Source organism: Pan troglodytes, chromosome 22, assembly GCF_028858775.2.
Source record: "Pan troglodytes isolate AG18354 chromosome 22, NHGRI_mPanTro3-v2.0_pri, whole genome shotgun sequence".
NCBI lineage: Eukaryota > Metazoa > Chordata > Mammalia > Primates > Hominidae > Pan > Pan troglodytes.
This window is the reverse complement of record NC_072420.2, coordinates 6,972,929-7,045,017: the sequence shown is the minus strand read 5'-3', so window position 1 is coordinate 7,045,017 and position 72,089 is coordinate 6,972,929. Positions and strand designations below refer to the sequence as shown.

The following is a 72,089-nucleotide window of genomic DNA, read 5'->3' as shown; positions in this document are numbered from 1 at the left end:
TGGTTCCCTCCTTCACTGTGTGACCTGCCTAGTCCTCCTGGGTTGCATTTACAGAAGTTTATATGAGACCTAGTTTCCAGGGAAGAACTCACTGATTCCGCGAGGGAGATGGCGTAGTGGATGATGGTCTTCAGCCTTAAGGGTACTTCAGTCTTAACTGTGTGTTACAAAGTTTGAAAGGGAGGGTTCCCTATGAATAAGAAGCGCACTTGAAACAACAGCTGTCTGGTCTAACCTCTCACTGGTGCTTCAGAGGAGGAAAAAAGGTCACAGGTGAGGATCCCAGTTTTCCTCGCTCAGGAAATATTAATTCTACTCCCTAGAATGCACAAGATTTGCAAAGACTAGGTGATAGTAGAAGGTTTGGACGAACTTTCAGAAGGTTGAGGTGAATTCAGCTGAGAAGAACAGGCAAGGACCTAGGAAATATTTCTTATTTGAAGGGGCCTGAAAGTGTGGTCTGGGGTACAGGAGTGACCTTTCATACTTGAGAAGATTAAAATACTCTCCAAACACAGTCCCATTCCTTCAACCTTAGCTCGTTTTTCCCAGCGTATGAGATATATTAAACCTAGTCCATCACCAAATTTAGCATTAGATTGTGAAGTTCTATTGATTGTATTTGATTTGTAATTTAAGATTTTCTCCCCCTACGTAATTTTGTTAAAAACACAGAAGTGAATTCTGTTCACTTAGGTGTAACAGTTAATACTTGCTGTTTAAGGAACTAATTAAACCTTACTGGCTTATAAAAAACAACCACCATTTTATTTGTTTGAAGTTCTGTGGATCTGCATTTTGGTGTGGTGGGTTCAGCTGGGTAGTTGATATATTTGTGTTGCCTGGATCACAAAAAGGCCTTAGTCACCTGGTACCTTGACTGAGCCTGGTTGGTTTAAGATAGTTTCCTTCACAATCTGGTGGTTTGTGGTGACTCTTGGCTAGGCCCTGTGTCTCCAACAGGGTAGCTCCAGACCTCTTCACAATATGACTGTGTCCAAAAAGGGAAGAACCAATGGATATTTGCATCACATTTTCCATTGTCCATTCACTGGACAAGTCAGATGGAAAAGCCCAATTTATTGTCAGAGCATAATATGAGGGCTTGGATAGAAGGAAAGGTGTTATTGGGAAACATGAGTACAATGGTGTACTGTAGGAAATACATATTATGTACATTTTAAAAAATGTAATTGTAGGCCAAAATTGCTGGTTTGCAAGATGCACTTTCCATGATGTTCAGGTATAGAAAAGCAAGATATACTGTCATGGGAACACTCATATGAAGTTATTTGTGGAATCTACATATTAATAGGAAAATAGTTAATATGGCCCAGTATATTTCTATAACACTTATTTTAGTGAACTTATAATGTTTCTTTGCATTAAATTTTTAGATTATATCTTTAGATAATATTGTTACTAAATTAGTAGTAATACATATTTTTATTCAAAAATAAATTGTGCATCTAATGTCTACCAATTAATGTACTTGTAGATGTATCTTATCTTAACTTGAGTCTTTCCTGCCCCTAATGAGGCGTGAAGGACTCTTCTCCCATGGGGAAGTTTTTCTTTTTCAGGAGGGTGGAGGGCTTTCCCAGGTAATGTGTCTAGAGTGTTGGGCAGAAGAATCTGGGACCACACCACACCAGTTCTCTCCTTAATCCACGTCATTTGCCTTCTATCCCGGTTATGTTTCCAGTGTCCTCTGGGTGTTTCCAAGAGCAACAAGAAATGAATAAATCTCTGGTGAGTTGTTTATTTGTTCTTCACTTTGTTTTACACTGTATTTTCTGAGTTTATGGGTGTCTGTGAATTAAAAAGGAAAAGTAGAAATAAGGAAAACTCAGGTTGAAGGAAATATACATAAATAAGATAAAGCTGACCTGTAGATATAGGCAGGTTATAAGAGCTTAGAGTTGTCTAAGTTGGGTGCAAATTTTCCTCTGATCTTTCTGATGCCAAGACAAAAAAGGCAGTCATGTTTGTTACGTGATTGGAATGGAACCCGACAAGAGAGCATGCTGTGTTCTTGTGGGACAGGAAAGTTTGTGTGCACCAAGTCTAAACCACGACCTTCATTGGTGACATAGATTATGTGCTTGAACATATTTCACACCGGCCTGGCAGTAAACACTAGTAGTGTTGTGCAGTGGAAACGGTCATCTTCCACTAAAGCATGGCGTGTGGTGCAGTGGAAATGGTCATCTGACGCTAAAGCACGGCGTGTTGTGCAGTGGAAATGGTCATCTTCCGCTAAAGCACAGCTTCCATCGTAAGGTATGCTCCTTGCTCAAAGAGTGTGGTCCCAAACAGCTTTTGGGAGGTCCTCCTTGATTCATCGATGAAACCTGGAACATCTTGAGGACTGAGTTAACCATAGGTCCTTAAATAACTCTCCACACCTTTTTCTTAGTTTATCTCTACATGCAGGGTGTGCAGCAGCCTGTTCAAAGTCATATTTTCTGGGAAATATTTCCAGTGTTTATTTGCAATTTAGCCCACTCTGTGTAGTCTTAACGTATTTCTTCTAAACTCACCATTAACCTAAATAATAGTCAAATTTAGGGGGGCTGTATTTGCCTTACTCGAGTCTTCTACCATAGTTGAAACTGTCGTACCCAAGCGAGTTAGAGAGAAATGCCACACTTTGAGACGAATTCAGGAGTCCTTTATTAGCTGGTGACTGAGAGACGGCTAACACAGGAAATACTCTCGGCCCTAAAGAATGGGCTAGATTTTCTTTTATACATTGGTTTAGAGAGGGGAGGGGGGATTCCAGCTGCAATAAACTTACAGAAGAAAAAACAGACAAAAAACTTAAAAAGACAGATGGTTACAGGAAAACAAACTGTTCCAGGTGCAGAGGCTTTAAATTCACCACAAAGTGATGAGTGAGGGGGCTCTGGGCATTATCTGCCAGACAAATGTGGGGGCTTTATGATATTATCTCTGGGTAATTTGCTGGGAACTGCGGACATCACTTGCCTCAGCACTTTATCAGTTAATTGCACTCTTTGATATGTTGAAAATCAGCTTGCACAAGTTAAAGTCCTTGAGGAAAGGGGGTGGGTAAGGAGCCCTTGATGTCTTGTAAATGAAGGAGCCAAATGGAGTTTGTCTGGTTTTCTCAGCTGAGGGAGAGTCTATTCATATTAAAAACAAGGTTAGCTATCTAAGGAAGAGTCTATTCATGTTAATACAACGTTGGGTATTACAAAACGTCTGTTCATGATCTGGAAATTCTTCCGTGTTAGTTCTGTTAAAAGAAAAACTTTAAAGGAGTTTAATTGAGCAATAAATGATTCACGAATCGGAAAGTCCCCAGAATCACAGCAGATTCACAGAGACTCCAGCACAGTCATGTGGTGGAAGAAGATTTATAGACAAAAGGGAAGTGGCATACCGAAATCGGAAGTGAGGTACAGAAACAACTCAGCGTTTGCCTTGTTTGAGCACAGTTTGAACATTTGGCAGTGCCTGAGTGGTTGAAGTTTGGCCATTGGGATTGGCCAAGATGTAGCTGTTGTTTGAGGTGCATACACTCAAGTTAGGTTTTCATTCTTGTTTACCTATTAAGGTAGGTTGCAGGTCATCCACAAGGACTCATATATATAATTACGGAGTCCTTCTCAGGACATACTTAGTTCACTTTAACAATGCCTTCCCTTTGGTTATTTTCTCAATTTTGAGAGATTGGCCAAAACTTCAGTCACTGGTGTCACTATTACCGTTGCAAATGTACTTATTTGGTTTAGAAACCCACTGGGAAATAGAACAGTGAGATTTGAAAAGGTGGAACAAGGACTTGAGTAGAAGGTGTCTTCTTACGCTGGAACATCCTGTTTACAGGAGAAAAACAAAACCTGGTTTGTTCTAGGATTTATGTGTTTCCTTAAAGTCTTAGTTTGATTATGTTCCATTTAGCATGAGTGACTCCATTTTGGTTTGGTTTGTTCTGTTGGGACCTATTGCATGAGCTTAGTTCAAAACAATGGCCTCCCATAATTTTGCTTAAAAAATTCCTCCTTTTGGCTGGGCGCGGTGGCTCATGCCTGTAATCCCAGCACTTTGGGAGGCCGAGGTGGGCAGATCACGAGATCAGGAGATTGAGACCATCCTTTCTAATACGGTGAAACCTCTTCTCTACTAAATACACAAAAAAATAGCCAAGCATGCTGGCGGGTGCCTGTAGTCCCAGCTACTCAGGAGGCTGAGGCAGGAGAATGGCCTGAACCCGGGAGGCAGAGCTTGCAGTGAGCCAAGGTCATGCCACTGCACTCCACTCTGGGGGACAGAGCAAGACTCTGTCTCAGAAAAAAAAAAAAAATCCTCCTTTTCAGTCAAGTTCTCACTTAGTTGAGAGTGTGACCAAAATGTAGGGCCTTAGCCTCACTCTTAGTTACCATTGTTTTGGGTTTCCGGTTTAGCACATCACTCCCATTGTTTTGGGTAATGGTTTTAGCACGTCACTCCCATTGTTTTGGGTTCTGGTTTTAGCATGTTACTCCAATTGTTTTGGGTTTCTGGTTTAGCACGTCACTCCCATTGTTTTGGGTTCTGGTTTTAGTACATCACTCCCATTGTTTTGGGTTCCGGTTTTAGTACATCAGTCCCATTGTTTTGGGTTTCTGGTTTAGCATGTCACTCCCATTGTTTTGGGTTTCGGGTTTAGCATGTCACTCATAGGTTACGGTGTCCTTATGGTTGCACATTTTTTTTAATCTGTTGTCATTCCAGTTGAAGAGATACCATTTGACATTTTAGAGATGGCTGCATGCAAACTCTTAAAACATTTGAGTAAGTACAGTGCACCAGGGAGACTCTTATGATTATTGGGATAACACCAAGAATTTGGTATATGCTCCTTACTCAGGGTCCCCATAAATCAAACCACCTAAAATCAAATAGATTAAAGAATGAATTAGATAAAGAGTTTACTTGCTTAACTAAGTGGGTTTTTTTGTTAATTCCCTACAACCAAATCTTTATAATACCCGATGTTTTCTCCATATGGCATGTTAGCAGCTGCACAGATACTTAAGATAAGAGTCTCATGATAGTAGAGAAGTCTTGATCTGTGATCTTGGGAAAAGCTGTTCACATTAAGGATGCCATTTTCTTCTGGGGGGGACCTGTCCTTGTTAGCTTTACCTTAAGGGTTCCAAGGGGTGTATGGTTCTGAGTGTGGAGGGACCCTTCTGAGTTGTAAGACTATGAACCCAAAGTTTAAGGTTTTAAAGTTTTGCTGTCATGTGGATGGCAAGGGCAGTCCTCTGATGTTCTCAGAAGATCCAGTCATCAGATTCTAGATTGTGAAGGGGTTGGCTGTCCTCTGTGAACCATAAAAGGCTTTCTTTAGCTGGTGAAAATACACTTCAGCATAATAATCTACTGTTTTAACATCAACCCTCTTGCATGGAAGAGCTTTTATACAATCAGAAAACATGCACTGAAAATGACAACTGAATGAAATCCCTTTATAAAATGTTTAAATGGCCCATCAGGTAACCAAATGTACCTGAAGTTTTGATTGTTTTCCTAGGAATATAGGTTTGACAAACCAAACATTGATTATAAACTATTTTAGCAATTTAGAGATCACCACAGCAATATATTTAATTTGGATCATTTTCTCTTTCCATGATGAGTTATGGAATGCAGAACTTTTAATAACAAAAGTTTTAAGGACTTAAGACGGACAAGGTGGCCATCCTGGTTCTTCATAAGTCCGTGCTTAATTGACATTAGACTTACGTCCTCTTGAATACCAGCTGTTTCTTCAAATTAGGTGCATGGCACTGGTAACTGATGAGTTATAGGTAATTTGGCTTAGACCATGGAGTTTATTTAAATTATATATCTAAACAATTTCAATATTGGTGATTTAGCATGCAAATCTGGCAAAATATTTCCTTGATATTCAATTTTTGTTTTACTTAGGTTAGCAGTTTTATAAACCAGTTGGTCTTCTTATTAAACTTTAGGATTTTTTTTTTTTTAGACAGAGTCTCACTCTGTTACCTTGGTTGGAGTGCAGTGGCACAATCTTGGCTCACTACAACCTCTGCCTCCTGGGTTCAAGTGATTCTCCTGCCTCAGCCTCCCGAGTAGCTGGGATTACAGATGCATACCACCACACCCGGCTAATTTTTGTAGTTTTAGTAGAGGCGGGGTTTCCCCATTGGCCAGGCTGGTCTCAAACTCCTGACCTCAAGTGATCCACCGCCCTCAGCCTCCCAAAGTGCTGGGATTGCCAACATGAGCCACTGCACCCAGCCTAACTTTTGAGAATTCTTAACCTGTCCAATTATTGGGGGATCGGAGAACTTATGGGGAATTTTTACCCACGATATTAAAGTTATTAGAAACCTGTGTTCCCGAGTGTTTTACATGGTCCTTTTCATTCTTTCATGAATCTTCTATTCTAGAATTTTGCATGCTTGTGAAGTTTTTAGAAACTGCATCACCATCAAGCAATTAACTGTGGAAATGACTTTAAATAGTTATAGTTAAAGACAATTGCTAAGGAAATTTGGTTATTTCTGTGGTCTACAATAACTTAATAACCATAATTAGGGTGGATGTGGTGGCTCATTCCTGTAATCCCAGCTCTCTGAGAGGCCAAGTTAGGTGGATCACCTGAGGTCAGGAGTTTGATACCAGCCTGGCCAACATGGTAAAACCCTGTCTCTACTAAAAATAAAAAAATTAGCCAGATGTGGTGGCAGTTGTCTGTAATCCCAGCTACTTGGGAGGCTGAGGCAGGAGAAATGCTTGAACCCAGGAGGTGGAGGCTTCAGTGAGCATAGATCACACCATTGCACTCCAGCCTAGGTGACAAGAGCGAAACTCTGTCTCAAAACAAACAAAACAGGTAATTATGATAGATAGCATATAGGCATATTAGAATTTTAGAATCCTGGCCAGGTGCAGTGGCTCACGCCTGTAATCCCAGCACTTTGGGAGGCCGAAGTGGAAGGATCACGAGGTGAGGAGATGAGAACATCCTGGCTAACACGGTGAAACCCTATCTCTACTAAAAATACAAAAATTAGCTTGGCATGTTGGTGGATGCCTGTAGTCCCAGCTACTCGGGAGGCTGAAGCAGGAGAATGGCATGAACCCAGGAGGCGGAGGTTGCAGTGAGCCGAGATTGTGCCACTGTACTCCAGCCTGGGTGACAGAGCAAGACTCCTCAGAAAAAAAAAAAAAAGAATTTTAGAAATCCTATACAATTTTAGAACGGGTTGATGACATAAACGAAATATAACCTGTAGAAGGTTCAACATTATGTTTTATTTTGACAGTGCTACCCATGTGACTTAACATGTTAAAGAGTCTTGTTTACCTCTCTTTTGGGTGCTTCAAGGGCCTCTGTAGTATCCCAAAGTTAGAGGTCAGAAAAGACAATTTTGAAGTTGAAATTTGATTTTGGGAAGCCTATTAAATATATTAAAAGTTTAAACACTTGATGTTATGAAATAGAATTCCAGGTCACCGTAAGTCATTCATTTACTTAAAATCATGACTTAAAAAAGTTTTAAAGGGCAAAAATCTTTACTCATTGATAGAGGGAAGACTTATCTTCACAAATGATCTGCCTCTTGTTTTTCCTTTTTTTTTTTTGGTAGTTTATTTAAAAGACAAACAAATTTTTCATTATTTTTTAATATTACCTGAACATCTTCTTTAAAGAGAGAAAGCCAAATGTCACCCACTTTTTCATAAAACCTTATAGACAAACCTATTATTCTTTCTTTTTTTTTTTTGAGATGGATTTTCCCTCTTGTTGCCCAGGCTGGAGTGCAATGGTGTGATCTCGGTTCACTGCAACTCCCTGCCTCCCGGGTTCAAGCGATTCTCCTGCCCCAGCCTCCTGAGTAGCTGGGATTAGAGGCATGTGCCACCATGCCCAGCTAATTTTGTGTTTTTAGTAGAGACGGGGTTTTTCCTTGTTGGTCAGGCTGGCCCTGAACTCCTGAGCTCAGGTGATCCACCTGCCTCAGCCTCCCCAAGTGTTGGGATTACAGGCATGAGCCACTGCACCTGGCCATTTTTTTTTTAAAGATTGCGTCTTGCTCTGTCACCCTCCTCACCACATTATAGCTCTGGGAGCCAAGCTGCATGACAATGGAAAATCATGGAATCACAGGAAGAATCCACTCAGCTTTGCAAGATGCTGCCCAAGGGGTTGCTTGGAGTATCCAAATTAACATTTTTCATTCTGCCCAGAGCAAAATACATGTGACAAAACATAGACACGTGCCACTTTGCTCAGCACCCAGTATCAAACTGGTAAGACTCAAACTTGCTCCCAAATGGGCCGTGCCATCTCTAAATCTTTTTAGAAGCTTCTGCATATTAATAGGCATCCCTAGATGAGACTAATTTGGGAGCCCTCATTTTTAAATGCACTTCAGGGCATTATTCATTTGGAATGTTCTACTGTAAGTTATCTTAATAAGATTTTGCCATTTCTGTAAGACTTTGCTGCTTCCCAGGCCTAATGTATTAGCCAGAAGGAGCTTAGTTTTCCAGAAATTAATGATCCTATTTTTACCTAAAATATTGGCTTTACTCCCAGGTTCCCTTCATTAACTTAGCCAATGATTTTTTTTTTCCTGCCTAAGCATGCGAGAAAAATGAAACAAAGGGGTAGAACACAAAAATCCCTGTGAATTTTCAAAAGCCAAATGTTACAACCTTCCAATATTATCATTTACTACCACTTTCCTTCTGACCCAGTCAGATGTGGGAGGCCTCTAACTGGAACTGGATTCAAGCCAGTTAACTACTGGATCAAATCTGATCCTGGACCCGGTCCCTTTTCTGTCATAACTTCTAAAACATCCAGCCAGTCATGGCTGGACAGCAGTTTGGAACAGAAATTTGCTCAAAGAAACTCAGAGCTCAAAACACAAATCCATGGAGCTCTGAAATCCGAGAGAAAATTTACCATGATCCCCAGCTGCTCCGAGAGATCAAAGGACACAAGTGTTACAGATTCCTGAGGTGTCACTTTTCTGCCTGAAACCTCTGGCTGGTGGAGTCTTTACCTGTGTTTTGCTCGGGCCCACTGGGTTAGTTCTGTCCACTCAGCTCATGCTAGTGGTCTGGATCCCACACCTGCCAAGGGCGAGCTGGGTACAGAGCAGTGAGGGGTGTGTGAGCAAGCGAGCATGGGATCTGGCCACTGCACACAGCCAAGCATGCCAGCTGCAGTGGGGTGGGCAGCTCCAGGCACAGGTGCCAGCTCCCTGTGAGGCTGCAGCTGGACGAGGCCGACTGCAAACAGCTTCCACTGTGGGTATCAGGGAATGCAGTGGCACACAGAAGCTTGGAGATGCAGGACCTGCAGAGCCCCAAAGAAGGTGTCACAGCCCTGGCGGGGGGAGCTCCTAGGTCTGTGTTCCCTGAAGGGACACAGCTCTTCTCTCCTTCTCTCTTCTCTTCTTCTTGCCTGCAATTTGGCAAGCAAGGAGCGCGTTTCAGCCCTGTTTATGTTACACCTCTTTCAGCCCTGCTAGTTGGCAGGTCCCGAGTTCTTGTCCTGAGTCCAGGAAAAATGAGGTATGTGGACAAGTAGAAGGTGAGCAAGGTGAAGAGGTGCTTTATTGAGCCACAGTACAGCTCAGAGGAGACCTGCAGTGGGTAACTCCTTTCTGCAGGCAGGTCATCCCAACGTCTGTTCAGCTCTCATCAGCTGAGAGGAGACGCACGGTGGGTAGCTGTGCCCATAGTGCCCAGGCGTTCAAGCTGAGGAGGGCCTTCCGACCACTGCTGAGCCACTCTTTGCCCCACCTCAGCCTCCCTCCTGTGCTTGCCAGTGCCCAAATTCTGGAGGGGGCCGAGGTGGCAGGGGGCTGGCATGTCAGCACTGCCCTGAGCTTGCACAAACTGGGCCGGGTTGTGACTGTGCCCAGGTTTGGCCTCAACTTGGATCCGAATTTGGAGTGGGCTCTGGAAGCAGAGAGACGCCAGGTGGCAGGACCAGGTACAACTGAGCCTGCAGGGCAGGGGGGCTTGCTGGGCCTCTGAGAGTGCAGAGATGCCCGGGTTTGCAGTCATGGCTGGATGGCTGCAGCTGTGCTTGGGAGGGCGCGGCTCCTGCCTGATAATTTAGAAGGGGCAGGTCTCCCACCCATTCCTGGCTCCCACCAGCTTTGAGGAGCGCACAGCCCCAGCCACTCCTCTCCATTGCAGCCAGTGTCTCCATAGCAACTGCTCCACGTGGGCCACTGCTGCCATCACAAACGGGTCCTTTCAGGTTCCTTCCTTGTACCTCAGCACTCTGGGGGTCATTAGAAGCCTTAGCAACACTGCTCCCCACAGTATAGCTCCAGAGGCCCTAGCAGTCCTGCTCCCACAGATCCCACTTCTGACACCATCTATTAAAAGAAAATCTTCAGCTGAATTAAATTTAAAGGAACTTAATTGAGCAATGAATGATTCACGAATCAGGCAGCCCCCAGAATCACAGCAGATTCAGTGAGACTCCAGCACAGCTACGTGGTGGAAGATTTATAGACAATAAAGGGAACATGATGTACAAAAATCTGAAGTGAAGAGTGAGGTCTAGAAGCAACTGGGTCCATTACAGTTCTCAGCAGTGAGGTCCAGAAACAACTGGACTGGTTACAGTGCTCAGCATTTGCCTTATTTGAACACAGCTGAACACTCAGCAGTGTGTGAGTGGCAGAAGCTTGGCTGTTGGGATTGGCCAGGACTCAGCTACTGTTTTAGGCACATACTCCTAAGTTAGGTTTTCAGTCTTTCTACCTATTAAGTTAGGTTGCAGTTTGTCCACAGGGACTCAAATCTAGAAGTACAGAGTCCTTCCCAGGCCATATTTAGTTCACTGTAACAGTTCCTATTATGACCTCACTGACAGTTCTTTTTCTCTGAATTCTCCTTTCTTCTCAACAGCTTATGCAAATGTTCCATTGGTCCCTGTTCATCTTGCCCTGCAGTTCTCCTTAACTGATTGAGCCCTTTGTGGTTTGCAGTCCTGTTTCTCTACAGCTTGGACCCCTTCAGTCTTTCCATCATAGGTTTAACTCTCTGTTGAATGCTTCTTTGTAGCTATCCAAATTTACCTTAAGATCAAAAAATTCGAAGTGAAAGCCACATCCTCTTCTCTTCCCTTATGTGTATGGCATTACTACCATGCAGCCAGTGACCCAAAATGGGATTTCTTCTGGGCTTTTCTTGCTTAGATTCAGGCTCATCTGGTGTCAAGCCTTGTTACTTTTGTTTCCTTGTTCTTTTATTTTTATTTTTTTTCTTTTGAGACAGAGGTTCGCTCTTGTTGCCCAGGCTAGAGCGCAGTGGTGTGATCTCAGCTCACTGCAGCCTCCACCTCCTGGGTTCAAGCAATTCTCCTGCCTCAGCTCCTGAGTAGCTGGTATTACAGGCATGTGCCACCACGCCTGGCTAATTTTGTATTTTTAATAGAGATGGGGTTTCTCTGTTTTGATCAGGATGGTCTCGAACTCCCGACCTCAGGTGATCCACCCGCCTCGGCCTCCCAACGTGCTGGGATTACAGGCGTGAGCCACCGTGCCTGGCCTGCTTGTTGTTTTCATCTCATCCTGATTTCCGAATACAGGAGAGAAGCTGAGTTGGTGTTCACTAACAAGCACAGAAGCTTTGTTATATTTACAGTGTCATTCTTGGCAAAACCTGAAGGGTGTGTTTGCGGGGTGATGAGGTTCAGTCACCTGTGACCTGTGCATCTGGCCAGCACTGTGGTGACATCCTTAGGAATCCACGGGGAGAGAGAAAGCATTCAGGAGTTAGTGGGTCACGTTTGACAAGGGCCAATAAAGAAATATGCAAAGACAAAAAACAAGAAGAACATTGTCATATTTTCTACCTTTTGTTTATATAAATTTATGTCAATGATTTTAGCTTATGTTAATATGCAATGTATACAATATGCTAACATTTACAATATATGTTTATAGTTTAAACATTTCTGTCATATTTTCAGATTCTTTAAAGATTATATTATGCTTCCTATTTCAGATAGCTGCTTAAAATGAGTAAGGAAAAACGGATGTGTGCATCAGTTCCAACTGTTTATGGACTAAAACTAGTTGATTTCTTGGTTAAGAACAAAAAATGACAACCTAATTAACTGAAAATTTTAAGTGGGCAATTATAGTTTTAGCTTTAACGTAAAATATTAACTATGCTCTATTCTTGCATTTTTAACCTAATACTCAATATAAATCGCCACATGCCATGTTTCAGATCAAGGTTTTACTTGGGATCTCTCATGAGTTTTTCAGTTTTAATTATCTGCAATGTAACAATGTACCAGTAACCTTACTGACTTAAACCAGGAATTTATTCTTTTTACATGTCACAATTTTCTGGGTCAAGACACTGGACAGGGCAGTGTGGGTTGGCTGCTTCATGATGTCCCTGGTCTCATCTGGAAGGACTCTAGTGGCTGGGGACGTGAAGCAGGCTCTCAGAAGGACTCTAGTGGCTGGGGACATGGAGCAGGCACCGAGCCCTCTCTTTGTGGCCAGCACGGACTTCCTCCCAGTCTGGCAGTGTCAGGTAGTCAGGTTTGTCTGGCTTCTCCCAGGGTGTGTGTCCAAGAGGCCCAGGCAGAAGCTGTAAGGTCTCTCATGATCATCCCTCAGAAGTCCCAGAGCATCTCTTCTGCCACACTGTCCAGTCGTACTCATCACTGAGACCAGCCATGATTCAAGGGGGGAAGGTGATTAGATTCCACCTCTTGATGAGAAGCATAGTAGGAACCTGCAGCAGTCTTTAATAAACCACAGTTTGTCCTCTGGCCACAAACTATTAACGTTTCTCCCACATGCAAATTATGCTTTGCCCCTCTCAAGAGTCCCAGAATGGTTTTCCTTATGGCACTGGCTGGTAGCCCAACTGAATCCTGAATCAGGTTGTGGTGGCCTGTCACCTGCACCCACACACACTCAGCCGCAGTGAGGACTGAATCAAGTTGTGGTGGCCTGTCATCTGCCCCCCCACACACAGCCACAGTGAGGACTGAATCAGGTTGTGGTGGCCTGTCGTCTGCCCCTGACGCACTCAGCCACAGTGAGGACTGAATCAGGTTGTTGTGACCTATCATCTGTGCCCACACACTCAGCCGCAGTGAGGGGACTGGTGTGAAAACAGTCGGCATTTCCCTTTAGAAGCTGTTGGTGGGAGGCAGGAGGGAGGTGCTGCCCTGCAGGCCCCATCTAACAGTTGGTCATTCCCATGGGGCGCCTGTTACAGTTCTGTGATTAGTGCCCAGTCCGGGTCCCCGAGAACGGCGCCCAGTCCTTGTCCCTGAGAACGGCGTTTGTGTCCTTTTACTCCTCCCTCTGGGCTTTTGTCATTCTCCATGTTCTTTTTCCTTCAGTGCCTGGGTTGCCGTTGACCAACTTTCTCTGCCTTTTTCTTATGGTCAATAGGGTATTCAATGGCTTCTTTTTAATTTTTTTTCCTTTTCTTTTTTTTCCTTTGGCCTTTTGAGACAAGAAATTATTTCTTTATATTTTCTCTAAATTTTGTGTGAAAACTGAACTTCCTTCTTTAGGTCATGTCCCTCTCCTGTCATATTTATTCAGTGACAGTTAGGGTAGGCTGGTAGCACTTTCCATGTTCTTCCCAGATGTCTCCTTAGGCAGATCTCTGAGATGGTGCAGTGCCCTTTCAGTTTCCATGTTGTGGCCGTAGTTTTCTCACAGTCCCTCAGCACATAACTCTCAGGCCTTTTCCCCAGTTTCCAATGACATTTTCTCACCGTCCTTCAGGCCCTGACCAAGAGTCTTGATGCCCTTCCAGGTTGCATGAATGGTCTCCTTGAGGCCCAGTTACAGGTCAGCCTCTCAGTCGTGGCACATATTGTAGCTTCTGATTACCACAGCGGCTCATTTCCAGCTACCATATTCTGTTCCAGTTATCTATTCTGAAGAAATCATCCCCAAAACTTGGCAGCTTAAAACAATTCATTATTACTTGTTTTTTGGCTTAGAGAGTCTTGGTGGCCAGCTCATCTCACACACAGTTGCAGCCAAGCTGGATTGTGTGAAAGCACAGCGGGGTCGTGTGCAGGGTGGCTCACTAGTGGTTGGGAGTGGATGTTGCTGAAGGCTCACTAATGGTTGGGAGTCGGTGTTGCTGGAGGGTCAGTGGGGGATGTCAACGCGTGTAGCTAGTCATGGACTGGCCGTGTGGTTTCCATCATGGGGTCTCAGGGGAGTGGGATTTCCTGCCTGGTGACTGGCTTTCTCCTGGATAAGTGTTCTGTTTTCTCAGCCTGGCTTCTGAAGTCCCCAAATACCACCTTTGTCACCTTCTGTTGGCCAAACAAGTCAGTAGTCTGGGCAAGGTTTAAGGGGAATTGGTTCTCACAGAGAGAGGAGCAGGAAAGAAGTTGTCACCTTTAGTCTACCAGAAATATGATTTTTATAACAAGTTTGTTCCAAATACATTCCAGTTCCCCTTGTGAATACTTTTTTGACTCACAGGGTATTTCAAAGTTTATTACTTGGTTTTCAGACATTTGAGGCTTTTCTGGATATCAATTTGTTGTTGGTTTTTAATTTAATTTCAGGTGTTCAGACAACATACTTTGTATACTATTTCATGCTGGAACATTTTCTCAATTGATCGACATACAGTCTATCTTGGTACTGCCAAGTACCATTTGGGTCAGGATTTTGTCATTTAGATCCGTATTTTTCCTATATTTTTATCTGGTTGTTCCGTCAGTTACTGAGAGAGCAGTATTAATTCACCAGCTATAATTTTGGATTGTCAATTTCCTGCTTTTGTTCTGTTGTTTTTGATTCACATAATTTGAGGCTCTGGGTGTGTGTGTACTTTGTGAGCACTTTGAGGCACAATTTATAATTGTAACATCATCCTCTCTGATTATTTTATTTTTATGAAATTACCTTGTTTATTTCTGGTGATATATTTTGTTCTGGAGCCTCTTTCACCTAGTGTTAACATCTCCGTTGAAGCTTTTTATGATTAGTGTCTGGATAGTATATTTTTATGATTAGTGTCTGCATAGCATATTTTTTCTCATACTTTGTGTCTTTGTATTTAAATTGTGTCTCTGTGGATGCCATATTGTTGGGTCTTGCTTTCCTCTCAGGTCTGGCAGTCTCTGTCTTAAGTAGAGTATTTGTCCAGTTACATTGTAACTAATCATTGCTAAGGTTGGATTTAGGTCTGCCATTTTTCTTCTTATTTTCTATTTGTTTGTTTATTTTTTTTTAAGACAGGGTCTTGCTCTGTCACCGAGACTGTAGTGCAATGGTGCAATGTTGGCTCACTGCAACCTCTGCCTCCCAGGCCCAACCAATCCGCACTGGAGCCCACTGAGTAGCTGGGACTACAGGCGCATGGAAACACACCTGGCTAATTTTTATATTTTTTGTAGAGATAGGGTTTTTCCATGTTGCACAGGCTGGTCTTGAACTCCTGAGCTCAAGCAATCTACCCACCTTGGCCTCCCAAAGTGTTCGGATTACAGGCATGAGCCACCATGTCTGGCCTTCGTCTGTGTTTTGATCTTCTATATATTCTCTCCTAACTTCTTTTGGGTTAAATATTTCTAAATATTCCAGTTTGATTAATATTTTGGCTTTTTGAAATAATTTTTTATAGGCTGGGCATGGTGGCTTATGCTCGTAATCTCAGCTCTGTGGGAGGCCAAGGGAGGTGGATTGCTTGAGCCCAGGAGGTTGAGACCAGCCTGGGCATCATGGCAAAACCCTCTCTACAAAAAAACCAAACCAAAATTTAGCCTGACTTCTTGGTGTGCACCTGTAGTCCCAACTATTCGGGAGGCTGAGGTGGGAGAGTTGCTTGAGACTGGGAGATTGAGGCTGCAATGAGCTGTGATCATGCCATTGCACTCCTGCCAGGGCAACAGAGTAAGACCCTGTGTCAAAAAAGATCATTTTTTATAAATAATTTATTATTTAGAATTTTGGTAACAAACACATACCTTAAAATTTACCGTCGTAACCAGTTGTAAGTACACAGTTTTGTAGAGTTAAGAATATTTACGGTGTTGTGTAGCAGATTTCTAGATTTTTTTTTATCTTGGAAAACTCTATACCCATTCAACAACTTTTAATTTCCCCCTCCTTCCACCTCCTGGCAAGTACTATTCTACTTTGTGTTTCTAAAAATTTGGCTTATATACCTAGCGTTATATAATATTTGTTGTTTTGTAAATAGGTTCCATGTTATGTGTCAGATGTGTCACGATTTTCTTCCTTTCTATGGCTGAATAATATTTCTTCATATATATAATATATATATATTACATATATATTATATACATACATTATATATAATATATATATATAATATATATCATATATATATATGCTTTTGTTTATCCACATATTCCTGGACGGTCGTTTTGGTTTCTTCCACCTTGTGGCTGTGTAATGCTGCTGTGAACTTAGGTGTACACATATCTGTTTGAGGTCCTGCTACTAGTTATTCTGTCTCTGTAGTAGTTGGATGGCTGGATCATATGGTCATTTTATTTTTATTTTTTGAGGAGCCAGTTCATATTTCCACCAACAGTGTTCAAGGGTTTCAGTTTCACCTGCGCTTGTTACTTTCTGTTGGGTTTGAAGTGATGTCCCATTGTGTTTTCTTTTTGCATTTCTCTAATGACTAGTGATGTTACACATCTTCTCATATATCTCATGTATCTGTTGGCTATTTGTATATCATCTTTGCATCTTTGGATAAATGTTGTTTGTCCATTTTTTAATCACTTTATTTTGTTGTTGGGTTGTAGCGGGGTTTTTTGTCATGATCATTCATTTATCTCACAGTTCATTCTCATTACTTGGGCCAGGGTCATGATGATTCATTATCTCTCAGTTCATCCTCATTACGTTGGGCAAACAGTCATGCTGCAGGGTATAGATTATATTATTCTGTTACTTTCAGGTAGAATTGGGGTCTAGGTTATAATTGTTTCTAAGTTTAGATTCTGAATGAGAATCAGCAGAGGTAGACCACCGCTGCTGGGGCCTGGAGATTGCTGGGAAAAAGGCAGGAAACAAATACAGACCTGACCATGGAGGGTTTGTGTTTCATGGCTCCCATCTGGGTACCCAAGGAACCTACATGTAGCTCGTGTGTGGAGAGCCTACATTGCCCACCTAAAGCAATTGAGGATGGAACAGTCTTGGGGCTGGAGCTCATTATTTGGAATGATAACCACATCTGCACAGAGAGGACCTGATAAGATGTTGTCCTTCCATGTATATCTGGGAATCCTGTGTAGGGTTTCTCTGTAAGGACAGGGGCAGTGTTGGCTCCTTGGCCTCTAGTTAGCCTCACGAGTAGTCTAGTAAAGGCTTTGCCAACTTGTCACCATCTGTGGATATTCTGGCCAGCTCTTGTTTTCACCCTACTGACTTCTTCAGACACTAGGCTTTTGCTTTAGACCATTCATGGTTTTTCTTCCTCTTCAAATCAGTAATCAATAAATCCTCTTCAAATCAATAAATTTCCACTCCTTTAGGAAACTCTGATCTTCTGGTCATGCCAAGGTTTAATTAACTGGTTTAATTGTTTTTCTGTTTTCTTGGTTTCTTTTTCCTTCTTCCTGGGGGTTTCTAGTAATTTTAGTTTGATGTCTCACTTTCTCCATTTTTTATTTCTTAGTTTTCTTCTGTGATTATTTTCACTGCAGCTGCAGGGCCTAATCCTGAGTTGGCAGAGAACTAGCACTTACTCTGCCCTAATTGGAATCCGGGAGAGATAGGAGGTACCCTAGTGTGAAAATGTGTTTGCTCCTCTCTGCTTCTGGTAGTCTCTCTGTAGGAGTACTTTACGTATTCCGAATGTTCACTTCTTATGAGATACATGATGTGCAACTATAGGTTGAATGTCTCTGATCCAAAAATCTGAAATCCCAAATGCTCCAAAGTCTGAAACTTTTTGAGTGCCAACATGACACTCAAAGGAAATGTTTATTGGAGCATCGCAGACTCAGGTGTTTGAATTCGAGATGCTCAACCAGTAAGAATAATGCAAATATTACAAAATCTGAAACACATCCCAAGCATTTCAAATAAGGGACACTCAACTGGTATTTTCTTTTATTCTACAGTTTGCCTTTTACCCTGTTGGTTGTGACCTTTGTGGTACAGAAGTTTTAGGTTTGATATATTTTTGCTTTTACTGCCTGAGCTTTTAATGTCATATCCTAAAAATTATTGACAAATTCATCGTCATAAAGCATTTTCCAAATTTGTTTTCCCTAGGAGTTTGATAGTTCTAGTTTTACATTTAGGTTTATAATTCATTTTGAATTAATTTTAACGTGGTGTAAGGTAAGAGTCCAACTTCATTGTTTTGCATGTAGATATACAATTTTCCCAACACCATTTGTTGAAGAAACTGTCCTTCACCATTGAGTGGTCTTGGCATCCTTGTGGAAGATCATCAGACCATATATGCCAGGGTTGGTTTCTGAGGTCTCTGTTGTGTTGGTCCATAAGTGTGTCAGTATGTCTTTATGCCATGACCACATTTTTTTTTTTGGCTTATTGCAGTTTTGTAATTGTTTTGAGACCTTTAATTTTGTTCTGTTTCAAGATTGATTTGCCTATTCATGGGCCCTGGAGATTCCATATGAATTTTAGGATAGGTTTTTCTGTTTATCAAAAATGTCATTGGAATCTTTATAAGGATTGTATTGAATCTAGGTCACTTCGAGTAGTGTTGACATCATTCCAAGATGAAATCAGCTAATCTGCAAACCCAGCCTTTCTTTTCATTTATTTGTGTTTAATTTCTTTCAACAGTGTTTTGTAGTTTTCTGTGTTCAAATCTTTTGCCCTGTTGGTTAAGCTTACTTTTTATTTTTATAATGCTGTTGTAAATGTAATACTTTTTTTTTTTTTTTGAGATGGAGTCTTGCTCTGTCTCCCAGGCTGGAGTGCAGTGGCACTATCTCAGCTCACTGCAACCTGCGCCTTCTTTATTCAAGCGATTCTCCATCCTCAGCCTCTCAAGTACCTGGGATCACAGGTGTGCGCCAGCACGCCCAGCTAATTTTTTGGTATTTTTAGTAGAGACAGGGTTTCTCCATGTTGACCAGGCAAGTCTTCAACTTGTGACCTCAGGTGATCTGCCCACCTCGGCCTCCCAAACTGCTGGGATTGCAGGCGTGAACCACCGCACCCGGCCAAATGTCATTCTTTTTAAAAATTTCTTTTCTTTTGTTTTATCTTTCTTTTCTTTTCTTTCGCTCTCTTTCTTTCCTTTCTTTCTTTTCTTTGAGATGGCGTCTCACTCAGTTTCCTAAGCTGGAGTGCAGTGGCACAATCTCAGCTGACTGCAACCTCCACCTTCCAAGTTCAAGCAATTCTCCTGCCTCAGCCTCCCAAGTAGCTGGGACTACAGGTGTCTGCCACTACGCCCAGCTAATTTTTGTATTTTTAATGGAAACAGAGTTTTACTATTTATTTTAGAGATGGGTTTGGTCCAGCTGGTCACGAACTCCTGACCTCAGGTGGTCTACCTGCCTTGGCCTCCCAAAGTGCTGGGATTATAAGTGTGAGCCACTGCACCTGGCCTCTCTTTTTAAAATTTTATTTGTAGATTGTTCATTGTTAGTTTATGGAAATGCAACTGACTTGTGTGTGTTACTGTATCCTGAAACTTTGTTGAATTTCATTATTTTACCAGTATTTTGGGAATTTCAGGATTTTTACCCATTACATCCTGTTGTCTGTGAACAAAATTTTGTACTTTTTACTTTCCAATTTGCATCCTTTTTATTACTTTCTCTTGACTAATTATTATGAGTAGAAATTCCAGTACTGTGATGAATAGAAGTGGCAGGAAGAGATGTTGCTATCTTATTCCTGATCCTAGAGGAAAAGATTTTAGTTTTTCACCATTGAGTATGATGTTAGCTGTGAGCTTTTCATGTATACTCTTTATTTACTGAGGAGTTTCCATATATTACTAATTCTTTGAGTGTTTTTATTATAAAAGGTGTTCATCTGGCTCTGGAACCAGATAAATGTTGACCTGATAGAATGGATTGGAATGTCCCCTTCTGGTTTTTGAACACTTTTGGAATATTTTGCAGAGGATTGGCATTAATTCTTCTTGAAATGTTTGGTAAAATTTTCCAGTGAAGTTATGTGGACCTGGAATTTTCTTTTTGGTGGGGTTTTTGATTACTGGTTGAATCTTCTTACTAGTTACAGGTCTCTTTGGATTTTTTATTTCTCCGTGATGCAGTATGGTGGTTTGTGTTTCTAGGAATTTATAAATGTATTCTAGGTTGCCCAGTTTTGTGGCATATGCTTGCTCACATTAGTCTCTTGTAATCTTTTTCATTTCTGTGGCATCTGTTGTACTGTCACCTCTTTTATTTATGATTTTAGTATTTGAGATTTCTCTTTTTTTCTTAATATAGCTGTGAGTTTTAAAATTTTTATTGATCTTTAAAAAAACAAACTCAGTGTTTTTTTTTCCTTTTTTTCTGGTCTTATTCTGCTTATCTCTGCTCTAATCTGTTATTTTCTTCCTTTTGCTTGGTTTGTCATTAGTTTTGTTTTTCCCCCTTCAGGTGTAATGTTACGTTATTGATTTGAGATCTTTCTTCTTTTTAATTTAAGCACCTGCAGCTATAAGCTTCCCTTTAGCAAGGGTTTGAGATCTTTCTTCTTTTTAATTTAAGGATCTGCAGCTGTAAGCTTCCCTTTAGCATGGGTTTGAGATCTTTCTTCTTTTTAATTTAAGGATCTGCAGCTGTAAGCTTCCCTTTAGCATGGGTTTGAGATCGTTCTTCTTTTGAATTTAAGCATCTGCAGCTGTAAGCTTCCCTTTAGCACTGCCTTTGTTGCCTCCTCCTGAGTTTGGGTATGTCATGGTTTCGTTTCATTTGCTTAAACATTTTTTGTCCTATTGTAATATAATTGTGTTGTTTTTAATAAAGGTAATTAATGAAACACATAATGAATTGTGCTTCTGTTTTTATAATATTTTAAGCATTCTTAACTCAGAAATGTAAATTTTAGAAAAAAATTCCAGGCCAGGCACAGTGGCTCACACCTGTAATCCCAGCACTTGAGGAGGCCGAGGCGGGAGGATCATCTGAGGTGAGGAGTTGGAGACCACCCTGGCCAACATGGTGAAACCCTGTCTTTACTAAAAATAGAAAACAAATATATAAAAGTTAGCTGGGTGTCATGGCGGGTGCCTGTAATCCCAGCTACTCTGGAGGCTGAGGCAGGAGAATGACTTGAATCTGGGAGGCGGAGGTTGCAGTGAGCTGAGATTGCACCACTGCACTCCAGCCTGGGTGACAGAGTGAGAGTCCATCTCAAAAAAAAAAGAAAAAAGAAAAAATTTCAGACATATTTATTTGTATTTCAATTTAGAAACTATGATCTCCTAAGTGTATTGACACAGCAAACTGACATAAAGATAAAGAATAATACGCATATAACAAAACGGAAACTTGCAAATACCTGTTTTTTATTAATTTTTAATTATATATATTTAAAAATTGCCGGGTGCAGTGGCTTACACCTGTAATCCCAGCACTTTGGGAGGCTGAGGTGGGCAGATCACATGAGGTCAGGAGTTTGAGACCAGCCTGGCCAACATGGTGAAACCTCATCTCTATTAAAAATCAAAAAATTAGCCAGGCGTGATAGCATGCATCTGTAGTCCCAGCTACTCGGGAGACTGAGGCAGGAGAATTGCTTGAACATGGGAGGCAGAGGTTGCAGTGAGCCAAGATAGTGCCACTGCACTCCAGCCTGGGTGACAGACTGAGGCTCTGTCTCAAAAAAATAAAAATTGTCTGGGCGCGGTGGCTCACAACTGTAATCGTAGCATTTTGGGAAGCTGAGGCAGACAGATCACGTCAGGAGATTGAGACCATCCGGGCTAACACTGTGAAACGCCATCTCTACTAAAAATACAAAAAATTAGCCGGGCATGGTGGCGGGTGCCTGTAGTTCCTGCTACTCCGGAGGTTGAGGCAGGAGAATGGTGTGAACCTGGGAGGTGGAGCTTGCAGTGAGCCAAGATTGCACCACTGGACTCCAGCCTGGGTGACAGAGCGAGACTCTGTCTCAAAAAAATAAAATAAAATAAAACTAAGGTGTGGTTGACATACAAAAATTACACATATTTAATATATACCTTGTGTGTGTGTGTGTGTGTGTGTGTGTGTTATGGAGGTTTTACTCTTGTTGCCTAGGCTGGAGTGCGGTGACACGATCTCAGCTAACTGCAACCTCCGCCTCCCAGGTTCAAGCAATTCTCCTGCCTCAGCCTCCTGAGTAGCTGGGATCACAGGCGTGCGCCCCCACGCCCGGCTAATTTTTGTATTTTTTCAGTAGAGACAGGGTTTCACCATGTTGGCCAGGCTGGTCTCGAACGCCTGACCTCAGATTATCCACCTGCCTCGGCCTCCCAAAGTGCTGGGATTACAGGCGTGTGACACCGAATATATACATCTTAATGAGTCTAGAGATAAATATTCGCCCCAGGACTCATCACAACAAATAATGCCGTAAACTTGACCATCACCCCCCATATATTTCTCATTCTCACCCTTTTTAAAAAATGAGTCCGGGAGTGGTGGCTCACGCCTGTAATCCCAGCACTTTGGGAGGCCAAGGCAGGTGGATCACAAGGTCAGGAGATCAAGACCATCCTGGCTAACACAGTGAAACCCCGTTTCTACTAAAAATACAGAAAATTAGCCAGGCGTGATGGCGGGCACCTGTAGTCCCAGCTACTCGGGAGACTGAGGCAGGATAATGGTGTGAACTCAGGAGGCAGAGCTTGCAGTGAGCCGAGATCATGCCACTGCACTCCAGCCTGGGCAACAGAGTGTGACTCCATCTCAAAAAAAAAAAAAATGAGATGACCATTTCACATAAAATATACCCTCTTAAGTATTTTTTTAAGTGTACAATACAGGACGGCCATGCATCAGAGATATATGTGGGTTTGATTCCAGACCACTGCAATAAAGTGTTGTACAATTTCTTTTGGTTTCCCAGTGCATGTAAAAGTATGTTTATACTGTGCTGTATAAAGTGTGCAATAGCATATGTCTACAAAGTATGCACACTTTAATTTACAAATACTTTATTGTTAACAAGTGCTAACAGTCATCTGAGCCTTCAGAAAGCTGCAATCTTTTTGTGTGTGTGTGACAGGGTTTTACTCTGTGGCTCAGGCTGGAGTAATTGCAGCCTCAACCTCATGCTCAATCAAACCCCCACCTCAGACTCCTGACTAGCTGGTACTACAGGTGCATGCCACCGTGTCCAGCTAATTTTTGTATTTTTTTTTTTTTTAGAGATGGGGTTTTGCCATGTTGCCTTGACATCCTGGGCTCAAGCAATCCACCCACCTTGGCCTCCCAAGGTGTTGGGATGACAGGTGTGAGCCACTGCACCTGGCCAAGTTTCAGTCTTCTTGCTGATGGAGGGTCTTACCTTAATGTAAGGTGGTGGTTGCTGAGCGTTGGGGTCGCTGTGGCAATTTCTTAAAATAAGACAACAGTGAAGTTTGCTGTGTCAATTGACTCTCCCTTTCACAAAAGAATTAACTGTAGCATACGATGATAGCTTTTTACCCACAGTAGAACTTTCAAAATTGGATTCAATCCTGTCAAATCTTCGTACTGCTGTACCAACTAAGTTTATGTATTATTGTAAATCTTTGGGTTCAATCCTGTCAAGCCTTCCTTCTGCTGTACCAAGTTTATTCTAAATCTGTTGTCATCTCAACATTGTTTACACTGTCTTCACCACGAGTAGCTTTCATCTCAAGAAACCACTTTCTTTGCTCATCCGTGGGAGCAACTCATCCTCTCACGTTTTCTCCAGAGGCTGCTGCAGTCTCGCCAGATCTTCAGGCCCTTTCTCTGATTCTAGTGCTCTTGTTATTTCCACCATATCTGCAGTTACTTCCTCCACAGAAGTCGTGAACCCCTGTGTAATCTGTGAGGGTTGGAATAATCTTCCCAACTTCTCTCTCTCTCTCTTTTTTTTTTTTTTTGAGATGCAGTCTTGCCTGGGCTGGAGTGCAGTGATGCGATCTCAGCTCACTGCAACCTCCACCTCCCGTGTTCAAGCAATTCTCCTGCCTCAGCCTCCCAAGTGTTTGGGATTACAGTCACCCCCGACCAAGCCCAGCTAATTTTTTTTGTGTTTTTAGTACAGACAGGATTTCACTATGTTGGCCAGGCTGGTCTCAAATTCCTGACCTCGTGATCCACGTGCCTTGGCCTCCCAAAGTGCTGGGATTACAGGCGTAAGCCACCAAGCCCGGTCCCAGCTTCTCCTAATGTTGCTATTTTGATCTTCTTTTTTAAATCATGAATGTTCTCAATGGCATCTAGAATGGTGAATCCTTTCCAGTAGGTTTTCAATTATTTTGCCCAGATCCATCAAAGGAATCACTTTCTAGAGAAGCTTTAGCTTTATGAAATATATTTTTTAAGTGATAAGACTTGAAAGTTGAAATTATTCTTTGATCCAAGGGCACCAGAATGAATGTTGGGTTAGTAGGCATGAAAACAAAATTCAGCTCTTTATACATCTCTGTAAAAGCCCTTGAGTACCAGCGGCATTGTCAGTGAGCGGTAATACTTTGAAAGGAATCTTATTTCTTGAGCAGTAGTTGTCGACAGTGGGCTTAAGATATTCAGTAAACCATATTTGTAAACCGATAGTCTGTCATCCAGGCTTTGTTCCCATTTGTAGAGTACAGGCAGAGCTGTGTTTTATCATAATTCTTCAGGGCCCTTGGATTTTCAGAATAGTAAATCATCGTTGGTTTCAAGTTAACATCACCAACTGCATTAGGCCTTAACAAAAGAGTCAGCATGTCCTTTGAAGCCTTAAAGCCTGGCATCAACTCCTCTCTAGCTGGGAACATCCTGGATGGCATCTCCTTCTAGTAGAAGGCTGTTTTGTCTCCATTGCAAATCTGTTTAGTGTAGCCATCTTAATCAATTATCTTCTAGATAGCTTTCTGCAGCTTTTCCATCAGTACTTGCTGCTTTATCTTGTGCTTTTATGTTATGGAGATGACTTTTTTCCTTAAACCTCAAGAAACAAGCTCTTCTAGCTTCAGACTTTTCTTCTGCAGCTGCCTCATCTCTCTAAGTCTTCATAGAATTGAAGGGAGGCCGGGTGCAGTGGCTGTCACACCTGTAATCCTAGCACTTTGGGGGGCCGAGGCGGGCAGATCACCTGAGGTCGGGAGTTCGACACCAGTCTGACCAACGTGGAGAAACCCCGTGTCTACTAAAAATACAAAAAATTAGCCAGGCGTGGTGGTGCATGCCTGTAATCCCAGCTACTCGGGATGCTGAGGCAGGAGAGCTTGAACTTGGGAGGCAGAGGTTGCGATGAGCCAAGATCACACCATTGTACTCCAGCTTGGGCAAGAAGAATGAAACTCTGTCTCAAAAACAAAGAAAAAAAGTAAAAAGAGAGTTAGGCTTAGGCTTAATGGAATGTTTTTTGTTTTTTTTATCTTCTATCTAGACCAATTAAACTTTCTTCATAACAGCAGCAAGATTGTTTAGCTTTTTATCATTCATGTATTCACTGTAGTAGTACTTTAAATTTCTTTCCAGAACACTTCCTTTGCATTCACAACTTGGCTAAGTGTTTGTTGCATGAGTTCTAGCTACTGGCCTGTCTTGCTTACAGCATGCCTTCCTCACTAAGCTTAATTATTTCTTCCTTTTGGTTTAAAGTGACAGACATGCAACTCTTCTTTCACTTGAACATATAGAGGCTATTGTAGGGTTATTAATTGGCCACATTTTAATATTAATAAAAAGAAGCCTGAGAAAAAGTGAGAGAAAGAGAAATGGCCCATTGGTGGGGCAGTCAGAACAAACGCATTTGTCAATTGTTTGCTGTCTTATCCTGGTGTGATTTGTGGTTCCCAAAACAATGACAACAGTAGCATTAAAGATCACTGATTACAGATCACTATAACAGATTCAATAATAAAAAGCTTAAAATACTGTGAGAATGACCGAAATGTGACACAGAGACGTGAAGTGAGCACGTGCTGTAGGAACAATGGTGCCAGTGAGACCTGCTTATTGCAGGGTGGCCACAAACCTTCAATATGTAAAACACATGGTCACAAAACACAATAAAGCAAAGTGCAGTGAAAGAAGATGTGTCTGTCTTTTGATAGACTCTGACAATCTCTATCTTTGAATTGGTACATTCATACCATTAGCATTCAAAGTGATTATTGATATCATTGGATTAATATCTACTATATTTGTTACTGTTTTCTATTCATTCTCCTCAGTCTCCATTCTTTTGTCTACCACTCTTTTTCTGCCTTTTGCAGTTTTCATTGATGGTTTTAGATGACTACATTTTCCCTGTCTTTCTTAGCATGTGCTTCTCTTTTTAAAACTTTTTTTTTAACTTGTTGCCACAGAATTTGCAATATACATTTACAACCAATTCAAGTCCACTTTCAAATAACACTATCCCACTATCCCACAAATAAGACTACCTGCTTAACAAACAAAACACCTAATTCCTCAGTAACATTTACAACAAATTCAAGTCCACTTTCAAATAACACTATCCCACTATCCCACAAATAAGACTACCTGCTTAACAAAGAACACACCTAATTCCTCAATATACATTTACAACCAATTCAAGTCCACTTTCAGATAACACTATCCCACTTCACGGGTGACTACCTGCTTAACAAAGAAAACACCTGATTCCTCCCTCCCATCCTTCCTTTCCATTCCTTGTATTATTGTTCCTTATTTCACTTGTATATAAGCATACATAATCTATCTGTGTGTATTTATTATTATCTACAAACTTATTGGTCACATCAATTATGAATAAATACATGTTTTTATTGTACCACAATTCCTCCCTCCCATCCTTCCATTCCATTCCTTGCATTAGTGTTACTCATTTAACTTGTGTATAAGCATATATAATCTATCTGTGTGTATTTGTTATTGTCTATGAACTTCTTGGTCAGATCAATTAAGAATAAATACATAGGTTTTTATTGTACCACAATTCTTTAATGCTCTTTTTAAAAAAATATTGATCCAGGTTTCAGTTATATATCTTTTGTTTCCCTCTAAAGAATTTCATTTAACATTTCTTGCAAGACAGGTCTCCTGGCAACAAGTTTCTTGAATTTTTATTTTTCTGAGGAAGGCCTTAATTCTCCTTCACTTTTGAAGGGTGGTTTCAGTGGGTACAGAAACAGGTTGGTGGGTTTTTTTCTGTCAACATTTTGAATTTTTCATTTCACTGTCTTCTTGCTTTCACTGTTTCTGCAATGTTGAATGCAGTTCTTATCTTTGTGTCTCTGTAGGTAAGGTGTTTTCTGCCCCACCTCTGGTTTCTTTCAGAGTTTTTCTTTATCTTTTATTTCATATAGTTTGAAAATTGTATGTCCAAGTGTAGGTTTTTGGCATTTATTCTGCCTGGTGTTCTCGGAGCTTCCTAGATCTTTGGTTTGGTGTCTGACATTAGTACTGGAAGTTCTCAGACACGGTTGTGGCAGAACTTTCTTCTATTTCTTCTCCTCCTGGTATTCTCATTACTCTGTTTCACCTTTTGTAGTTGTCCCACAGTCTTGCATATCATCTTCTGTTATTTTCAGTGTTTCTTTTCTTTAGTTTTTGAAGTTTCTGATGATAAATCCTCAAGCTCAGAGATTCTTTACTCAGCTGAGTCCAGTCTACTAATAAGCCATCAGAGGTATTCTTCAGTTATTTACCACATTTTTTACCACTACATTATGTTGAAGGTTCTTACGATGTCTGTCTTTCTGATTACATTACCCGTCTACACTTGAATGCTGTCTACTTCATTCATTAGGCCCTTAGCATATTCTCCAGAGGTTTAAAAAAAATTCCAAAATCATATCTTTGTCTGCTTCTGAAGCTTGCTCTGTTGACACAAATTGTATTTTTTTCTTTTTTTGGATTTTAGTATGCCTTGCATTTTTTTCCCTTTATTCTCATGCATGAAGCACCCACTAAAGGTGACTGCTGTTAGTATAGCTTTAGTAATGCGGTGATGAGGTGACAGGGCAGGTGATGCTCTCTTAGTCTCTTTAGGCTACTATAACAAAATACTTTAGACTGAGTAATTCATAAACAACAGAGATTATTGCTCACAGATCTGGAGGCTGGAAAGTCCAAGACTAAAGGGGCAGGATATTTAGTGTTTGGTGAAGGTCAAACATTCAGACACTCACAACGACTATAGTGACAGCAGCAGTCTTCAGGAATCATATGTGAGGGAAAAACATTCAGACCACAGCAGGAGTGCTCGGGAATTCTATGTGAGAGACAAACATTCAGACCCCAGCAGTAGTGTTGTAGAATCCTATGTGAGGGAAAAACTTTCAAACCCTTGTAGCAGTGTTCTGCAATCCTATGTGAGGGACAAAAATTCGGAACCTCATAGCAGTGTTCTGGAATCCTATGTGAGGAACAGTCAGACCACAGCAGGAATGTTCTGGAATCCTATGTGAGGGGCAAACATTCAGACCACAGCAGGAGTGTTCTGGAATCCTATGTGAGGGACAAACATTCAGACCACAGCAGGAGTGCTCTGTAATCCTATGTGAGGGACAAACATTTCAGTACCTCGTAGCAGTGTGCTGGAATGTTATGTCAGGGACAGACATTTAGGCCCTCGCAGCAGTGTTCTAGAGTCCCATCTGCCGGACAAACATTCAGACACTTGCAGCAGTGTTCTGGAATTCTATGTGATGGACAGACATTCAAACCCCAACAGCAGTGTTCTAGAATCCTATGTGAGGGACAGACGTTCAGACCCCAGCAGCAGTGTTCTGGAATCCTATGTGAGGTACAAACATTCAGACACCAGCAGAAGTGTTCTGGAATCCTATGTGAGTGACAAACATTCAGACCACGGCAACAATGCTCAGGAATCCTATGTGAGGGACAAACATTCAGACCCTCGTAGCAGTGTTCTGGAATCTTATGTGAGGGACAAACATTCAAACCACAGCAGCAGTGTTCTGGAATCCTACGTGAAGGACAAACTTTCAGACCACAGCAGGAGAGTTCTGGAATCCTATGTGAGGGACAAACTTTCAGACAAAAGCAGGAGTGTTCTTAAATCCTATATGAAGGACAAACATTCAGACCCCAGGAGCACTGTTCTGAAATCCTATGATAAGGGCAAACATTCAGACCCCAACATGAATGTTCTAGAATCCTATGTGAGGGACAAGCATTAAGACCATAGTAGGAGTATTCTGGAATCCTATGTGAGGGACAAACATTCAGACCCTTGTAGAAGTGTTCTGGAATTCTATGTGATTAACAAATATTGAGACCACAGCAGGAGTTCTCTGGAATCCTATGTGAGGGACAAACATTCAGACCCCAGAAGGAGTGTTCTGGAATCCTATGTAAAGGACAAACATTCAGACCCTCGTAGCAGTGTTCTGGAATCCTATGTGAGGGAAAAACATTCAGACCACAGCAGAAGTGCTCAGGAATCCTATGTGAGGGACAAACATTCAGAACCTCGTAGCAGTGTTCTGGAATCCTATGTGAGGGACAAACATTCAGACCCTCCCAGCAGTCTTCTGGAATTCTATGTGAGGGACAGACATTCCAACCCCAGCAGCAGTGTTCTGGAATCCGATGTGAGGGACAGACATTCAGACCCCAGCAGCAGTCTTCTGGAATCCTATGTGAGGGACAAACTTTCAGACACTCATAGCAGTGTTCTGGAATCCTATGTGAGGTACAAACATTCAGACCTTCATAGCAGTGTTCTGGAATACTATGTGAGGGACAACCATTCAGACCATGGCAGTTCTGAAATGCTATGTGAAGGACAAACATTCAGACCCTCATAGCAGTGTTCTGGAATCCTATGTGAAGGACAGACATTTAGACCCTCGAAGCAGTGTTCTGAAGTCTTAAGTGAGGAACAAAAATTCAGACCCTTGTAACAGTGTTCTGGAATCCTTTTTTGAGGGACAGACATTGAGACCCCAGCAGCAGTGGTCTGGAATCCCATGTGAGGGACAAACATTCACACCCCAGCAACAGTGTTCTGTAATCGTATGTGAGGGACAAGCATTCAGACCCCAGCAGCAGTGTTCTGGAATCTTATGTGAGGGACAAACATTGAGACCCTCGTAGCAGTGTTCTGGAATCCTACGTGAGACACAAACATTCATACCACAGCAGAAGTGTTCCGGAATCTTATGTGAGGGACAACCATTCAGATCACAGCAGGAGTGTTCTGGAATCCTTTGTGAGGGACAAACATTCAGACCCCAGCAGGAGGGTTCTGGAATCCTGGGTGAGGGACCAACATTCAGACCCTCGTAGCAGTGTTCTGGACTGCTATGTGAAAGACAACCATTCAGACTCTCATAGCAATGTTCTGGAATCCTATGTCAGGGACATGCAGACCCCAGCCGCAGTGTTCTGGAATCCTATGTGACAGACAAACATTCAGTCCACAGCAGGAGCGTTCTGGAATCCTATGTGACGGACAAACGTTCAGACCATAGCAGTAGTGTTCTGCAATCCAATGTGAGGGACAAACATTCAGAGCCCAGCAGCAGTGTTCAGGAATCCTGTGTGAGGGACCAACAATCAGACCCTCGTAGCAGTGTTCTGAAATCCTATGGAGGGACAAACATTCAGAACCCAGCTGCAGTGTTCTGGAATCCTATGTGACAGAAAAACATTCCGACCACAGCAGCAGTGTTCTGGAATCCTATGTGCGGTACAAACTTTCAGACCCCAGGAGCAGTGTTCTGAAATCCTATGTTAAGGGCAAGCATTTACATCCCAGCGTGAATGTTCTCGAATCCTAGGTAAGGGACAAACATTCAGGCCACAGCAGCAGTGTTCTCGAATCCTATGTGAGGAACAAACATTCAGACCACAGAAGGAGTGTTCTGGAATACAATGTGAGGGACATTCAGACCCTCTTAGCAGTGTTCTGGAGTCCTATGTGATGAACAAACTTTCAGACCACAGCAGGAGTGTTCTGGAATCCTATGTGAGGGTCAAACATTCAGACCACAGCCGGAGTGTTCTGGAATCCTATGTGAGGGTCAAACATTCAGACCCCAGCAGGAGTGTTCTGGAATCCTATGTGAGGGCAAACATTCAGACCCATGTGGCAGTGTTCTGGAATCCTATGTGAGGGACAAATATTCAGACCACAGCAGGAGTGCTCTGGAATCCTATGTGAGGGACAAACATTCAGAACCTCGTAGCAGTGTCCTGAAATCTTATGTGAGGGAGAGACATTTAGACCCTCGCAGCAGTGTTCTGGTATCCCATGTGAGGGACAAACATTCAGACCCTCCCAGCCATGTTCTGGAATTCTATGTGAGGGAAAGACATTCAAACCCCAGCGGCAGTGTTCTGGAATCTGATTTGAGGGGCAGACATTCAGACCCCAGCAGCAGTGTTCCGGAATGCTATGTGAAGGACAAACATTCAGACCACGGGAGCAGTGTTCTAGAATCCTATGTGAAGGACAAACATTAAGACTCTCGTAGCAGTGTCCTGGAATCATATGTGAGGAACAACCATTCAGACACCAGCAGAAGTGTTCTGGAATCCTAGGTGTGGGAAAAACATTCAGAACCTAGTAGCAGTGTTCTGGAATCCTATGTGAGGGACATACATTCAGACCATGGCAGCAGTGTTCTGGAATGGTATGTGAAGGACAAACATTCAGACCCTTGTAGCAGTGTTCTGGAATTCTATAGGAGGGACAAACATTCAGACCACAGCAGCAGTGTTCTGGAATCCTATATGACTGACCAACATTCAGACCCTTGCAACAGTGTTCTGGAATACTAGGTGAAGGAGAAATATTCACACCCTCGTAGCAGTGTTCTGGAATTCTATGTGACTGACAAACATTCAGACTCCAGCAGCAGTGTTCTGTAATCCTATGTGAGTGACAAACATTCAGACCCCAAGAGCAGTGTTCTGAAATCCTATGTTAAGGGAAACATTGAGACCCCAGCATGAATGTTCTGGAATCCTATGTGAGGGACAAACATTCAGACCACGGCAGGAGTATTCTGGAATCCTATGTGAGGAACAAATATTCAGAACACAGCAGGAGTGTTCTGGAATCCTATATGAGGGATAAGCATTCAGACCCTTGTAGCAGTGTTCTGGAATCCTATGTGAGGGAGAAGCATTCAGAACACAGCAGGAGTGTTCTGGAATCCTATGTTAGGGACAAACATTCAGAACCTCGTAACATTGTTCGGGAAACCTATGTGAGGGACAGACATTTAGACCCTCGCAGCAGTGTTCTGGAATCCCATGTGAGGATCAAACATTCAGATCCTCACAGCAGTGTTCTGGAATTCTATGTGAGTGACAAACTTTCAGACTCCAGCTGCAGTGTTCTGTATTCCTATGTGAAGGACAAACATTCAGAATCCAGGAGCAGTGTTTTGAAATCATATGTTAAGGGCAAACATACAGACCCTAGCATCAATGTTCTAGAATCATATGTGAGGGACAGACATTCAGACCCTCGCAGCAGTGTTCTGGAATCCTAGATGGGGGACAAACATTCAGACCCCAGCAGCAGGCTTCTGGAATCCTATGTGGGGGACAAACATTCAGACAATGGCAGCAGTGTTCTGGAATCCTACGTGAGGGACAAACACTCAGAGCCTTGTAGCAGTGTTCTGGAATCCTATGTGAGTGAGAGTGCCTGAAGCCTACCCAACCTGACGCCCCCAAAGCCCTCACAGGGTCTGACCTCCCAGCATGCACCTGCCTCTCCCTGAACCCCAACTGCCCACCCTGCCTGTTCCCTGGCCTCCTTCATCCTGTGCAGCCCATAGACTGTGACCATCTCTGCAGCCACCCTGGCCCTTCCTTTACCTTTGTCCTGTCAGAATCTCTGAGCAGGATCTCCCAGGTCCATCCAAACACGTGCTTTGTCCACTTTTGACTAGGCCCTTGGGCATCACTGGGCTATCCCAGCTGTCCACAGGGCCTTCAATAATGCACATTGCACCTGGCTTATCCAAGCAGTGCTCAGCAGCCCACATTGACCAGGTCCCTGCTGACCAGACCCCACACATCAGGTCCTCCCTGATGACACCCTCACTGATTAGACCCTCATGACCAGGCCCCACTAACAAGGCCCCCACTGCCAGGCACACAATGACAAGGACTCCACTGACCAGGACCTTACTGACAAGGCCTCACTGACAAGGCCTCACGGACCAAGTCCTTACTGACAAGTCCTCACTGACTAGGTCATTATTGACAAGGCCTCAGTGATCAGGTTCCACTGATCATGACCTCATTCCCTGGCCCCAACCTTGAGGCCCCACTGACCAGGCCTCCAGGGAACAGGTTGCCACTGATCAGGCCCCTAATAACCAGGCCTAAGTTCACCAGATGCCCCTGACTGGGACCCTAGTGAGTAGACCCCACTGAACTGGCACCAAATGCTGAGATCCCCACTGACCAGGTCACCCTGTAGACCAGTGCTACAAAAGTCACCACTGACCAAGTCCTCTCTGACCAGGACACTACAGATTAGGTCCCGCTGACAAGGCTGCCCTGACCAGGGCCCCACTGACAAGGGCCTCACTGATGAGGACACGCCCACCAGGGTCTGCTGACTAGGTCCCATGTGCCCAGTCCTCCACTGAATAGCACCCCTTGACCTGGTCACCAGTGCCCCAGCCCATGCTGACCAGGCCAGCACTAAGCCCCAGCTGACCAGGTCTCCACTGATCAAGCCCCACAGCCCAGGTTTGCACTGACCAGACACCAAACAACTGGCAGCCAATAGGTCCCCACTCACCAAAACCCCCACTACTAGACCCCACTAATGAGACCCTCTCTAAGCAGACCCCTGCTGACCACGATCCCACTAAATAGTCCTCACTGACCTAGGTCCACTGACCAGGCCCACACTGATCAGGCCCCTCCTAACCACACCGGAAATCCAAGCGGCAATGACATGTTTCATATGGCAGAAGTTGGAACAAGACAGAGAGAGGAAAGAGGTTCCACAGTCTTTTAAACTACTAGATCTCATGAGAACTCACTCACTATCAGGAGGATGGCATTAAGGGCTTGGTGCTTTGCCATTTGTGAAGGATCCACTCCCACCCCTTTATGATTAAAGCTTTTTCCACCTAGGCCCCGACTCTAACACTAGGGAGTGTACTTTCACATGAGTTTTGGAAGAGGCATAGAGAAAAACCGTATTATTCTGTCCCTGACCCCACAAATCTCATGTCCTTCTCTCATTGCAAAATACAGACATGCCTTGCCAGCAGTCTCCCAAAGTCTTAACTCATTTCAGCATTAACTCAAAGTTACAAAGTCCAAAGTCTCATCTGGGTCAAGGCTACATTCTCTTTTGCCTACGAGTCTCTGAAATAAAAAGCAAGTTCACTGCGTCTAAGGTACAATGATGGTACAGGCATTGTGTAAGCTTTCCATATCCAAAAGGGAGACATTTTCCAGAAAGCTTCTTATTTTTATCTGAGGCCCCCTCAGCCTGGCCTTCACTGTCCATGTTTTTGTCAGCATTCTTGTCACAGCCATTTAACCAGTCTCTAAGATGGTCCAAAAATGTTCTCATCTGTCTGTCTTCTTTGGAGCCCTCCAAACTCTTCCAACCTCTACCCAATACCCAGTTCCGAAGTTGCTTCCACATTTTCAGGTATCTTTATAGCAATGCTCCAGTCCTCATTTGCCATTTTTGGTAAGATTTATTTTGAAAAAAGAGGTCTAATTGGCTCATGGTTCTGCAGAGTGGACAGGAAGCTTAGTGCTTCTGCTTCTGGGGGACCTCAGCAATCTTTCAATCATTGTGCTAGGTAATGAAAGAGTGAATTGTCTCATATGGCAAGAGGAAATCATGGAGAGTAGGGAGTGATATTGAGTTTTCAGTGGCCAGATCTCACGAGAATTCACTCATGATTGTGAGGACAGTACCAAGGGGATAGTGCTGAACCACTCATGAGAAATTTGCCTTCATGATTCAATCACCTTATACCAGGATCCACCTCCAACATTAGGAAGCATAACTCAACATGAGATTTGGTGGGGACACATATTCGAATTGCCTCATCAGTCTTTGAGTATAAAGACATTCATAGCAGGCTTTATCCAGCCAGCTTCTTTGGGATTCTTTATAGGGTTTCAGGTCTATAGCATATCCACTAAAATATTCCTACTTCAAAAGGCAATAAAGTAAGTGGTATTATCATTCTTCAAAAAGTTATAATGGTAGTGTAGGCATTCATAGTATGATTTAGTTTATTTGCTACTGTTTCTATTCTATCACCATATTAACACTTTCCTACACAATTCTATATTCAGCTGGGTTTCAGTTGAGCACAAAGTCATCCTTGTACTACCACCGATAGCTGGCACTAGCTCTTTGATACTGTTATCATTCTGCTGTAGAAAGTACCCGTGAACAGGAAAAAGTCCACAATCGAATAGCTAGTCATTCAACACTATCAAATTTTAGGTGACTTTTTGAAAAAATAGTATCTCTTGTTGCAAGAAATGGTCCATCTGTGATTTCAAGTCTCTCGCTTGAGTGAATTGGATGGAAGTGGTGAATTTCAGCCAAAGTGGCCAAAGAAATCCTGTTCCTGTGATAATGACACCATCAGCCTCTGCACCTCTGTCTTCCCTTCTGCCACATGTTGCCTGTTCTCCGTGACTGTGGTAAGAGCTTCCTTGTGTATGAGGATGATGTCCAGGATGTTGGTCTGGTGTCCCTGAGACAGCACTAACAGGTCCATGGCTGGGTCCAGGTCCTTCCTGGACTGATTGGCAAGGAGCTTACTGATGTTCTTGAAGGCATCTCTGGTGAAGTGGATGGCCTAGTCAAGTTCCAAGGCCTGGCTGAGGCTGAAGAAAAACTGGCCACCTTCTGATGCTCTTTCTGAAAGCCTGTCACTGTCATCTGCTTGCTTGTCAACTCATTGGCTGTGAGGATGAGCTGAGTGGCCTGTGTCCGTCTTCTTGGGGAAGCATTTGAGGCCATCAGTCTTGCTCTCCCACCCCTAAAGGTTGATGGTCACCACCTGGGGGTGTGCTGAGGGTCAGAAAGAAGCCAGCACTCACTATCTCATCCTTCTCAGCCTTTCTCTTGCACTCTCTCCAGGCTGTCTCTTCAGTGTTGGTGGGATACGTCAGAAAGCGATGGAAGATGTGGCACTGTGCCCACACCCAGAAGCTGGCCATGTGGTTGGCTCATCCACCAGAATGGATGCTCTGGGTGCTCTTTAAGCCAGCTTGGCCTTGCCTGGCATGCACAGGCCCCAGGTACAGACATGTTGCTCCGAGTGAGCTTGTCCTGCCTTGGGCCAAATTCTGTCAGGCCAGGGCCACGAAAGGCCGAGTCCCACGGGTGGTAATCCTGGCTGCTTTCTGCACTTCCACATAAAGACCTCCTGAAGCTGGCCTGTGGTCTACCTCTTTGCAACCAAGAAGCCCATAGTGCCATATGAACCCTTAGGCATGGACTGGAGCCCCTGAGGAAGCACACACCCTGCTCCTGGGCCTGCTGCCCATTTTCTCTGTGTGGCTCCATTTGTGTCACAGTTGTTGCACAGACTTGTGCATGCCAGGCAAGGCCACGCTGGCTCAAAAAGCAACCGGCCACCTCTGCAAGGTTGTGCCAGGAGCCGGTGGACCAGCCACCAACCTCACTTGCTGCCGGTCAGGTTACATCAGTTCTTCTACCCTAGAGGTAGGGCCCCAGTGCCATATGCTTTTCCTCAGGCCTCTGCTCTATCAGTCATCAGGCGGCAACCACTCAGGCTGTGGGAACCTGGCCATCCCTCCTTCCTTGAGTAGCTAAAGTTGCTGGCTTGTCTGCCTGCTACAGGTGCAGCCTTGCAGATGTGGTTAGTTCCTCTGAGCCAGCTTGGCCTTGCCTGGCATGCATAGGCCCCAGGTACTGACATTCTGCTCCGAGTCAACTTGTCCTGCCTTGGGTCAAATTCTAAGTCTGGCCAGGGCCACAGAAGGCCCAGTCCCCTGGGTGCTAATCTTGGCTGCTTTCTGCACTTGAACATAAAGTCCTCCTCAAGAAAGCCTGTGGTCTGCCTGTTGGCGACCAAGAAACCTACAGTGCCATATGAGCCCTGAGGCATGGACTGGAGCCACAAAGGCAGTGCACGCCCCGTTCCTGAGCCTGCTGATCATTTCCTCTATATGGCTCCATTTGTAGCACACTTGTTGCAGCGAGGCTTGTGTATGCTGGGCAAGGCCAAGCTGGCTCAAAGAGCAAGCAGCCACCTCTGCAAGGGTGTGCCAGGAGCAGATGGGCCGCCAACCTCACTCACTGCCAGACGTGGTACATCAGTTCTACCCTAAAGGTGGGGCCAAGAGGCAGACCACAGGCCATCTTGAGGAGGACTTTATGTTCAAGTGCAGAAAGCAGGCAGGATTACCACCCTGGGGACTCACCCTTCTGTGGCCCACAGTGCCATATGAGCCCTGAGGCATGGACTGGTGCCATCTGCTTTATACAAAAATTAACTTAAGATGAATTAAAGAGTTAAATATGCCACCTGCTTTTCCTCAGGCCTCTGCTCCATCAGCCATCAGGAGGCAGCCACTCAGGCTGTGGAAACCTGGCCATCCTGGCTTCCTTCAGTGGGTGAGGTTGGTGGCTGGTCCACCTGCTCCAGGCACACCCTTGCAGAGGTGGCTGCTTGCTCTTTGAGCCAGCTTGGCCTTGCCTCGCATGCACAGGCCCCACCTACTGACACACTGCTCTGAGTGACCTTGTCCTGCCTTGGGCTAAATTCTGTCAGGCCAGGGCCACAGAAGCCCGAGCCCCCTGGGTGGTAATCCTGGCTGCTTTCTGCACTTGTACATAAAGTCTTCCTCAAGATGGCCTGTGGTCTGCCTCTTGGCAACAAAGAAGCCTGCAGTGCCATAGGAGCCCTGAGGCATGCACTGGAGCCCCAAAGGCAGTGCACACCCTGCTCCTGAGCCTCCTGCTCCTTTCCTATATATGGCTCCATTTGTAGCACCGAGGCTTGTGCATGCCAGGCAAGGCCAAGCTGGCTCAAAGAGCAACCAGCCACCTCTGCAAGGGTGTGCCAGGAACAGGTGGGCCAATCACCAACCTCACATGCTGCCAGTCACAGTACATCAGTTCTTCTGCCCTAGAGTTAGGGCCCCATTACCATCTGCTTTTCCTCAGGACTCTGCTCCATCAGCCATCAGGTGGCAGCTACTCATGCTGCTGGAACCTGGCCATCTGGGCTTCCTTGAGTGGGTGAGGTTGCTGGCTTGTCCGCCTGCTTAAAGGTACTATGGAGATAGAACACTGAAATAATAATAATGCATTTTTCAAACAAATTAATTCCTTGATTTTCAAACAAATTGAAAACAAAGGAAACTCATGATTCAAATGAATACATATGGCTCATTTTATTCAATATTTATGCTTACAGAATATATGCAAATAAGACATTCCCATGATTAATATTAGTATTTAAGACTGATAAACTTTTGAGTGGGCAGTTAAAGCTTATCTTCTACTATTTTCTAACTTCAGAAATGCTTTTGTTTGAAAGTTGGGTGACAAAGTTTCAAGGAGATTAAGTCCCAATATTCCTATTTTAAATCTCTCAGCTTGTGCAGGCAGGGCAGGTAAACATGAAGTTTTTAAGGATAGAAGGGTCCTGAGAGATAGCAGAATATGTCTGCTACATAACAGGTACTCAGGTTATGTTTGATGAATAAATGGAATGAAAGAATGGATAAATACAGTTGGGGAGTTCAATATTTTTAAATAAACTCCTATAAAGCAATATTTTTGCAGTAGTAATATTTATATGTTATTTTTATTTAAGAATACAATTAAAATGAAAAGATTAATCTATCATTGTTTGCATAAATTGAATGAATACATAAGAAAAACATGTACATAATAAAATATATAGATAATAAAATCTGGAAACAGATAAAAATATTCCCTTTTTACTTCTGAAGAGGCTAAAAGTTCAAAGAAGATAACAATACACTCAATAATGATAAAAAATAGAAAGTGAGAAATTATTCTTAATATTGTAAGATTCATATTCCTGTCTTCCCAAGGATTATTCCTTTATTAATAAACTTTACTAGAAGTTTTGTACATGCTCACTGCAGCAATCACAGATAAGAAAAAGGAAAAGAACTTTACTTAAAATACAAATGCTCAGAAATTACAAATTTTATATTTTGTACATATTTTTTGATAAAACAATACCATAGTATATTTGTATGTATAACTTAATTGATTTTTTTCTCACTAGCTATAACAAAATACATCTTCGCACATCAATATACTTCTGTATCTATTGCCACCTTCAATGGTCACATATTTTTCCATCCTGTGGATGCAACTGAAGTTTATTTATAGGATCCATTCTTTGGGTTCTTTTTAAAATAAGTGAGGTGAAAAATAAAGTGCATGTATCTTTATTTCCTAAGGGTGTTTTAGTATAATGGAATTGATGGGTAAAGGGCATACATATTTTTTAATTGTAGTACTTACCACCAAATTATCTATTTGAAAAGTAATCAGCAAATTAAACTTTAAGCAGGAGTATAAAACATCCTCACAAATATTGTGGATAGAAAACTGTTTCATTCCTCTTTTAATTTAAATTCTTATACCAGAAATGCAAAGGACTTTTTCCTATGTACACAAGTAACTTGCAGATCTGGAAAAGTGTACTTTGCCCAATTTTAGAGTGTTTGATGATTTGATTTGAAAGAATTCCCTGTCAAATGAAAATGTACTTTTCATCTAATGTGTATATGTAACTGATATATATGACATATTATATCTGGCATATATGTATACGTATCAGTAATATATATATATATATATAACTTATGATATATAATAAACAACATAGGCAGGGCGCGGTGGCTCACACCTGTAATCCCAGCACTTTGGGAGGCGGAGGTGGGCAAATCACTTGAGGTCAGGAGTTCAAGACCAGCCTGGCCAACGTGGTGAAACCCCCTCTCTACTAAATATACAAAAATTAGCCAGGCACGCTGGCACCTGCCTGTAATCCAAGCTACTTGGGAGGCTGAGGTAGGAGAATTGCTTGAACCCGGCAGGCAGAGGTTGCAGTGAGCCAAGATTGTGCCATTGGACACCAGCTTGGGCAAAGAAGTGAGACTCCGACTCAAAAACAAAAAAAAAAGAATATAATGAATTCCCTATAAAATAAAAACATACTTTTCATCTGAATATATATATATAGATAGATAGATAGATAGATAGATAGATAGATAATATAGTAAATATTTTTCAAGTAAGCTCTCTTATCTGAGAACTTTTTGCCTGCTGAAATAACTCACGGTATTTTTGATAGGGGAACGAGTTCTCTCATTAGGCACCTCCTATAATGTATATAAACCATGTTTTCAACGTGTACATTAAAAATAACAACACTGTGTATGCTTAACTTTGTGAGTTAAATCACTCAAATTCTCCAACTGCTCCAGCCATGGAATTATGAGGGATGGAAAACAGCTGAGAGTCCGTTTGGCTCCGCCCCTCTGAGGGTGCCCAGAGCCCTGAAAGGCCCCGTCCCAGGGGCAGTGGGGAAGCCGGGCCTGGGGACCACCTCCCACCCCGGGCTGAGTCCCCGCTACCTGTACTGCTTGTCCAGGGCATCAGGTCTCCGCTCCTGCGCGCCAGGCAGCGCTCCACCCCCGTGGTGTCGCCCTTGACAGCTGCTCTGTGGATCTTCTGCAGTTCGGAGTCCCGGATTCGGTATCCGGAACCCGTGTAGACATGTTCTATTCAGCCGTGGGCTGTCTGGCCCCTGCGGCTCCCGAAGCCGAATAACTTCATAGTGGTGACTTCTCAGACCCCCAACCTCCGGGTCTTGAGCGAGGGCAGCTCCCTGTCACCTTTTCACCACCCCCCTCCCCCGACCACGGCCGACCTCCCTGTCACCTTTTCACCCACCCCCTCCCCCGACCCCGGCTGACCCAGCCCCAAATCCCTTATCCAACCCCAAATCCCTGATCCAACCCCAAATCGCGATTAACCCCCGATCCGCGATCCCAAATCTGTGATCTACTCCACAGTCCATGATCCAGCCCAGTCCACCACAGCCTTCAGCAGCGACACTCGCAGCCTCCGACCTCTCAGACCGAGTGAGCCTCGCATAGCCGTTGAGGGCGCGCCTGCACCGCGGTTGCTGCCCGGCTCCCGGAAGCCGTTCCCTGGTGGCGCGTGCTGGCAGGTGGGGCTGCAGCTCTGGGCGGGCGCCGATGGGCTTGCAGGTCCTCTTGGGATCACCCGGGCGGCCCCAGGATCGCAGGAGCGCCGCCAGCCCGGCCTGAGAAGGAGGGCCTGTCTGGCCTTGCAGCCCGCCCCACTCCTCCTCGGAAGGGAGATAGGGTGCTGGCAAGGGCACTCCGCGGCCACCTGGGTGGCTTCGCAGATGGCCCGGCTTCACGCTGAGGCTCTGGCCCTGGAGTCTGTGTGGCTAGTGTCAGGTAGCTGGAGAGGCATGGAGGCAGAGTCAGGGGCTGCTCCTTCCCCCACCAGCCCTCACTGCTGCCAGTGCCCCATGTGCAGTTTGCAGCTGCAGATCTGGCACTGGCGTGGGATGGCGGAGCTTCCCTTGGATGGCCTCAGGGTCGCAGAGCGCACAGACCACCTGGCCTCAAGTTCCGCTCCTCTTGGGCATCTCTCTGGATCCTGGGCCCGGGAGCTGGGCACTCTGTATCCACATGGATGAAACTGAGCGGCTGCTGGCGGGGCCCGTCGCCTGATTTTGCCGCCTGGGGGTCTGGCCTCAAGATCCACGCTACTGGGGGGCGGGCCTGGTCTGGGGTGTCCAGTCACTTACTGCCGGTGCACCACATCTAGACTGCAGCCGCGGCTCCGATGCCGGCGTCAGCTGGCGGGCCTGGTACCTGATGTCCTCAGGGTCAAGTGCATCGCCCACCCACTTGAGGGGTTGCTGTGACTTGACCTCCTCCAAGAACTCAGGGGCCACCAGGGCTGGCTCTTCGTGGTAACTGGGATGGTATTGAGCAGCAGGTTTTCACCCTGGTGCCACTGCTGTGCGGACTGCCTGACTTGGGCGCCCAGGCACTGGCCTCAGGGTCCGCGTGGCAGGTGTGTGTGCGGGTAGGGTGAGTGGCACGGAGGGTCAGGGGTTGCTCCGTCATCTCTGCCTGTGTGCAACTTGTAGTTTTGCAGTTTTCTGCAGCAGCTGAGGCGCTGGCGTGGGAAGGTGGAGCTCCCCTGGATGGCATCAGGTTTGCAGGCACAGAGCACAGCCCAGGCCTGAGGGTCCGCTCAGGGGCCATGGTAGTTGAGTTCTCCGTGGAAACTGGGATGGGGTGAACGGCCAGTTCCCGTCCTTTGGCCGCCTGGCCAACTACCAGACTTAGCTGCTGCTGCCCAGGCATCTGTCTCTGGGGTTGCCGCTACTTGGGTAGAAGTGGGGGTCGGGGTGGGGCATGGAGCGTCACCAGTTGCCAGGACAGCACTGTCTTTGCAACATATTCAGATGGCGGCGGGCAGCTCGGGCACCAGCATGGGCTGGCGGGGCTCCCCTGGAAGGCCCTCAGATCACTCACAGCATTGTCCCAGGGCTTCCTCGGCCTGTGCCAGGTGAGCAAGGTAGGGGGGAGCTTCCAAGGCTTCTATCCCAACTCTACCTATTTCTAGCTATTTTCTCTTGAGTTATTTTGCGTCTATCTCAGTTTTATTTGCAAAAATAGTATATGCAAAATACATCGAGTGAATGTACATCAGGCATATAGAAGATCTGGCAGAAACACGTTTTCTCATGCCCATTTCCATTCAGTATTTGAACACAGAGGCTTCCATGGTTTTGATTCTTTCCACAAAAGGATAGTTTTGTCTGTTTTCACCATTTACATAAGTGAAACTATAAATTATATAATTTTTATGTTCATTCACTAAACATGCTTGGGACATCATTTTGTTCCTATTGATTATTCATTAATTTTATTTTGTAATACTCAATTTTATGACTATACCACAGCATTGAGGCCTTTGCTTGTTTTGTTTATAATCCACTCCACTATTGATAGACACAAAAGCAGTTTCTGATTTGAGGCTATCATGAATAAACCTGCTACAAACAAATCAGATATACACATTTTTCTGCAATAATATTTTCACTTTTCTTGAGTTTAAGTACATAAGAGTGGATTTTCTGGGTTATAAAATAAGTATATATTTGGCATTGTATGAAATAGGGAGACATTTTCCTAAGTGGTTGTGCCATCTTAAACTACAATGAAAATATTTGAGAGAATCAGTTCCACTTTCTAACCAATACTTGATGCTGTCAGTTGTTTTAGTGTTATCCATTCTTATGGGATATAACTGCTGAGTAGCTGTCTGCCTTCCCAATAACACGGAAAATTGAGGGCCCAGAGGACAGTTTTATTTTCATATTTGACATCTTCTATTATTTTTTATAGAAGGGTGATTTGGGTAGTAAAATTATCTTTCAATTTTCTAGGTTGTCTCTAAATCTTACTGGGGTTCCTTGTCCTAAGCCACATTCAGAAATTTTCACGACCAACTTCTTTTTATCTTTGTCATACCAGGCCAATGAGGGACTGCATTCCTGAGACTTTTTAAGTACTTTTTGTGTGTATGATGGTCTAATAATCATAGCCTTAAAACTTTCTGGCTGGGCATGGTGGCTCATGGCTGTAATCCCAGCACTTCGAGAGGCCAAGGCAGGCGGATCACCTGAGTTCAGGAGTTCGAGACCAGCCTGATCAATGTGGAGAAACCCCAACTCTACTAAAAATAAAAAATTAGCTGCGCATGGTGGCACATGCCTGTAATCCCAGCTACTTAGGAGGCAGGAGCTACTTGGGCTGAGGCAGGAGAATCACTTGAACCCAGGAAGGGTTGTAGTTAGCTGAGATCACACCAGTGCACTCCAGCCTGGGCAACAAGAGTGAAATTCCTTCTCAAAAAAAAACAAAGAAAGAAAGAAAAAAAGAATCTCAGACTTCTGGGAGACACTGAATTTGTGAATGTGTACAGCATGTCACAATAACTTTTTTTTTTTTTTGAGACCAAGTCTCACTCTGCTGCCCAAGCTGGAGTGCAGTGGTCCATCTCAGCTCACTGCAAATTCTGTCTCCTGGATTCAAGCAATTCTCCTGTCTTGGCCTCCCGAGTAGCTGGGATTACAGGTGCTGCAACCATGCCTGGCTAATTTTTGTATTTTTAGTAGAGACAGAGTTTCACATATTGGCCAGGCTGGTCTCGAACTCTTCACCTCAGATGATCCACCTGCCTCAGCCAATGGGTGGAGTGTTAACTCAAAATGCGCACATTGAATACTGAGAAAAATGTATAGCCATCATCACCAGCAGCTGAGATGCCAGTTGAGATACCAGAAATGCCCCAGCATGTAACTCCTCTTTTAATTCACACACACACACACACACACACACACACACACACACTCATGGTAACCAGTTCAGGATGGACACAGAAACAGTCACAGTCTTTTTTGGGAACACACTCCCCTGTGACACTTAGATCCTAATGCTGACTCCAATTCCCTCCTGGGACCTCCCCTCTCCTTGCAGCATGCTGGGCTTTCCCTTAGAAAACCCCATGTCATTTCCTTCAGTGGAACATGAATCAGCTTCACCCACAGTGTCTGCAGGTCTCTGTCCATAGCAAACGTTTTTATTACCTTAAAATATAGATTTTTACCTTAACTAGCCAAGACCTAGGACCCTTTTACCAAGCTCTTTTAGATGAAGTAATAAATGCAAATATTAGAGATGTGTATATGTGTATAAATATATGGAGAAAAGATGTTGCCTAGTTGTACAAATTAGCTTTAATAAAACTCCTGATTTAAATTTTTAATTGTGAGAAGGGCGATTCTAACTCAACACACCAACGAAATAAAAGCCTTATCCCTCAGCTCCGCCAAAATATCCCATTTAGAGCCTGCGTGTGTGTGTACACACACATGTGCACTCATCCCCACCTGACCGTATCAAATTATTATTTAAACTAGATATTTTTACTTCGTTGCATAGTAGTAATGGTTTCTGGAATGAAAAAATAAAAAACAAGAGAATAAAACTGTTTAAATGTATCTCCAGGTGAACGCTGTGGCACCTGCACGGACCCCGCCGATGGCGCCCAGTACCTGCATCTCAGGAAGAGGTTCTGGCTGGGCCTCCGCCTGAGGCCGCGCCCCTGGTACCTGTCCCGCGTCCACGTGAACGCGGAGCGCAGCATTCACCATCCCCTCCCTGAAACAGCGGTCCCCGAGGTGCTCCACAGGCAGGGCCGAGCTGGGCAAGGGGGAGCCCAGCCCCTGCACGGGCCGCCCTGAGCGGTGGGGACGCAGGAAGAGCTCGCCGGCTCCACCAGCCCCTACCCCAGATGCGGGACCTCAGACCAGCGAGGACCTGGAGCCCCTGCCCCACGGTTGCCAGGAGGAGGACAGGGGCAGCTCCTGGGGGGCTACCGCCCCGAGGCCATTCCGCCAGAACTTGAGCGACTTGCGAAGGCAAAGTGCCCTGCCCTTGAAGAGGAACCTGTGTTTTGGGACACAGAACTTGAGCGACTTGGGAAGGCACAGTGCCCTGCCCTTGAAGAGGAACCTGTGTCTGGGAGCTCCTCCTCCGAGGACACCGCAGAGGCGAGTGACTCTGGCGGCGCAGGGCTGGCTTTCCCGTCCGCGGAGGAGAGCTGTGGGGCTGGGTGAGCTGGACCAGGGAGCATGGCTGGCTGCTCTCGGCCTCCGATGGGGAGTGGACAGCTTAGGGGGTTGCCCCCGTGCCAGCCGGCCTGCTGGCCACTCTGGGCTTCATCACAGCCTCACCTGCCTGTGCAGGCACCTAGCACTGCAGGCTGGAGCTTCTGGCCATGCTGGTCAACTTCCCCAACGAGCCTCTGCTGCCTGGGAACAGCAAGGCCAGAGCTACACCGCCCTGCACTTGGCAGCCATGTACCTTGGAGATGGTGAAGCTGCTAGTGGGGACATGGGACGCCGATGTGGACATCAGGGACTACATTGGTAAAAGGGCCTCCCAGCATGTGAGTCAGAGCATCACAGAAGAGATTGAGACCCTGATGGGAGTCCTGGACAAGAACGATGGGGAGAGCACCGCCAGCAGCGGGGGTGGGTACTGGAAGATTTAAAAGCTGCCCCCTCCATCTCATCACCTACAAACTCTCACATGTCCTGGAAGATGGGGGGACCCTCTCCACCATCACCACTTGGCTGAAGGTGGTCCAGACGTGAAGCCAAGGATTCCAGGGCACACAGCCTCGGGCAGGACTAATGGACTTAAAAAACACAGGCTCAACAAAATCCACTTCACAACCCAGATGGTTCACATCACACCCTCTTTCAGGGACCCAGAGCAGCCACTGGAAGAGAAGGAGTAGGAACGCTCTCTTAAAGTCCACTTATCCTATTCCTTCAAATTAAGACCAAAGTCCAATGTATTTAGGTAAAAAATAATTTCTTTTAGAAAATGCTAAGGTTTGTCTTCTGAAATTTAATAACAGAAACAAAAAAAGAACATTAGACGTCAGGAAGTGAGACCAGAAAAGACAAACTAAACTATTCTTACTAGGTTGGAATGGATGGGGTGGAGTTCCTATCAGGCTAGCATTCTGGGGAAAGCGGTATTTTTTTTTTTTTTTTTTTTTTTTTGGCGGTGGGGGCAAGGAGTCTCGCTCTGTCGCCCAGGCTGGAATGCAGTGGCGCCATCTCCGCTCACTGCAAGCTCCGCCCCTCGGGTTTATGCCATTCTCCAGCCCCAGCCTCCCAGTAGCTGGGACTACAGGCGTCCGCCAACACACACGGCTAATTTTTTTGTATTTTTAGTAGAGACGGGGTTTCACCGTGTTCTCCAGGATGGTCTCGATTCCTGACCTCGTGATCCTCCCACCGCTGCCTCCCAAAGTGCTGGGATTACAGGCGTGAGCCACTGCGCCTGGCCGGATTTCTTTTTAAGAGATTCATCATACCTTGACCTGTGCCCCATTTCCCTCCTCCACCTGTCTGACCTGGCATTCCTATTTCGGGAGACCAGAAGTTGGGGGAAGAGAAGGGATGACTGTTTCTTTGCTTTCACCATTCCTGCATGCCATGCAAAGGAAGGAATATTGCGCTTTTAAATATCTGTTTTATTAAGTAAGTGGTTACTCTTTCAAGGACAAAAAAATGCAAATTGTTACAAAACTGGTAGTATTTGTAAGTGCAAGCACTACATGCTGCCTTGTTCTTTTACCAATTGCATTTGCATTTTAAGGTACTACTGGTACAGCCATGGTGGAGAACAGTTTGGAGGTTCCTCTAAACACTGAAAATAGAGGTGCCACATGATCCAGCAATCCCACTGTTGGATATATACCCCAGAAATAAGAAATGAGTATATCGAAGAAATTATCTGCACTCCCATGTTGGTTGCACCACTGTTGACAATAGCTAAGATTTGGAAGCAACCTAAGTGTCCATCAACAGATTAATGTATTAAAGAAAATGTGGTAGATACACACAGTGGAGTATTATTCAGCCCTAAAAAAGAATGAGATTCAGTCATTTGCAACAACATGGAAGGAACTGGATGTCATTATGTTAAGGGAAATAAGCCAAGCACGGAAAGGCAGACATTGCATGTTCTCACTTATTTGTGGGATCTAAAAATCGAAACAATTGAACTCATGGATATAGTAAGTACTAGGGGGCTGGGCGGGGGGAGACAGGGCACGGGTAATGGGTACAAAAACAGGCAGAAGGAATGAATAAGACATACTATTTGATAGCACAACAGGGGGACTCTAGTCAATAATTGTACATTTAAAAATAACTAAAAGAATCTAATTGGATTGTAACACAAAGGAAACATGCTTAAAGGGATGGATACCCACTCTCCATGATGTGATTAGTTCATGCTGCATGCCTGTATCAAAACATCTCATGCACCCCATAAATATATATGCTTATTATATACTCACAAAAAATGCTTGAAAATAAAAATAAAGGAACTACTGAAGGTCAAGTCAGAGTGGAAATGTAAAAATACTAATTAGAGAATAATGTGAATACAACAGGAATCCTGTTGGTATTCTATTTATATTGTAAGCAGCAGTTCAATTGTTTTGTAAAAGTAATTTCAATTTTAATCACTGAACTAAAGAAATGGGCAACGCTGACTTCCGTAATATAGGTTCTACCTAACCATCTCTAACACCGCTGTCAAGGAGGACCAGTGTTAAGGTACATTACTAACAACCACACAAATTTTTAAAAGAAAAGAACACTCTTAGCAGCCTATGGTACTTCGAAATGAAATATTGCCTCTCATTCTCACTTGTGTTGCCATTCCAAAAGTTTGAATTTGCTGAGGTTTATATTCTGGGTATTATATAACCATTGGTTCTATTTGGCATAACCCTATTAAATGGTGCTCAGAGCTGAATTACCTACAGAAACTTTCTGGTTTAATTAGCATAAATTGGTATAAATATTAGTGAGCCCATACTTCTGTGATATAATTAAACCAACTTAATGATTCTCACATAAGGTGTCAATTTATTTTACTAATGCATTCATAATCGATGCTTTGTAGCAACATTTTTCAAATGTTTAAAATGCTAAATCTTCTCAATTTTCCAATCTTTTCTTGAATCTATTAGATACCTATAGTGTAGTTACTGAATAGCTGGGAAACAAATACACCTAGTTAGAAATGGCACTGCTTTATAAAAGGCACTAGAGAAAAGACGAGACTATTCCTATATTTAAATGCTGCTGGCAAGTGAATTCCTTTGTATATAAATGAAAGATACTGTTCATTAAAATGAAAGACTTGTTTTAAGTGTGATTCTTACATTTCATTCATTTATGATAGAGTAAATGGCTTTATGATTACTTTAAAATTTAACTCACTAGTACATTAAATCTGTTCATTGCAAGATTAGAATCAACTGTGAGGGGAACTAATTTAAACAAGCCCTTCCTTAGTCTTATTGAGTCTCATATTTGCTGAAGGTACCTACAGCTTGCAGGATAAGGGAGTTCACGGACCATAGGGTGAGTGAACCCATGCACAAATTGCAAACTGCCCAGAGCTACTACATTTAGGATTTTTAGACCTTTAATTTTCCAAGTCATAGAAATTTGTTACAGGTTCATCACATCTTTGTCTAAATGGCAACTGAATTTCTTTAAAGATAGGTTTAAAAAAGGCATAAAACTATGAATTATTATCCATTTGTGTGCCTCTATTTTTGCTTTAGAATTATGGAAATGGACCCTGTGAATTTGGGAAACACTGTTATGTATACACATGGGTGAAAAACAATCTAACATTGTGTAAATTAAAATACTTTTTTTGAAGTTGAAAAACATCCATTTGTTCTAAATCTATATATATTATGTGTATCTAGTACAGAATAAAGTGTAACTTCTCATTGAGTAATCTTAGGTTTTACAGATATGTAAAGCTGAAGCAACTCTAAAGAGTAGACACTTCAGAACAGGAAGGTTCTGGTCAATGTTGAGAGTAGACACTTTCACTGAAGGTTCTGGTGAAATGTGGGTAACTAATTGCTTGAAATCTATAATTTGCTATATAGTTAACTATTAAGTTAAAATGTCATTTACCATGCTTTTTACACTAAAAGCTTTAACTTTTCTGAGAAAATAATATTTTAAATGTTCAATTATTACTTCTGAGGAAAGCTACTTCTAGCATTCTTTGTCATGATGTGCTTGTGTGCAGTAAGCAGAGCATTTTCAGCCACTTACCTCTACAATGTTCCCGTTTTTCAATTTCTGATTTAGATTATAAAAGGCAAATGATTAATTTAATTTGATACTCAGAGTTGTGTTTACTTTTAATGGACAAATATATGTCAGATACTTTGATGTTTATTGATATGACACCGTGTGGTTAAACAACGCAAGTATGTCCATGTGTTTCTTATAGGGTACACTTGAAACTAGTGGTGTTTATGCAGTTCACTTATGTAACTTGAAAATCTGGTACTACTGCATTCAGGACTGAAATCTTGGAGTTTAGGTGTCTTGTCTCTCATTTTGAAAATAAGTGAAAGTTGAGAATGTAAAATCTATAAAGTTCATTTTTTTAACTAGGAAAAAAACACAAATTAATGACAGACACCAAATTACAAATCCAAAAAGCTCAGAGAACACCAAGCAGGATGGATATTTTAAAAATATACCTAGGAATATCATATTCAAACCGTAGAAAACCTGTAACAAAGATAAAATATTAAAATAAGGCAGAGGAAGAAACACATTGTCTACAGAGAAACAGACATAAGAATTACATTGGACTTCTGTTTAGAATCCATGCAAGTAAGAAGTGTTGAAAAAATTAGAATACAGTGGGTATTTATTATCCAAGTATTCATTATTTAAAACTGCAAAGTGAAAATAATTGTAACAAGAACATATTCACTAGCAATCTGAGCACTCATGATATTAGTGTCTGTTCTGGAGAGAATTATGTCCTCCCAGAATTCCTAACCTGAAGCCCTATCTCCCAGTGTGACTGTATTTGGAGAAGGAGCTTTTAAGAAGGTAAAGGTTAAATAGGGGCAAAAGGGTAAGGCCCTAATCTGTTAGGACTGGGGTCATCATCCAAAAAGGAAGAGACACCAGAGATATATATCTCTCTCTTCTCTCTCTCTCTGCCTCCCTCCTTCTCTCTCTCTCCCTCTCCCCACATACATTTGTTAAATTGAGGTTTTTTGTTAGAACATATATAGTGGCATTTTAATATAGTGTTACTCTACTTAAAACACACACACACACACACACACACACATACAATTTTGATAAATTCTTTTTTAAGGATAAGGCCAGGCATGGTGGCTCACACCTGTAATCCCAGCACTTGGTGGGATTATCATCTGAGGTGGGTGGATCATCTGAGGTCAGGGGTTCAAGACCAGCCTGGCCAACATGGTGAAAGCCGTCTCTATTAAAAATATAAAAAATTAGCTGGGCGTGGTGGTGGGCACCTGTAATTCCATTTACTCAGAATGCTGAAGCAGGAGAGTCCCTTGAACCCAGGAGGCGGAGGTTGTGGTGAGCCAAGATTGCACCATTGCACTCCAGCCTGGGCAGCAAGAGCAAAACTCCGTCTCAAGAAAAATACAATAAAATAAAATTAAAAAAACACAAAACTGGGATGTGTCCCTGTCTTTTAGGCAGATATACTTTACCATTACTAAAATTGAGCTTCAGAAACATTAAGCATGCTACACAAACTTAGCTGGAAATGAATACTGAAATGGAAGTTTGAATCCAAGATGATTTCTTTTGAATCCCATGCTAATGCCGTTAACTCCTATAGACCCTTCTCAGGTGCAGCCAGAGAGACACTAGCCCACTGATGGACGGACAGACGTGGGCAGGGTCCGTGTCACTAAACCACCCACCACTGCCACAGCTGCCTACAACAGACACATCGGATGACACTCCAGGCAAATAAATGATTTTCACTGAGGACTTACTGGTTTTAATAATAGATCCTTGTGTAGAGAAGTCCCTCAACCTATTGTGCAATGAGTTTTGAGAAGCGGTTAAGCTGTATGTTTTGTGGTTTTGTTTCATAAATGCATCTACAGGAAGACCAATATTGACTGAATGAAGCTTTCATTTAAAGGGCTAAAATATGCTTTGTGTTTTTATATGTGGATACTACTTTAAACCTAATGACTATTCATTGTATCATAGCTTGTGATGTATTCTGCTCATGGCTTTTAAGGTAAATTGTGCCATGATCCACTGCCATTCTAATTGCTTTAACAAGTCATTACCACACTGCTGTTACATCTTAATTATGCATACAGACAGGTAGACTTATTTTACATATGTGAACTAACTAGTTGTCAAAGCAAATGCAGATTGTATTCTGCAAGTAAAGTCTTTTTCTCTCTGAAATTTCTAGGGATGTTCTTTAAGTGAAATTCATATTCAAACTGAAGATTTTAGTTACAAGAACTGAGTGCAGATTACAGACTTTTTGTGATTCAAACATAGTCAAGAGTACAACTGTGATATTTCATGGAAGTTATGCAATAAAATATCTCTAACCTGCGAACAAATCTATCAAGCAGACGGCACAGTACTGAATTTGAAACCAGAAATACTGGGTTTTTATATAAATGCTTCATATATTTGTTTTATGATAAAGGGCACATAACTCTCCTAAACCTCACACCACCTCTTGAATAGGGATAATAAGTCCACATCAATGCTGATGCCTTAGCTATTATTAAACTCTTACAGTATGATGTAAAGTGAAAGTACAATGTAAGATCATTCCTAGGCCAACTCTGACCAGTTTTATACAGAAACATGTGCCAACTTTTCTGTTTGCAAGGATAATATCAAAGCAAACACCAGAAAGTTATATCTTTGACGCATTTTTTCAAAATCATACACATAATACACAAACCAAAGACAAATGATGAATATCATGTCAGAAAATATAAAGTCTTCCCCTTTCTTCTTTTGCCAAGAAAGTCCAATATTTTCATCATTTTTATGCACACAATCAACTTATTTAAGCTGGAAGTTAATGTCTCTTTGTTTTCATTGTTCTAAATAAACACCTTTTCCCTTGAGTATTGTTCTAAAAATTTTGAAGTTGTGTGAAAAATTTTGTTCTGATTTTTCACATTTGTCCTAATGATATGTGAAGAGGAATACAGATGGTATTTAATTATGAACAGGAAAAGATGTTAAATATCATTAGTCATTCGAAATTTGCAAATTAAGACCACAATGACTAACACATATATATCAGAATAGCTAAAATAAAAATAAAACATCAAACGCTGGGGAGCATGAGTAAAAACTGGAGCTTTCACACATGACTGGTGGGAATGTAAAATCGTACAGTTATGCCAAAAAGGAGTATAGTAGTTTCTTAAGAAACTAAAGGAAACTGAGTCCCCAGGCCTGCAGTCTGGGCCAAGGTCACTGGCCCTGGATCAATCAGGATGGGGTTCAGGGGCCTTCCTGGGGCCATCCAGTGTCCAAGGTGCCCTTTGGTGGCCTCGTCTGCCCCTCAGCCCCTGAGCACGTCCCTCTGTCCCTCCAATCCTCCCTGTCACGGGACATCTGTCACAGAGCCATGCCCTACCTCCTGCTTTCTGGAGATGCCAACTGCCTGGGGTGCTCTTAGCCCTGCCCTCCCTATCTCTGGGTCCTGACCAAGGTGCTCTAATGGACACCCCCTGACCCAGGTCTCAGAGAGCTGCCAGCACCCTGGGTCCCTGAAGCTGAGATCCAGCAAGACACATGTAGCCTGAGAGTCCCACTCTCTGGCTGGCAGAACCCAGAGGTGGGAGCACACTGGAGTGTCCTTCAGGGTGTCTTCACCCCATGAGAGGGCTGGGGGCTTTGGGAGTTTGCAGCTGGCAGGAGTCAGGGCCCAGTCCCCTAACTCTGATGCGTCCTTGGTCAAATCCTGTGCCTCAGCCTGCAGGGCCTATTGTGGTCACCAGGTGAATGTGTTCCCTTAGTCTGGGAGCCCCAAGTAGGCAGCACCCCCTGCCAACGACTTCAGGGCACCTGGAAGTGGAGGCTGAGAGGTCTCCCACTTCGCAGAGCTGGGATCTGGCCCAGAGGCCTTCTCCTTGGCTTAGGTGGTCTCTCGGGCTCCTGGGGCTGCAGATCAGGGACAGAAACAGGCAGCTGTGCTCTGCTATGCCTACAGAGAGGTGCCCAGTGAATGCAGGTTCCAGACAAAAGGTGGAGCCTGGCATCCTGCCCTGCGTGGGCTCCAGCCTGCTGCCATATGGGGAAACTGAGTCATGGCGAGGCTCAAGGATGTTTCTCAGACCACACCAGTCCCTGAAGGTCCGCTGACCTCCCAATCTTGACGGACAGTGAGAAGAGTTTCCCAGGCCACCTGCAATAGGTTCTGGCTCGGCCTGGGTTGGGGTAAGTCTCCCGGCTGCTGTCCTCAAAGCCCCATCAGGAGGCTGTGTCAGGCCAGGCGCACCGTGGTGACAGCAGCATGGACTGAGGGTTCTGGCCGCGGGAGAGGTCAGGACCGGGGGAGATCAGGTCCAGGAGGAGGGCACATGCCGGCACATGGTTGTGCTGGAGAGACCTGGGCAGGGTGGTGGGAATGGCCCAGGAGGAGCCCCGGCTCCTGTGGCGGGAGTGAGGGTGCGGGCTGTGGTGGGAGAGGAGGTGAAGGTGGAAGGAACAGGGGCCCAGCGGCCTGTGCTGTAGGAAGGGCATGGACTTCCTAGCGAGGACTTTCTGGTGCGGGGTTCTCAGGGAAGAGGAGGCCGGAGGGGCTGGGGTCCCCAGGAGTGCATGCGCCAGGCAGGCGGAGGGGAGGCCGAGCCAGAAGCCGCAGGCTTCTCACCGCCAGGCCAAAGCCGCCCTCCGCTGGCTGCGTGGGGAATCGCGCCTAGGCTGGGGCTCCCCTGGCCCCAGGTTTGGGGGACGCCGATGTGTCCTGGGGTGCTTCCTGCCCATCCAGCCTCCGCCATGCAGCATGGCCCTGGGTGGCTTTCAGGGCAGCCTCCGCAGCACAGGACCTGCCTCCGCCCTGTGGGGCAGATTTGGGCATATGACTCTGGACACTTACCCAGAGGCTGAATTCAACTCCCCAGGGAAAAGCACACTCAGACTCCCTCCCTCCCCGCTGTGCCCAGCCTGAGGGGACCCTGGCTGGGACTTGGGAGGAGAAGGCCAGAGGCCAGGGCCTGGCTCTCAGGCACTAGGTCCAGGAGAAAATGGAGCGGAGTCCCTGCAGGAACTGCCTCAGACTGCCCCTGAGGGGGCCTGGCCTGGGACCCTCCCTGTGCTACCAGGCTGCTGTTGGGGCCAGGAGGGCAGGGAGAGCAGCCACCTGTACGGCATCAAGTAACACTATCACTCAGCACACCCAACACCCACACAACAGCCACAGCCCTCTACCCTGAGGGGCAGGTGGGCAGAGCCTCCTCTGTCTTGTTCACCCTGAGCGCGGAGCTCCGCACAGGACAGGATCAGAGAGCAAACCAGGAACAAATGGATGAATCAACGAAGGGGCCAGGGCAGTAGGTCCCCACCCTCACCCTGAACCCTAAGAGTGGGACACAGAGGCTGGAGACGGGCTGGCCCTGGGATCCTCTGAGTGACAGGAACCCTTGGCCACTGTTGATTGCCCCGAGGCGGGGACAGGGATGGTGGGGCTGGGGCTGCCTGGCCCTTTAAGAGGGCAATTCTGCCCGCCGCCCTGAATGCCCCCTCCCCTAGCCACTGGAGAAGAGATCCTGTTTCTTGGGAACAGGAAGCTCTTGGTTTACTGTGTCACCCAAGCGACTGGGAGCCGCGTCCTGCTCTGGGACTGAGCCGTTGGAGCCGACCGATGACTGCACTGGGCTGACCGCAACAAGCTGACCACACACACTCCTCACTCCCCTGGCCCTGGTGGGCGGCAGACACCACGGTGCAGACGGATGTGCTCCTACCAGAGCTGGCCCCGCAGACAGTGCTGCCCTGCGAGCTGCCCTGCAAAGAGTATGACGTGGCCCGCAACACAGGCGCCTACACATCCTCTGGCCTGGCCGCCGGCTGGAGGTATGGTTCCAGAACTGCTATGCTCGCTACCACCAAGCCTTCGCCGACTGCAACCAGTCGGAGCGGCAGCTGCAGGCGCACGAGAGCCAGCAGCTGGCCACAGAGACCCAGGCGCTGGCACAGCCGACACAGCAAGACTCCACGTGCAGGGTGGGCGAGCGACTGCAGGACACGCATAGCTGGAAGTCGGAGCTGCAGTGCGAGGTGGAGGCGCTGGCTGCGGAGACCGAGCTGCTGCTGGCCCAGAAGCAACGGCTGGAGCGCGCCCTAGATGCCATGGAGGTGCCCTTCTCCATCGCCACTGACAACATGCGGTGCAGCCAGCGCCACCAGCATGCCAACCTCGTGCGTGACCATGTGGAGACGGAGATGCTGAAGGTGCCAGCAGGCTTGGGTGGCCAGGACTTGTGGGCACAGAGAGGAGGAGCCCCCGGCAGTTCATGTGGACAAGCCACGTGGCTGCTGCAAGCACACGGGAGACCAGCCCTCTGTGCGTGAGATCCCTGAGTCCCGAAATCTGGCCCCCTAGTGACAGGAGGCAGTTTTGCCCCAGAAGGCCCCTGACTTCCAAGCAGCTGTTTCTCCTCTCCTCCTCCAATACCTTTGAGTCCTGGCACAGTCATCCTGACCCTGGGCTCCCCAGAGACCCTCCCTGGTTGGGACAGTTGCTCCCGAGGTGGAAACCCAGGTCTGGGCCAGCACTGTGGGTGTGGACAGGTAGGGTGGGATAGGTTGGGAGCCACTGCTCCCATTCATCCTATACAGAGCTGGGGACACGAAGATCTGCACCCACATGTCCCCTTCTCCATGTCACCTGTAACTTCCCAATCCAGCCCAGCTTGTCTATGGGGCAACCCCATAGGGTGAGAGAGTAACTCAGTCCTGGCCCTGATGCTGGCTCTGGAGAATTCCCTGAGCTCTCAGAGCCTGGGACCTCCATGAGAACCACTACAGGCCTGTAGACATTTGTGAAAGATGTGGGGTGGAGGCAGCTGGTCTCCTGCCATACCCCCAAACTCAGGCAAGAACCATTGAGTCCCTCCCTCCCCTCATGCCTTCCCTCCTCCCTCCCTTCCCCTTCTGCAGGCCTATCCCCCTGCACCCTCTCAGTGCCTCAAGAACTGCTGCAGCTCCCGCAAACCCTCTGCCTGCAACAAGGGTGCCTGCGAAGTGATGGAGACACTGACAGTGCAGGAATAGGCAAACCCAGGGACAGAGGGGTGCAGGATTCGGGCCCTGGCACACAAGGAGGTAGCTGGTGGTCCAGGCAAAGACCTCAATCACAGGGAAAAAAAGGCTTGTTCCTACACAGAGAAAATTAAACTGGCCAGGCAGTAAGAAGAAACACAGGGTCTTCCTCCTGTTCTTGGTGTGAGGATGGTCTTTCCCAACACAGAACCCTGAGGGGTAGCCTGGGCGGGCATCTGGGCCCCCAGAGTTTGGGTCCTCAGGGGCTATCCAGAGGCCAGGGGCAGGCCAACGTTCCTGGGTGCACTGAGTGAGCAGCAGTGATGACTCTTGAGGCCTGGGGCGTGGGAACTGCCGCTGAGGGACCTTCTCAGTAGCCCATAGAAGGCCCTGGAGGAAAACACCCCACTTACAACGCACCAAGGAGAATGCCCAAAAGCCCAGGATAAACCCAGTGAGAGAGCAGAACTTGCACAGTCAGAGCTCAGGCCCGGCATTCAACTATTTCTGGTTGCTCAGGTGTTGACCAAGGCCTGCAGCAGCTGGGCCTCCCGGGATCCTCACCAAGGACCGGCTCTGGTGCTCAGGGCGTCTCCTCCCTCAGGAAGCTGAGCTCATCCGGAACATTCAGGAGCTGCTGAAGAGAGCCATCCTGCAAGCAGTGAGCCAGATCCGGTGGGTCGAGGGCTGCCCAAGGGATGACTCCTGACCCCACCCACGGCTGGTCCTGGGGCAAGGCATTGAAAGACAGGACCCTGAAGCTCAGAGCCGGCAGGGGCTGTCCCAGGTCACAGTGGGAGCACAGGGCTGGGTGGGGGAGGTTCCGGCCCAGCCTGAGTTTGAGTGGCCAAAGCCCAGTGCCACAACTGATCTGCAGCCTCCCAGCATGGGCGGCAGCTCTTGGTCACTGCTGAGCACGAGGACAGCCGGCCCAGAGCTCCCTCCTGAAGCGGGCATGAAGGCCTAGCCTGCAGCATGGAGGGTCCCCGGCGGGGCCCTCCCTGGCCACACACCAAGGCCCTGCCCCACTCCGACCCAGACTGAACTGGGAGCACACGGAGATCTGCGAGATGGACTGGTCGGACAAGGTGGAGGCCTACAACCTCGACGAGACTTGCGGGCGCCACCACAGCCAGAGCACCGAGGTGCAGGCTCATCTGGCACTCCACCACCTTCCAAGAGAGGGGGCCCCAGCTCTGCCCCCGTGCTTGCCCTGGCTGTGGTCTCGCCTCCCTCTGCCTGGGGGCCCCAGCGGCGCTGCTTCCCCCAGCCTGGCCCAGAGGCCCTCGCCCCCGAGGGCACTTGGGCAACTGTCTGCCCCTGGCATGAGAAAGCGTGCAAGACCTCCTCAAGTGCCCAGCGCGTGCACAGCCTGGTTGCCTGCAGACAGGATAGGGTGGGGTGCGGTCAGCCCCAGGCGCCGGCAGGATTGCATTTCCACCCAAGGCCAGCAGAGGGAGCACCACCACCGCCCACTTGAGCATGGTAAACTCCTGGGTGCGAGAAGTGGACGCGGGCGCTGGGTACTAGGGAAGGGGGGCTGCGGGGGACGGAGGTGCTGCAGAGGGGGCCTCGGGGGCAGCGGTGCTGGGAACGGGGTCGCGGGGGCAGGAGGGGACTAAGTGCCCGGGGTGGGTAGGGTGTGGGTGGACTCAGGGGAGTTGTGGGCGGGGGGCACTCGGAGGCAGGGAGCTTGGGGGACTGGGCTTCGTGGGTCTGCACGGGGTGCATTGGAATCCATGCAGTTCCTCCAGGAGCATGGGGTGCAGACAGAGAATGGGGGCGCGGCAGGGCCCCCAGCCATTGGCAGAGCTCCCTGACCCTCTCCTGGCTGTCCCCTGCCCCGCAGCGCCTCCACCCCAGAGACCCGGACCAAGTTCACACAGGACAATCTGTGCCGCGCCCAGCGCGAGCGCCTGGACTCGGCCAACCTGTGGGTGCTGGTGGACTGCATCCTTCACGACACCTCCGAGGACCTGGGACTCCAGTGTGACGCCGTGAACCTGGCCTTCGAGCGCCGCTGTGAGGAACTGGAGGACGCGTGGCACAAGCTGCAGCACCACATGCACAAGGTGGGGCACCCTGAACCCCGAAGACGGCTCCGGCGCCTGCCCACCACTCTGCCCCCTCTCATCACCTGGCCTGGGCCCACAACACCTTTCTCCTCTGTCCCACTTATCCCGAGGGACCCCAGAAGCAAGTGTCACCTCTCCGTAAACCTATGTAAAACCAGGTGACACTGGGTATGATCGCAGGGTGTTGCAACCCCCATGACTGAGCAGGAGGAGCTCTGGGGAGGAAGGAGGCAGGAGCTGGTCTGGGGAGCATTGACTGCCTGGAAGGTCCCCAAGAGTCCTGGCCTGGCAGGCAGGGCTCTGACTCTAGGGCCTCAGCATGGCCTTTACCACCTCTGAGTCCCCAGTCCTTGAGCAGGATTTGGGTCCTGGTGACCACCAAGGATGGGGGTTCTTGGACCAGAACTAAGAGACAACAGGCTTCCTGACTCTCCAGAGCCCGCTGGGGGCCCCGTGCACATTGTTCCCCTCATCCACGCCTCCCCAGGGCCACTGGTCAGGACCAGCCTCTGGACACAGCCCCAGGACCTGGGTAGGACCAGACTCGTCTCCACATTCCATATGCCCGGGCATGGGGGCACAGGCCCAAGGGGCACAGTCCTGTCTGCAGATGCTGCGGGAAATCACAGATCAGGAACACAACGTGGTGGCACTGAAGGAGGCCATCAAGGACAAGGAGGCACCTCTGCACGTAGCCCAGACCCGGCTGTACCTGCTCTCACACCGGCCCAACATGGAGCTGTGCCGCGATGCAGCCCAGTTCAGGTACTGCCTGGGCCTCTGAGGCAGTCCCAGGTGCCCCTGTCCACCTCCTCGCTGCGACCCTCTCCAATAAACACTCCAATCTCCACACACACATCCCCCACAGGTGCTGAGAGGGGAGGGAGACTTTGCGGCCACACGCAACACGCAAGCACGCCTTAAACACACAGATATAGACATGACACTGGGCAGGTCATGGGTCGGGGGCCTCCCAGTGCCAGGGACCTGTGCCCACGTGGTCTCATCCCACCCTGTGCTACCTCATCTTCCCGGGAGGAAGCTCCTTCAGACAAGGTGAGCTCCTGGAGGCCATGGGGCCAGAGAGGCCAGGGAGGGCCATTCCCTGCTGCCCTGAGGGTGCTGTCCCCACCTCTGGTGGAAAGTATGACCTACGCCTGGGCTACAGGCATAGATGGGCCGTCCTTTTGTTTCCCTTGTTAACGGATGCCTGGTGGCCCCTTCTGAGCCTAAGTACCTTTCTTCCTTCCCTGCCCCTCAGTTCCTTCAAGGAACTGGGTGCCTCCTTCCGTCAAATATCAGGAATGGAAAGAACTGATCCTGGTCGGCTGAGGCTAGTCCTGTCCTGCCAGGGTCGAGATTGCACGCGGGTCACTCATTCCCACTCAGGCCCGCGCTCCCTGGGAGGACCCACGTAATTTATGCTCTGCCCTAGAGCCGCTTTCCTGGTGGGATCCTTTCATGGCATCTTCCCAGGACCTCCTGCCAGCTCCCATTGGGAGTTTTGGGTCCCCTCCACCCCGGTAGGTGCATACTTCTTCCCTCCCCAGCCCCAGCTCACACCCCCCCATCACCCCCAAGCTGGTGAGTGAGGTGGAGGAGCTGTACAAGTCCATCACAGCGCTGTGGGAGAAGCTTCTACAAGCGGAGCAGTCCCTGCGCAACCTTGAGGACATCCACATGAGCCTGGAGAAGGACGTCACTGTCATGACCAACAGTCTGTTCATTGACCACCAGAAGTGCATGGCCCATCGTACTTGCTACCCCACCATCCTGCAACTGGCTGGCTACCAGTGAGCAGCGGCACGGTGCTTCCCCCCAATCCCCCAAATAAACAGTGGGTTAGCTTTCTGCACAGTGTGTGTGTGTGCCCGGTGGGACCTCCAGTTGCTGTCCATCTGAACTGGCCTTTGGGTCCCCTGTGATGCTGGCTCTGCCTATGGACTCGTCATCCCAACAGTTGGAGATGAGGGGTCAGAGCTGAGGGCGAGGAATCCCTGTGCCTCAGAGGACAGGACATGCCCAGGTGGGGACTGGGCCTCCACTGCACAGCTCAAGTGTGGGCGCAGACCGTGTGTCCAGCTGAGAGCCAGGCCATCCAGCTCCCCCTCCCCACTTCCCCACCAGTGCTTGCTCCTCCATTCCCTCACCAGAGTCTTAGGGCCTTGGGACATCTTTGGGGCCTCTGTATCTCCCCAACTCCTCCCCCTGCACCTCCAGGCCCCCAGCCTCAGCTCACATACCCCTGTGACAGTGCACTTATTCTGCTAGAAGCTGGTCTGGCTGCTGGGTGCACCTGCTGTGGCGATCCTCCAGGCAGGCCCCACGCAGAAGCACCCACTTCAGCATCCCCTCTCTGTCCCCAATGACAGTGTGTACCTGAGCTCAGCCCAGCCCAGCTCTCAGTGCCCAGGACCCCTGAGGCTCAGATGGGCAGATCGGCAGGGGTACATGGAGTTCCCTCCGGGGTGTGGGCCCAGTGTGGGGAGAGGGGCCTGAGAACAGCCCAGGGTGGGCATCCACCTGGAGAGCATGTGGGTGGGGGTCCCATCTGCAAGATCCAGGCCCACAGGGCTCCTGTCTCAGCCTGGAGGGGACCGGGAGGTAACAGCCCCTTCCCCCCAATCAACCACAAGGACACCCAGCTGGGCAGCTCTGTGAGCTGGGTGGGGTCAGCCAGGTGGAAGTTGCTGCTAGGGGTTGCTGGGAGGAGAGGCATGGGCTGCCTTTCACGTGGGGCTAACTCAGACCTCTCTCCCCGACCTGCTAGGACCCCTCCAGAGGCCACTGCTGAAGATGAAAAACACTACTGCCGTTCACTGGGGAAGGTGATAATGTTGACTGCAGGCAGTTGGCTCAGGGAGGAGACTTCTTGGGAATCCTACCCAGCCTGGATGGGGAGAAATCTGGGAGAGGCTGTGTGTGAGCAGGAAGTGCAGGGAAGGATTCCTGGAGGAGGGAGCCTGGCTTCCACTGCACAGGCCAAGGCACACGGGCTGGGACCAGGGAAGGAGGTGTCTGGGCTAGGCCTCTCGCTTTATCTTGAGCTCTGGTTCATTGCGATAGGCTCATTGCTAACCAGGCCCAGCCCTCCCCAGCTCCAAACCCGACTGCCAGGCAGTGAGGATTCTTCTGCTCATCCAGCCACTCTCAGAGATGCAGACCCAGACCCTGGAGGGTGGGCCTGAAAGCTTCCAGGACCTTCTCTCCAGTGCAGATTCAGGGGGAACTGTCACTTCTCATCACCACGGAAGCCACACTACTTGTCACAAGCCACCAGCCACTACAGTGACACCCAGGCCCACTCTTATTCTTTGGGGTGCCATTTAAATTCACCCTGGATGCTGTTACCATGGGGTTTTTACAGCCAGGAGCAGAGGCAGTGGGACACAGCAGCCAAGCCTCACCTGGGGGCTGCAGACAGTTGGTGTCCTGTCCATGTAGCTCCTCAAAGCTGCTCCAGGACACCAGGCAGGGGCTGAGGCAATGACCTGCCCAGGGAACGCCAAAGAACCATCTCCCTGCAATCACCCCCAGCACAGGGGAAACCTGCAGTGAGGCAGATGGTGGTGAACTCAAAGGTCCCTGAGCTGGGGGAGGTTGTTGGGTGGGGGCTTCACTCCCTGCCACCCTAGACACGATGGCCAGGGAGGGGTCAGGTGTGGGTGGGTGGTGGCTGCAGTGCCCTCCCTGCCTGCTGCAGGGGGATGCAGGTTGTCCAACACCATCCTGGGCCTGGTCAGCCCTGGTGCCAGCCTCAGCCCAGTAGCAAGGAGTCCTCCAGGAGAGCCAGGAACCTCCATGGGAGGTGGGTGGAGGTGAGGCCCCTCCACGCTGTGCCCACCCCAGCCTCAGAAGGAGCTGCTGGCACTGTCCCCTCTTGAGCAGCAGTGCTTCTCCCAGACTCTAGGGAAGTAGCCACTAAGAGGCCCAAGAAACAATGGCTCCCTCCATGCAGGCCCCACACTCAGGCTCCCATTATCGCCCAGGCCCAGATGGCACTGCCCAGCCCTGTCAGGTCACCATCAGGCTCAGGACCTCCTTGTCCCACCCTGGAGGGGGTGGCTGATGGAGAGCTGAGTGTGGGGGGTGCCAGGGGAGGGGGCCTGGGAGAAGTATTTCATCTCTGATGCCGAATGGTGGCACCAGGCTAGGAGGCACCGAGCTAGGTGTCATCCTGAGCACATGGCAGGTTTTAACTCCTTCAGACCTCATGACAGCCTATCACATGCATTTTAGAGCAGGGAAAACTAAGGCCTGAGGGTCCCTGTGCCCACTGTGCTCCCACCCCAGGGACACGTTGATGCAGGGGAGGCTAATGACAGCAGTGATGGAAGTCACTCTCAGCTAGAGAGAGGCCAACGCCCCTGGCCCACAAACTTCATGACTCAGTGCAGAGCCAGCACCTGGGGATGCTGGGCCAGAACCCTAAGGGCTGTCTCCTCATGCTGAATTCCCTGCTGGCCTCCAGATTGTCCAACCCCCACCCCTGAGGCCATCTGGACACTGGCAGCTGCTGCTAACCCACAGGCCCCTCTGTGGAGTCCCTGTTGTCTTGGCCTTGAACTCCTACCCATGGTGGAGATCAGGTGTGGCTTGCTCCAGGAAGCCTCTGGGCTCCTGGGGATTGGGAGAGTGGCTGGAGGTGATTCAGACCTCCAAAGTGGGCAGGAAGGTGGATGCCCACACTGAGCTGTTCTCAGGCTCCTCTCCCCACCCTGGGCTTCTAGCACAAGAATAAAGAAGGCTCCAGCAGCTCTTGCCTGGAAGAGACTTTGGTACCTCCTGTCCTTGGCAGTTCACAGAGGGAGGGGTTGCTGGGGGCTGCTGGCCCATGGCTGTTACTGACCGGGTCAGGGTGGGGATGGAGACGTCCAGGCCCTGCCATCTGAGGGGTGCAGTTGGGATCTGGCCCAGCTGCAGCATGGCCCTCTCCCAACCCCAGCCTGTCCTGTCCCTCAGTGAGCCCACACCCTGGAGTCAGAGCTGTGTTCTGTCCTCTGGGGAATCCAGTGGAGCCTGGACACGCTGCCCCCTCCGTGTTGGGGTCGCCCTCGGCTGTCCCATGTCGGGGTTCCCTCATCTGCCCCCTTGTGCAGTGGTTCCTAGAGATCACTCTCACAGGCATTAGATGCATGGCTCAAGGTCGGCGCCAGAGCCCCTGGTGCAGTGCCCGCTGTCCAGCCCACACGGGCCACCTTGGGGGCTGCAGTGGAGCCTGCAGTAACAGAAGCCTCACTCCTTCGGACCCCCACTCCCCTCCCACACAGGCCGGCCACTGGGCTGGGGCTCATGGGCTGCCTGCCTTGTGCTAAAAATGGAACCCCAGACTTTCTGGCTTTAATAATACAATCCTGACCCCCCAGAGCCCTCCCCATTTCCTGGGAGCACCCCAAACATCTTCCATGGGAAAAATAGGACACAGAAACCCAGGCATCCAGGAGCCCAAGGTCTCACACCCAGGGAGCGAAGGGCTTGCCAAGGCTCTTACCCCAGTGCCCAGCACCACTGCCAGCATCCCACAGTACAATGGGGGAGATGCTGTTTGGTGTCCATTGGGAGCCAGCCCCAGGAGCACAATGTACAGCAGCACTTTGCTGTCGCCATGGCTATGCTGCAGCCATGAGTGACCAGGGCTCTTTCTGTCCAGGAGACACCTGTCCTGCCCCATATGCTCACACTCTGCTCTCCCTGCCCACCCTACTCTGTCCTGGCCTGGGGTCCCTGAGCCACAGTGGCTCAGCTACCAGCCCCGGCAGCTGCCTGCCCAAATGGATGCTCCCCAGGCCACCCAGACCCGAGGGACTGGAGAGAGCTCTTCTCCTGTCCATTCAACCACCCCTCAGCCTCCCTCCACCCTGCCCTGCACTTGGGGAGTCTCTGTGACCAGTCCCCCACACAAGGAACTCACAGGAATGCCCCTTTCTGTTCGGGGGCAGGTCTGCTGGCATCAGGGAGCATTGAGGGAAGCACATGGAGAGGGGGACTGGGGTTCCCCATGACTGTGCCCCAGCAGCCCCCCACACCTTCCCCCACAGGGGATGCTCCCAGACACTTCTGAGCTGCCATGGGTGCCCATTTCACAGGTAGGGAAACCAAGGCTCAGATCCAGGGAGCTGCAGTATGTGTGCATCCACCTGTCTTTCTCCACAAGCCCCAGGAGCCCAGGGGCAACAATGGGGAGCCCCTGCCCTGGTTGCCCCTAACCTGCCACAGGCCCACAGTCTCCCCCTGGGGATGTGGCTGCCCACCTGCAAAGCTGTGTCCTCATCACCCAGGTCTGAGCCGTGCAGAGGTGGTTCCAATGGCTGCAGGCACCACAGTCGCAGAGCTGGAAGAAATAAGCATCCTCCCCAAGAGTCTGCAGAGGGAGTGCATTTCTGCCCACACCTTGATTTTGGACTTGTGGCCTCCAGAACTGGGAGAGAATAAATTCCTGATGTCGTAAGCCATCACTACAGCAGCTCCCGGACACTAATATTGCTCAATCCGTCCAGGCTCCTCTCTCTGTTTGTTGCTGTTCTAGGTTTTTCTGAGACAGGGTCTGGCTCTGTCCCTCAGGCTGAAATGCAGTGGCACAATCATAGCTCACTGTAACCTCCATCCCCTGAACTCAAGCCATCCTCTTCCCTCAGCCTCCCCCACAGCTGGGACTACAGGTAGTGCTGCCATGGCTGGCCAACTTTTAAATTAGGTAACCCTTCCCAATAACTTTCACGATTAGTTAACATCTTCTACATTCCTATTTATTTTCCCCTTTTTAATACAAACATATGCACATTAAATAAGCAAAATAGGAAAAAAAATTTAATCACCCAAAACCCTACCATCTACTTACCAGAGAGACAATAATGGCACAGGGATATAGTGCCAAATTACATTAATTTTGGTAATCCAAAGCAATAGAAAAATCTCCAGTTTTCAATTTATTCTTCTTAGATTTCTAATCAAGAAAACCTATTTTCTACACTAAAGCAAATATATACAAAAGGAAAAGACACACTTATGGAGCAAAGGGATGAACTGGAGTCCTAATGTTATGAGAGGCTGGTAGTCATTCATTTGTCATCACTGAGGTATTTTCAGAAAATAGCCATGGTTCCCAGAACTTTAACAAGCACAATAATCCACTCTTAGATACTTGAAAGTCAGATAAGAAGACATCTATCCCTTAACTAGTTGTTATACACTCTATGTAAATAAAACCATATAATTTAAATTTCCTCAATTAATTCTCACAGACAGTACCCAACCTCACATCACCATGATCTCTGACATGTCAATGTTTTATTGTAAATTGTGACAGACTATCTACATATATACTCACGATTTACAATTTGAGATTGTCAACCCAGCCAGTAACCTACGTAGCACTGAATTCAAATACCAGAAAAAGGACCCAGATTCCCTCACCACCTAGCAGAGCTCAAGTGAGTTACACAGCCTGGTAGGGAATGGGGAGTAATTAAAAGGTTGTAAGCAGGTACTACTATAGTCAGATGAGTTTTTGACAGGTTATTCTAAAAGCACCGAGAAAAGAAAACTGTTGTAGTATTCCAGATAAGATTATGTGGTCTGTAAAAGGACAGTGTCAAGGATATAGAAAAGAACAATCAAGGAATTTCAAAGGGTAAACTGGATGTGATTATATAGTACCATATCAAATGAACATCAGGCTCAAAGAAGGCACGGGGGAGCAGGAGGCTGCTTTCCCCAGGTACTCTCTTTCCCAGGCTTGCCCAGCAGTCCTGGCAACTGACATATATATATATGGAAACCATCATTCTGAGCAAACTATCGCAAGGACAGAAAACCAAACACCACATGTTCTCACTCATAGGTGGAAATTGAACAATGAGAACACTCGGACACAGGATGGGGAACATCACACACCGGGGCCTGTCATGGGGTGGGGGGAGGGAGGAGGAATAGCATTAGGAGATATACCTTATGTAAATGATGAGTTAGTGGGTGCAGTGCACCAACATGGCACATGTATACGTATGTAACAAACCTGCACATTGTGCACATGTACCCTAGAACTTAAAGTATAATAAAAATAAAAAATAAAAAAGTCTTCCTCAAGTTTATCATCAAAAAGTGCTACACATGATTTACAAGTATTTTCTTCCATCTTGTGAGTTGTCTTTTCACTTTCTTGATGGTGTCCTTTGAAGTGCAAAAATGTTTAATTTTGATGAAGTCCAATTCATCAATTTTTATTCTTGTTGCTGGTCTCATATTTAAGAAAACTTTGCCAAATTCAAGGTCATGACAATTTACTCGTATATTTGCTTCTCAGGATTTTATAGTTTTAGTCCTTACATTTACGTGGATTAGCTCAAAATGGATCCATTTGATCCATTTTTTTGCATCCATAGTTTTTGTATATGGTGTTGGGTAAAGGTCCTACTCCAGGTTTTGCATATGTTTACATATCTAGTTGTCCTTGTGCCAGTTCTCAAACTTCTTTCCCCACTGAATAATCTTGGCACCCTTGTCAAAAGCAGTGTTTATATATGTATGGGTTCATATCTGACTCTCAATTCTATCCCACTGGTCTATACATCTATCTTTCTACCAGTATTATATTGTCCTGATTACCACTGTCTTGTAGTAAGTTTTAAAGTCAGTAAGTATGAGCTCTCCTACTTTGTTCTCATTTTCAAAAGATTATTTTGGCTATTCTTAGTCCTTTGCAATTCCATATGAATTTCAGAGTCAGCTTGTCCATTTTACAGAGAACTCATTTGGGATTCTGACAGGGATGAAGTTAAATCTGTAGATGAGTTTAGGGAGTACTGCCTTCTTAACAATGTTAAGCCTTAGGTACATGATCATGGGATACTTTTACATTTATTTAGATCTTCTTTCATTTCTTTCAACAATGTTCTATAGTTTTCAGAGTACAAGTTTTACACTTCTTAAATGTATCAGTATTTTATTCTTGTTGATGCTATGATAAATGAAGTTGCTTTCTTAATTTCATTTTCTGATTGCTCATTGTGAGTATGTAGTGCTCAGTTAAAGTGTGTCAAATACTATTGATTTTTGTATATTGATCTTTTATCCTGCAACCCTGATGAACACAAGGGATTTGTGTCTGGTGTACATAAGGAACAATTACAATTCTGTAATAAAAAGACAAAACAACCCAATTAGAGATAGATAATTGAAGAATGGATAAACAAACTGCAATACATGCAAACAAATGGAATATTATTCTGCAATTTAAAAAATGAGCTATCAAGCCATGAAAAAGCACAGAAGAACCCTAAATGTATACTGCTGGGTGAAAGAAGCCAGTCTGAAAAGGATACATACTACATGATCTATTATATGACATTCTGGGAGAGGCAAAATTAGAGAGTAAAAAGATCAGTAATGACCGGGGGTTTGGGAGGAAGAGGAGGGGGAGGAATGACTCAGTGGAGCACAGGAGATTTTTAGGGCAATGAAACTGTTCTACATAATACTGTAATGGTGGGTACATGACATTATACATTTGTCAAATCCAAAAATCTATAAAACACAGAGTGAACCCTGAAGTAAACTATGAATTTCAGATATAAGTATCAGTTCATCAACTCTAATCAATTTAGCACAGTAGCGCAAGTTGTTAAGAGTTGGGAAAACTGGGTGGGGGCACTGTAAGGGAGCATATGTGGACTCTCTGCACTTTTCTCTCTATTTTTTCTAAAACTGCTAAAAAAAAGTCTATTGTTTTTAAAATAAAATGATCCCTAGCAGGAAAAAAAAATGACAAAAGATCTCAACAAATATTTCCCCAAAGGAGATATACACATGGCCAATAAGCATGAGAAAAGACACTGGACATTACCTTCAATAGGAAAATACAAATCAAAACCACAAGGAGACACAATTTCACATACATTATAATAGCTACAATTAAAAAGTCACACAGTAAGTGTTTGTGAAGATGTGGAGAAACTGAAATTTTAATACACTGCTGGAGGGAATAAAAAATAATGCAGCCATTTCAAAAAGTAGTTTGGCAGTTCCTCAATTAGACAGTTATATGCATCTGAGCAATTCTGCTCCTAGATAAACACCGAAGACAAATGTCTACACAAAAACTTGTACACCAATGTTTATAGCAGCATTATTCATAATAGCCAAAAGGGGTAAACAATGTCCTAAATATCCATCAACTGACAAGTGCATAAACAAAATCCAGTGTATCCATGAAACAGAGTATCATGTGGCCATAAAAAGTAAGTACTGATACATGTCACAGCATAGACAAACCTTGCAAGCATTATGCCAAGTGAAAGAATCCAGTAACAAAAGCCCATATGATAGATAATCCCATTTATATGAAACACACACAATAGGGAATCCAGAGGCAGAAAGATTGGTGATTGCCAGTGCTACAACTGCGGGGGTGCAGATGATGTATGTGGAGAGACAGAATTGAAAGCTAAACGGCACAGGAGGCAGGGTGTTGTGGTCCATGCCTGTACTCCTAGCTACTAGGGAGGCTGAGATGGGAGGATTGCTTGAGCCCAGGAGTTCAAGGCTGCACTAAGCTATGATTACACCACTGTACTCCAGCCTGGGCTGGTCAACTGAGCAAGACCTCATCTCTTAAAATAAATAAATAGAAAGAAAATAAGCTAAAGGGCATAGGATTTTTTTTTGAGGTGGAAAAACAATTCTAAAATTGATTGGAGTGTTGTTCCCAACATCTGTGAATATACTAAAAAACACTGAACTATATACTTCGAGTGGGTGAATTACATGGCATGTGAACTGCCAATAAAGCTGTTTTAGAAATCCTAATATTTGCTGTGCTATAACTTCAGCAAAGTACTGCAGGGCAATAATTGCAGAGCCAAACCTATCATTACAGTATGACACAGGAAAACTTAAAACTGCACTTACGATCAAGCTATATGCAGAGCATATTAGCACACCAAAAATAAATGACTACACTAAAGACCCATCCTTCAAGGATTACAGAATTTAAGTGCTGAAAAGGAGAGTAAAACTACTCTGTTTTTTTTAAAAAGGTAAGAACTCACAACTTAATTAGTCACTTGTAAAATTCTGGATTGCTAAGAGATTTTCAGATATAATTTAAAAGAAAACACACGACCAAGACAATAATGAAAATCTATACATAAATTTACTATTACCTTTAGCTTCTGAACGCACAGCCAAAAATCCATCTTCTGTCACTGCTTTAAACAAAGGTCTGACTCCTTATGTATCTCTGTCCAGGGACACTTTCTTATTGGCAGAATCCAGTAAAACAAATGCAAACACACCATCCAACATACAAATTGTTTGCTCAATTCCTCCTTTGTCATAAAGATGAAGGATTATCTCACAATCCACTTTGGTCTGGTATTCAAATTCAAACTGGTGCTGCACCTTAGGAAGCAATAGCAAAACCAAAACATTATAGACTCCTTGTGCATCCACTAATAATCTTTTATCGCAAAGTTGCTTCAGTATTTCTGGAGCTTTAAAATCATTTCATGCACTTTGGTTATTTAGGAGAATCATAGCATTATCAAACTAGGGTTTGCTTCAACTCATAATTCTGCAAATTCTGTTCAACATAAAGCTGAACCCATGAAAGTTTTAGTTGCAGTCTGATAAACAGAATATAATGGGAATGTACCAGAATAGTAACCTGTAGAGAATGGAAATTCATATTATCTACATACTATGTATGTGATACATAAATATTTTATATATGCAGATTGAGTATCCCTTATCTGAAATGTTTGGAACCAGAAGTGTTTAGGGTTTCGGATTTTTTTTTTGGATTTTATAATATTTGCATCTACGTGAGATATCTTGGGGATGAAACCCAAGTCTAAACGTGAAATTCACTTATGTTTCATATATCTTATACACATAGCCTAAAGGTAATTTTATATAATATTTCAAATAATTTTGTGAATGAAACAAAGTTTGTGTACATGGAACCATCAGAAAGCAAAGGTATCACTATCTCAGCTTCCATGTGGAAAATCTGTGGCTGTCTGACGTCACTGACCATCATTTCTGACTCTGAATTTATATGCTACTGATAAGCAATCATTTTCACACAATTATTCACACATAAGTAAAAATATGACATGCCATTAATACAGTAAAAAATAATAAGCAACACAGTAGCATCACCAGAATACCTGCATCAGCTGTTAAACAGCTGTATAAACAATGGCAAGCTTTCAGGCTCCTCCTACAAGGCTGCTTTTTGATTAAAAGGTTACTGTACATTGTATTTTTTTTCTTTTTTTAGGTGAGAAGAAATATCAGGAGTTGAGCAACTAGGAGGTGAGTCCTCTGAGGCTGAGGAGGCATTCTGCCAGATGGCTTTTTATAATGTTTCTCCAGAGTCATCTGCCTCATTATCAAGGGCTTTTGTCTTGGAAGTCTCTCTTTAATTTTATAAACTGACATGACCTCTTGTTCTGTTATGAATGCAGGTAGCTCTAGTCCTTCAATATCTTCAATATCTCTATCACACATTTCACCATGTCATCTATACCTTTACACTACAGTCCAATTTCTCCAACAGCTTGACTTTCTGTGTTCTAAGTGTTTCTACTTTTCCTTATCATTGCTGCTCGCAGGGATATCTACAGGCCTTATTGACATTTTCAGTATGTTAACACCACAGAGCAGAGAATAAGCAAAAATACACAATGAGTAATGCACTTAGGTCCCATCTGTGGGGATCCTGCCATTGGCGTGTCCAGCTTGCACATGTGCCATTCTGTGACCCTTTGTGTGTGTGCTTGCATGGGGAAATCTGAGCATGTGTAGAAAAGTTATACTGCAGCTGAAGGGGGCTGAGAGGGTCTTTTTTCACTAGAGAACATCAAATAAACTGTGTGTTGTTCACCTGCACTTTGACTGGGACATCAAAATCCACATGTGGTGTCATGTCAGTGCTCAAAAAGTTTCAGATTTTGAAGCATTTCAAATTTCAGATTTTCAGATTAGGGATGCTCAACCTCTAAATTTAATTTAAGGTAATATGTTGCTTGGTTGCCATGACACTAAAAAACGTGTCTTCTGCAACTGTCAACTTTTGGTTTGAGA

General features: G+C 45.8%; 1 pseudogene; it reads right to left on the bottom strand.

The window, feature by feature from the left end:
- Nucleotides 1-35,703: 35,703 nt before the first annotated feature.
- LOC134809271 (uncharacterized) lies at nt 35,704-61,177 on the bottom strand (annotated as a pseudogene).
- Between the last annotated feature and the right edge of the window lie 10,912 nt (nt 61,178-72,089).